Source organism: Uranotaenia lowii, unplaced genomic scaffold, assembly GCF_029784155.1.
Source record: "Uranotaenia lowii strain MFRU-FL unplaced genomic scaffold, ASM2978415v1 HiC_scaffold_82, whole genome shotgun sequence".
Classification (NCBI taxonomy): domain Eukaryota; kingdom Metazoa; phylum Arthropoda; class Insecta; order Diptera; family Culicidae; genus Uranotaenia; species Uranotaenia lowii.
The window spans coordinates 25,674-97,762 of NW_026598778.1; the positions used below are offsets into that span (position 1 = coordinate 25,674).

The window sequence follows — 72,089 nt, forward strand, 5'->3', positions numbered from 1 at the left end:
TAGCAGAACTGTGCTATACCTTACTTCCCATTCCAACCAACTAAACGTCTAAATTTATACCAATCCTAATGTAATAATCTTCGAATTAAGAACAAAATTCTTTAATACTATCGTAATTTTGTAGCCAACGCAATAATGTAATAAACAAAATTTGTTTTGCTCATTTTCATAAATATCTATAATCGTTGCCTACACAAAGGCGTTTAAAATAAGTAATGACCAAAACATCAAATTAGGTTCTTAGGGATGCTATTTTATTTTTCAAGATATATGAAGTTATAATAGGTACAGTATTATTCTGTTGAAAGTTAGTTTTTATTTTTCAAATACTATGAATGTTTCAAAATGCTGTTAATTTTTAAAAACATGCATGGTGATAATCAGAACTTAATGCTCAATCTGGACTGAACACAACACATTTACTAGACAGCGGAGTTGAAATTACTATTTTAAAAATCAAAGAAGAAAAAAAACCTCGATAGTTATTACGCTGTCATTTTAGTTTTAATTTTTATTCAACCAAAATTTATCCTGCATCACGGTTTTAAAAAGAAACATCGTAACTACGTGATATTAATTGCAAAAAAAACAGTGATTTTAAGATCCCACGATAAAACACTAACATAAATCTACACGGTCATTAATTTTTACAGTAGTTTAAATTCTACATGGAATTATAATTATTATTGTTTGCTATGGTTTCTTGAAAATCCTCACCAGGTTAAGATAAAAACTTTGAGTTGCAAAATCATTCCCTTTAAAGTATTCTATGATATGCTACCTTCAAACACTAAATTTCTCTCTCTTTCTTTTGGCTGTCGACTTATCGATCCAGAAATGAAACACTAAATTTGGTATGCAAAGTTTTGGGTCATAGTTATGCTACGCCAATTAAATATTTTAACCATTCTCAAAATTATGTCTTTGTTTTTAGCATGAAAAAAAAACTGTTTGTGCTAATTTGATTTTTCTTTAGTTTTTTTTGTAGGTATACCACACCTACAAAAAAACTTCTTCGACCATTAACATGAAAATCTCTTGGTTCAGAAATCAGTGGACAACATTTCATTATTTGTTTTATCTTGTTTTGTTTAAAAAAATGTATGTAGCTTTAGATTTCCAAAAGGACAATTATACTGAGATGTGGTTGGAAAATGTTTTCTTTTATAAAGTTCCTGAACCAGTATTTTTGTTAAGCGATACCGATTCCGATCACCGATGTTTAAAATCATTTCATCGATCTAGTAACAGGAATAGTAATTCCAGTGCCTCCGGGCAAGGCCGTGCGAACGGGGGGGGTTTTAGGGGTTTAACCCCCCCCCCATGAAGATTTTTGTCCAAGTAAAATTTTCACCGTAGTATTGGAAAATAACTTGATCTTAAATAAGTGTTCGCCAAGTCAAAAATTTTGCTCGCCTCCGGCGGAATTTAGTCTTAAATCACCCTTGGCATGAGACATTTCATTCTACGACACTTCATGATATTCACGATTCGAAACTAATTTTTCATTGTAGATTTCGATTTGCAATTCAATTAACCTTTCGTATTGAAACTCTTAACTTGACATACAAAAACCCTTAACTTCGTCTTAAAAATTGATTTTTATGAAGAATTGTAACTAAACTAGAACAGAGTTTGAAACGAACCATTTTAACTTTAAAATTAATTTATCGAATACTTATTTTATACATCGAAAAGTTGGAAACCATGCAACAGACTCAAAGATCAACAGAATTAGCAAAAAAATTACAAATCTAAAATTTAATATCCTCTAACTTATTACTTAAATTTTGACATAAACGATGTTATTATGTCATTAAATGTTATGCTGATATGAAATATTCTTCAAGGAACCAATTTCAGTCTTAATTTAATTTTGTATTAGGTACTTGTTCTTGCTCAACATCAGATATGAAAAGGTTTTGATAAATTACACAAGACCAAAAAATCCCCATTTCTCCGAGGTTGATGAATTTAAAAAAGTATTTTTGTCTAATTTGAGTGCCCTGAATCTAAATATGCAATCATTCTATCAGCGTTCAACTGTTATTGAAATAACTTTTTAAAATAGGTTAAAATCTTTTAAGGAGTTCAGGACTTTTTTGACAAAACTTGAGAACAACAAAAAAACATTTTGAATTAAAAGTTTTAAATGATTAAAAAAAAATCTTCAAGACTTAAAGTCTAATTCAGAGTTCCGCGAAAAAGTTATATTAGTTTACTATTTGTTTACTTTTTTTATTTAACGAATTTTTAAAGAAGTATAAACCAATTTTGTTATACCTTTATGCAGTAATGTCGAAAATACTTGTATGATATCTTTCCAAATTTTCGAAAACTGTCGAATTTTACTTGTTAAAGCCATGCATCATCATCATCATCATCATCATCATCATCATCGTCAAAATATTATTTTTCAATTGAATGAAGTTCTATAAAAGAAAACAGAACAAGTTTTTTCTCAAATGTAGGTTTAATACTTAGTTAATCAATTGTCAATGATTGATTTCACTTAAAACTGTCACATTTTAAAACAAAATGTAATAGTCCAAATTTAACAAAAGATTCGACTTCAGGGCGCTTAAATCTACCAAATTAATCATTAAAATATAAGCACCAAAATGCTTCTCTTTTGAGTTATCAATAAAATTATCAATAAAGTTAAATAATGGTAAGACGTGATTATTGAAAAAAAAAATCCTTTATAAAATTATCTTTTTCATCTTAATATTTTGTTTCAATTTTTAAATGAATTTATAAAATTTTATAGTACAGTTTTTTCCATTTTTTTAATACATTTACCAAATTTTAAAGTAAAGCTTAATTTTTATTAAATTTTCTAGTAAGTTTGTCTATGTTTTTCAATTCTGAATTTTTGTGTTTTAAAACATAAACCTTATTTTTCCTAATCAAAAATTCACATTTCAAATCGCGATTAATTTTTTTATTTCATTTTCAAAATACATCAACGCTTTAATTGAAAATGTAGAAAAGAATTCTTAATTAAGATGAGTAATAAATATCATATATTATCATTTTCCTAACAATCAATCATGGTTAATTTTTTACCTGTTCTGACATTTATTTATTGGACATTATCCGAACTAAGATTTATTTTTAACTCTGTTTTTTGGAAATATTAACATATTTTAAATTTGAAAAAATGGACTGTTAAGATATTATTTTGATGCAAATTTCTAGTTCAGAGTAAGGAATATCAATTTGAAAAATTTATCAATGACTGACCAAACACATCATTGATTTTAAACTTCCATTGTGATTTGATTGATTTATTTTATCACTAAAATTTATTATTTTTTGAGTTCGTGTAAAAATTATAAGTAGGGAAATGATGTTAGAAATCAATTTCCTTCTCCATTGTGTATTTTGATATTGTTATTATTTTTAGCTAAATTTGAATTTGGAAAACCCCCCCCATGGACAGGTCCTTCGCACGGGCCTGCCTCCGGGTAGAACTACTCTTTTTCAATTAACAAACGTTGATCTGAAAAAAAAAAAATAGAACAGTTATAGTTAAAACTATTACACGGTATATTGTTTGCAGTATGTACTGTAAGATAACCCTTTAATGCATGACTTTTTTTAATGAGTATAGCAATCCAGTTAAATATTATTTTAATTTGAATTACACAACTCAACAGTAGTGTAGCCGATTTTTTTGAGTCATTTAATATCATACTTCTCATCAACTCAAAAATAATTCTTGAAATTAAAAAAAAATTCCAACGGTTTTGCGAATTTGTACTCAACAATATTCATTACGGCTCCCCCAGCTACTAACATAGACTATTAAGTGATCCACTCGGCAAAATGAAACTATATAAGTAAAATGCCTTAATAAACAAACATATTTAAAAAAATATATATATATATATTCATTCGGTGCAAGAAGTTCATGTGATTGATTATGATTGAAAGTTTTGATGGAATTTGCCTTTGCCTCATTTGCCTTTTTTTGTGTTATTAATGTATTGATCTTTTGGACTTAAAATTAGATGAGGGCTGATAAATCTAAATAATTCACTTAATACCGTCTCCGCTAGTAGACATTTGATTGCAATTCAGGATCAAGTTTTACTATTATAACGGAATTCGTATCGGTATACTCTAAACATAATTTAAATTTCTTCAGTTTTTGCGAAGTTGTCCCTGAACAAAATAATACATTTTTGGTAGGTATTGTAAAACTGCTGTTATCTCTTTCACTTACCATTTTGAAATGTACAACAATTGTCACAGTTAATGAAGGTGAGAATCTTTCCGTAACAGTAGTGGTTGTGGTGATGTAGAGGTAGTTTACCAGATCCTGAACGCACTGCAGTTTGGGACTGGCACTAAATTCGCTTCCGATTATCATCATCGATGGTCGGGATGGGATGACGCATGACGAAGCCAAACCAGGAGACGAGCTGACTTCAGGGTCTGGTAACCGGAAAACTGTATCGAGGATTTCCATTGAGATCGCAAGGAAGCACGGAGCTCGTTCTGGTGGGTCTGAAGCAGCTTCGGGTTGCATCCTACGGCAATCAAACATCCAGTTAAGCTTCGATAGTTTAGATCGGGTTGCTGCCGATAGTTTTTCCTCAGATTACCCTTCATTTAACCAATGGCTAGTGTCTTTTTAGCTAGATAAGTTCTAGGCGTGGCAGGCACCCTCGGCTGCTAATCTTGCTGCAAACATATGAAACAAAACAACATCAACACAAAACAAGTGTTTATAATCTAATTTTTCTTACCTTATTTTTCAGAAACATACGACAGATGTTAAGCTTTCAGACTTTCCTCTCGCCGGTCGTTCGTTTTCGTACGCGAATTGTTTACAATCTTACACGACAAAAAATTTACATCACATTGTACGAAATTTACAATCATTCAAAAGATTGTAAATTTTACATAAGGTACACCAGGGTAAGTGGGGATGGTGGCTATTAAAACAATACTGTGAACTATTTTTTCAAACTTTTAATGCAGAATGTTAAATTTACTTGTAATCTATCCAATAACTGTAAAAGTGATACGGTTCCGACAATTGCGGATGTTTACGGTGACTTTTTGTAAATTTTATATTTTTAACTACGATGTCGAGGTGATTTGCATCTTTTTCAATCGCAAATTTCTTGTAAACTAGCTGGCTCTTGACGAAAAACTTTTTATTGAAACAATCCTTACATTCGAAACAACCAGTTAGGAAAAGAAACGACGGTTAAAAATTGAGAAAAAAGGGTTTATTTGCAAAAATGAAAAATTTTGTCTCCAAACCCTACCTGGAGTAAGTGGGGACGACTTTATATATACTTGATGTTAACACATTTTTTTCAATTTTCTCTCCTTCATTCAATACAATTTAGCTTTATTTAGCATTCAGATCATGAAAAGTTGGGAAAAGTACTTGTTTTTTCTAAATTAAGTGTATATTTTCGATAATATCGGATTACACACAATAATCAAAGAAAGATGCCTTATTAATGGTACCATGAACTTTTTTCAAAATTTCGGACGGTTCGAGCAATAAAGTAACGTATTCAACCAAAAAAACACAAATTTGTAGGAAATATCCTGAGAAATCAAAGGGAAAATCTACCGTCCCCACTTACCCCATAAAGCGGGGTAAGTGAAGACACGAGCAGTCCATAACAATTTACGTGATAACTTGTTTCGCTTTGCGTCTATCAAGCTCATCTCTTCAGCATTTGTGAACAACATGTTCTGCATCATATTGAACGCGATTTTATCAAAATTTACCCACTGCTGATTTTTAAATGATTTTTTAAAGTTGAACTATACGAAAAACCGTCCCCACTTACCCCGGTGTACCTTACTTCAAATGTATTTTTTCGGATGTGCATGTTATCATGAACCGGATTGCGAATCTTTAGTACATTACATTATTATCTCGCATAACATTTCAAATGGGCGAAACGAGCAGTTAACTCGAAAATCATCAATAGTGCTTCAAATTCACCTATTTTCAGTTTTTTAACAAAAAGTTCTTCATTTTTCTTCAATAATTTCAGAAATAAATTAGTTTTTCCATGTTCGTTTTTGTTTTTAGTTACCCCTGGAAGTTTTGCCCAATCGATCGGCAGTTTTTATTTTAAAACCAAATTAAAGTTAAGCTTTTTAATGGATCAAAGTTTGATCCTACACGAAAAAAATAATTACGCCGTTTTGTCACACATGGTTAACAGTTACGCCTGATCCTACACGAATAGAAAAAATTAGGTAGTCTCGCCCTATTACGCTAGATAGGTGACCCAATTTTCAATACACTGAAACAAGTTACACTTCAAATAAGATTTCACATGAAATGTAGAATTCATTATTTTTTCCGTGTAGTGTTAAAAAATAGTTCCAATATATTTTTTTTAAGTTTAATAATCGTCGACTGAATTTTTGAAACATTAAAATCTATATATATATAAAGCAATTTCTGTATGTTTGTTTGTTTGTTTGTTTGTTTGTTTGTTTGTTTGTTTGTTTGTTTGTTTGTTTGTTTGTTTGTTTGTTTGTTTGTTTGTTTGTTTGTTTGTTTGTTTGTTTGTTTGTTTGTTTGTTTGTTTGTTTGTTTGTTTGTTTGTTTGTTTGTTTGTTTGTTTGTTTGTTTGTTTGTTTGTTTGTTTGTTTGTTTGTTTGTTTGTTTGTTTGTTTGTTTGTTTGTTTGTTTGTTTGTTTGTTTGTTTGTTTGTTTGTTTGTTTGTTTGTTTGTTTGTTTGTTTGTTTGTTTGTTTGTTTGTTTGTTTGTTTGTTTGTTTGTTTGTTGTTTGTTTGTTGTTTGTTTGTTTGTTTGTTTGTTTGTTTGTTTGTTTGTTTGTTTGTTGTTGTTTGTTGTTTGTTTGTTTGTTGTTTGTTTGTTTGTTTGTTTGTTTGTTTGTTTGTTTGTTTGTTGTTTGTTTGTTGTTTGTTTGTTGTTTGTTGTTGTGTTTGTTTGTTTGTTTGTTTGTTTGTTTGTTTGTTTGTTTGTTTGTTTTGTTGTTTGTTTGGTTTGTTTGTTTGGTTGTTTGTTTGTTTGTTTGTTTGTTTGTTTGTTGTTTGTTTGTTTGTTTGTTTGTTTGTTTGTTTGTGTTTGTTTGTTTGTTGTTTGTTTGTTTGTTTGTTTGTTTGTTTGTTTGTTTGTTTGTTTGTTTGTTGTTTGTTAGTTTGTATGTTTGTTTGTTTGTTTGTTTTTGTTTGTTTGTTTGTTTGTTTGTTTGTTTGTTTGTTTGTTTGTTTGTTTGTGTTTGTTTGTTTGTTTGTTTGTTTGTTTGTTTGTTTGTTTGTTTGTTTGTTTGTTTGTTTGTTTGTTTGTTTGTTTGTTTGTTTGTTTGTTTGTTTGTTTGTTTGTTTGTTTGTTTGTTTGTTTGTTTGTTTGTTTGTTTGTTTGTTTGTTTGTTTGTTTGTTTGTTTGTTTGTTTGTTTGTTTGTTTGTTTGTTTGTTTGTTTGTTTGTTTGTTTGTTTGTTTGTTTGTTTGTTTGTTTGTTTGTTTGTTTGTTTGTTTGTTTGTTTGTTTGTTTGTTTGTTTGTTTGTTTGTTTGTTTGTTTGTTTGTTTGTTTGTTTGTTTGTTTGTTTGTTTGTTTGTTTGTTTGTTTGTTTGTTTGTTTGTTTGTTTGTTTGTTTGTTTGTTTGTTTGTTTGTTTGTTTGTTTGTTTGTTTGTTTGTTTGTTTGTTTGTTTGTTTGTTTGTTTGTTTGTTTGTTTGTTTGTTTGTTTGTTTGTTTGTTTGTTTGTTTGTTTGTTTGTTTGTTTGTTTGTTTGTTTGTTTGTTTGTTTGTTTGTTTGTTTGTTGTTTGTTTGTTTGTTTGTTTGTTTGTTTGTTTGTTTGTTTGTTTGTTTGTTTGTTTGTTTGTTTGTTTGTTTGTTTGTTTGTTTGTTTGTTTGTTTGTTTGTTTGTTTGTTTGTTTGTTTGTTTGTTTGTTTGTTTGTTTGTTTGTTTGTTTGTTTGTTTGTTTGTTTGTTTGTTTGTTTGTTTGTTTGTTGTTTGTTTGTTTGTTTGTTTGTTTGTTTGTTTGTTTGTTTGTTTGTTTGTTTGTTTGTTTGTTTGTTTGTTTGTTTGTTTGTTTGTTTGTTTGTTTGTTGTTTGTTTGTTTGTTTGTTTGTTTGTTTGTTTGTTTGTTTGTTTGTTTGTTTGTTTGTTTGTTTGTTTGTTTGTTTGTTTGTTTGTTGTTTGTTTGTTTGTTTGTTTGTTTGTTTGTTTGTTTGTTTGTTTGTTTGTTTGTTTGTTTGTTTGTTTGTTTGTTTGTTTGTTTGTTTGTTTGTTTGTTTGTTTGTTTGTTTGTTTGTTTGTTTGTTTGTTTGTTTGTTTGTTTGTTTGTTTGTTTGTTTGTTTGTTTGTTTGTTTGTTTGTTTGTTTGTTTGTTTGTTTGTTTGTTGTTTGTTTGTTTGTTTGTTTGTTTGTTTGTTTGTTTGTTTGTTTGTTTGTTTGTTTGTTTGTTTGTTTGTTTGTTTGTTTGTTTGTTTGTTTGTTTGTTTGTTTGTTTGTTTGTTTGTTTGTTTGTTTGTTTGTTTGTTTGTTTGTTTGTTTGTTTGTTGTTTGTTTGTTTGTTTGTTTGTTTGTTTGTTTGTTTGTTTGTTTGTTTGTTTGTTTGTTTGTTTGTTTGTTTGTTTGTTTGTTTGTTTGTTTGTTTGTTTGTTTGTTTGTTGTTTGTTTGTTTGTTTGTTTGTTTGTTTGTTTGTTTGTTTGTTTGTTTGTTTGTTTGTTTGTTTGTTTGTTTGTTTGTTTGTTTGTTTGTTTGTTTGTTTGTTTGTTTGTTTGTTTGTTTGTTTGTTTGTTTGTTTGTTTGTTTGTTTGTTTGTTTGTTTGTTTGTTTGTTTGTTTGTTTGTTTGTTTGTTTGTTTGTTTGTTTGTTTGTTTGTTTGTTTGTTTGTTTGTTTGTCCTCTATAGACTCAGCCGTCTTAAGAGCTAGAGGTCTGAAATTTGGCATGGATGCTCATTAGGACCAGGAAGGATGAAAAATGTTTTCAGATTTTCGGACGACCCCTTCTGAAGGGGGTCGTCCATACAAGACAAATATTGTTTTCGCGATATTGACGTTACTTTTCGTCGGATCGTGTTGAAAATTTGCACATGAGTGTTTTGAAAGACGAGCAACCGATTTCAGATGTCAAGGTGTATGTAAGGTGTCAGCCAAAGGGGTCGTCCATATTAAATGTTCGATGTTTTTGCGATATTGACGTTATCATACATCGTATTCAGCTGAAAATTGATACACGATAGTTTTGAGTGACGTGCAATCAATTCGAGGTATCAAATTCAGTGTAGGGGGCCGGCAAAAGGGGCGTCCATATCAAATTTTCAATATCTTAGTGATATTGACGTTTTTATACATCGGATTGAGATGAAAATTTGCACGTAGGAGTTATTAGGGACAAAAAATTGATTTCACTTATCCAAATTAAAAACAGGGGTCGACTAAAGGGGTCGTCCATACTAACTATTCACTGTTTATGCGATATTGTCGTTATTATACATAGGATTCAGATGAAATTTGGTACACGAGAGTTTTGAGGGACGAGCAATAGATTTCGGGTATTAAATTCAATATAAGGGGCCGGCAAAGGGGGTCGTCCATATTAACCGTTCAATATTTTTGCAATATCGTCATTATTTGACATCGGATTGTAATGAAAATTAGCACACGGTAAGTTTCGGGGACGGGCAATCGATTTCAGATGTCAAATGTTTTGCCAGGGGTCGACGAAAGGTCGTCCATATTAATTAGTTTTCACTGTTTCTAGCAATATTGACGTAATCATGCAATAGATTGCTTTGAAAATTTGCACACGGGAGTTTTGAGGGGGCAATCAATTTCAGGTATCAAAGAGTGTTATGTTATGCCACCGAAGGGGTTTTAGCTTTTTGGCAATAAGAGCGTTGTTATGCAACGATCGAGTCAAAATTTATACACGGGGTTTTTTTCGGCACGGTCAATTGAATCCTTATTTCAAATTTAGTAGCCTTCGACAGAAAAAGTAATCGTCCAATATTTTTGCAATTATTACTTAACAATGAATTCGGAAGTGCATCTGGAAAATTTTCGGCAATTGACTTTCATACAAACTGTTCATGACATATTACAAGTTCAAAAGCGAAACGGAGTTCGTATGGGATCAGCTAGTAGATAAATAAAAATTTTTACGATGCTGAATTAAGATAAAACACACTTTGGAACCATGGTTAAAGTTTTTTTTTATTATATTTTAAAATCAACGTTAAATTTATTTTTTATCCTATAGTTTGTATTTAACATACGCAGACATTTATAAAGCAAATGTAAATGACAAATCCTGGTTTTTTTTCTGGGATGATTCATACCTTTCTGAATCCTTTCTTTGATGGTTATTGAACGTTTGTGAAATTTGTTATGAACACGACGCAAACGCAACACAGTTTTATATTGGATAAATTTGTCATACAAGGGTTTATAATACCATTATGACTTAACGAATTTACATCTTTTTAAATTTATATATCTATGTGTAACTTCAGTTTTCAAAATAATGATGGCTTAATGATGCCTATTTTGGCAATCACAGAAAAATTAACACTCAAAATATGCCGGTAAAAAACAAACTTGCTGTTTGTGTTCAGTTAAATTTTATTTTGAACATCTAAATAAATCTGATTTTTCATCACAGAAAATTAAACACCAAATCATGCTATCATTTTTATCTCACTTTTTGCTCTATAGTAATAAATGAAACCTTAGTGATGCCTTGTTTTGTTATCTTGGAAAGGAACAAAGCCAAATAATGCTTTCATTTTGGTCTCAATGCCTTATTTAGGTATTTTTTTGGCATCAAATTTCAATATATTGATGTATCAATGAAACCTAATTTTGCTTTCGAGAAAAATGCAAAGCTAAATTTTGCTATCATTTTGGCATTGATAGCTCATTTTGGTTACTGTTTGCTATCGATTCAGGTATCAAAATCTGCTCGGGTATCATAAAAATAAAATTCTCATTGATTTTTAAACGAATATTAGTGAATCACAAAGCAGGAAGTTATTTGTGATTTGAATAAAAATCATACAAAAAGATCAAGTTTTTCACATAATGAAAAACTCTACTAGTAGTTTTTATTAAATACTTGCTGACATTATGTTCAAACCAAATAAGTTTCATGGAATAAATGCAATGAGATTCAAAAAATCTTTGAACATGTTAAATTTTATAGATTACCTTTTTATATCAAACAAATCCATAAGACTTTCAAAGAAAATAAATTTCTAATAACATTATTTAAAAAAAACTGTCCATCATTGTAATTTCCACCTCGAAGAATGTTACTAGACATTAAATCACACCTCGTGTTCACATGAAATCTCACAAAAGAAACTTTCAACTGAATTACAAAATAAAAAAAATTAAAATATGATCTAGCATAAGGTCCGATGCAAAATTTGGAAAAGATTATATCACGGAAAGGGGTCGAGCATCAAACCTGAAGTTTGTTTGGAAATATGTGGATTTTGCATGGCATGAACAAGAAAAAAACATTTTTTACTAATAATTTTGGTCTTTATTAACCGTTTTTTCTTTTAATTTGAGTTTTTGAAAGCTTTAATTATGGCAATATTTCATCTGAAGAACGCATTTTGATTAGAGTTATCATAAAACAGTTATTAAGCTATAAAACCGTGTGCGTCAATTAACGATCATTTATGTATTTTTCGTAATTGACCGTTATTTTTGAAACTCCGATATCTTTTTTTACCATCACCCTTCTCAAAATAGGACCTTGGGATTTATTGTTTGTCACAATTAAAGCTCCGTGAACAACTATTGTGAAAACAAATCGCCCGATAGAGACTTAAGTAATTGGTGCAAAACTAGGTTTTCATGTTCCTTCCAAACAAAATTTCTCATAATTCCATACAAATTTTAGGCGCATTGCGCTTTCCGTGGTCCGATCCATCAAATTTAGCATTGAACAATTTTTAAACGTTGTGCTTGGCCTAGGATCAAGTTTAGCTTTCAACTTTAATACCGTAATCCGGGGTAAGATTGATCACTTTTTTCAATATTTTCTGATTATTTTTTCTGTTAAGGGGAATGTGGCATGTTTCATATTTTCCGAATCAGTACTGGACTTCTATGAATATAAAACATGGTTGCAGAAATTTATAAGACTACTTTAAATTTGATTTGAATATCGATTTCGTTTTTGTTTAGAATTTGATGCTTTTGATCAGTCTCTATTTTGACGGTTGAACGAGTTTTCTTAATCATAAAGGATACAAAACACCTTCATATTATTTACAAATGCTACTTTATCAACTGCTAAGGCAGTTCGGAACAAACTCGAATGGTATAAAATTAATCATGAAACTCTTCAAATTGAACACAACTCTTCCAGTGGCTCAAAGATACTAAAATTGTAATTTTTGGTCCAATGAATTCTGAGATATACATACCATGCTGAATTTCAGTGTTTCTTGGTTTAGATTTCTTCGCAGTCCAAAAAAAAACAACATCGCGGTCCTTAATGTGTTAAGGCAGAACAGCAATTAAAATCGAAAGATGGACAGTGATGCTGCATAAATTTAGGGGCTTATTTTTTTTACATTACTTATACAATTTTAACTACACAAAAAAATAAAATTTAGCCTTCATTCAATTCCCTAGGCTCTTGCACTATTCCCCATTATTTTTTCCTTCATACTTTACCATTTGATAGGGTTTCTAGCCTTTTGTTTTAGACTGGCTTACTCTTGGAAAATGTCCCGTTTTTTAATATCATCATTATAAATTTATCTCAAATTATAACAAAAACTACACCAAAACTATATATTACCAAAGGTAAAAAGTCGAACTCTTTCATTAATCAACCTGTTCGCTTCTAAATGCTTTGATTTCATCAGGAAGGGTGTTTGTTTGCGAGCCTTCGAAAAAATAGATATATCATGATTCTGAAATTACATTTTTACTTACATTTAAAATTTTCACAATCAAACCAAGTTTTCCCAATTTAAAATTCAACTTATAGGTTTTTAAACTTAGGAAATTTTTTTTCGATATTTTAACTTAAGACTTAGTTTTCGATGATTATGTGGAAAAATTTCCTATTGATCGAAGTTACCCCGGTTATCATTGTTACTCCGTTTTACGGTATAAGATTTTATCACCAAATCACATTATTTGTTTAGTTTCTAAGCATTTTGAGTGAATTAAGCATTGATAGTATACTTTGATATATTTTATTTAGATGACCATAAAATTTCGTGACGCCACAACGCTTTGCAAAACCGTGTTTTAAAATAAATGGCACGTTGTGACGCCACGAAACGAATCGCTCTGAAATAAACTGAAATCTAAATTTAAAAAATAAAAACAGTGATTTGTAGGTTGTAATGAATTGAAACTTTTTTGGAATTTTCATAAAATTTGTTCGAATATTAGTGCGAATAAATACGATTTTGTTAAAAAAAAATCAAAAAACTGTAAAAAGAGGCGCGTTGTGACGATTTCTTTTGCTTATATTTTGATAACTTTTCGTTCAATAAAAAATTGTAGAGAATCAAATTTTGAACTAAGAGGTTTTTCAATGTGGCCAAAGCGCGATCTCGGAGGCTGTACACGACGATGCTGACGATGTTTGACTGCGTGGTAATGGACGACGAAACCTACGTCAAAGCCGACTACGAGGAGTTTCCGGGACAGGAGTTTTATACGGCAAAAGGAAGAGGAAAGGTAGCAAATATTTTCAAGCACATACAATTGTCAAAGTTCGCGAAGGAATAATTGGTTTGGCAAGCCATCTATACCTGTGGCTTGAAAAGCAGCATTTTCATAGCTTCCGGGACTGTCAACCAAGAAATTTACGTGAAAAAGTGTTTGAATAAACGTCTGCTGCCTTTCCTGAAGAAACACGGTTGTTCCGTACTGTTTTGGCCGGATTTGGCATCTTGCCATTACGGTAAAAAGGCCATGGAGTGGCACGCCGCCAACAACGTGCAGGTGGTTCCCAAGGACAAGAACCCTCCCAACACGCCAGAGCTCCACCCAATTGAGAAATACTGGGCTATTGTCAAGCGGAACCTAAAGAAGACCAAAAAAAAAACTGTTAAGGACGAGCGGCAGTTCAAGGCAAACTGACTTTCTGCTGCGAAGAAGATGGACAAGGTGGCTGTACAAAATCTGATGACAGGGGTTAAGCGTAAGGCCCGGCAATTCGGATTTGGAAAAGCGGAAGCCTCACTGAATATTTTTCCTGAATTTTATACTTATTAAACTTGAAAAAGAAATTTAATTTGATTTTTTAAATAAACGATTTCACCGATTTACACGCGTTTTCCCTTGACCAAATTTTGACCGTATCACCCTTTAGTTACATAACTTGAACCGGTATAAAATTGCCTTTTTGTGCATATAGTTTCATTGCCTTAATCTTCCGTTAACATACGCATAATCCAGTGCAAAGCAGAATTTAGGTGGCTACCTTTGAACGGCCGTAAAAAAAAATCTGTGTTTCGTATTTTATAAATCTGAACATCTTAAAATTTGAAAAATTAAGTCAACTTTCCATTTCAATTTTTAAAATTTCTCTATTGTGACGGGTACAGGTTTGGCGATTGATTCATTAAAAAAGCACGGTTTAACACCACTTTTTTACAAATTTGTGAAAACTTTCGTTTTAGCAACATATAGTTTCTTACTTCAGATTTCTCAGACACTAAATGATTATATTTTTAAGCACCCAATAACTAATTCACAGCCTTTTTCCCGAAGCATGTTTAAAAAAAAAAATCTTCGCTTTAATAAATAAATTATTGTAGTTGAAAATTGTCTGAAAACAATAATTGAGTCACGTTACAAGCAATCCAAAGCTATAAGTTTCTTTAAAATTGGTTGAGAAACAAGAGAGATTTAGCGGAAAAGGTGTTTGGGGTCGTTTGACCCTTTTCGGTATAAATATGTAAAGTGTGTCCACGATGAAATTGCCACACTATGAAATTGCCCTAACTTTTTAACCGTTGGGTGGAATTTAATGAAAATTTGGGTGGATTCAGTTCATAGTGCATTGTTTATATCCTGCAAGTTTTAAAGCCCTGTGATCGAAACTCGCGGAAATGGAGTCGAAAGAACAGCTCGTGCGTGATAAAATCTTGCGCATTCATCACGAGAACAAGGATCTCTCGCATCGTTCCATCGTTGTAAAACGTTGGGAATCGCAAATTCCGAGGTGTCGCGAGTGATTAAGTGGTTGATCGGAAGCCCAGAAGTGAAGGAAAAAGTATTCCTTACAACACCAAAAATCACAACCGTGTAGTTGGGGCCTTCAACCGAAACCCGAACGCCTCCGTTCTGGATGTGGCTAAGAAGCTGCACCCAAGCCAAAGTTTTGTCTACAAGGCCAAAACTAAGTCTGAACTTCAAACGTTCAAGTACAAAAGGCCCCTAATCGCGACGAGAAGCAGAACAAGTCCGCCAAAAACCCGTGCCAGGAAGTTGTAACTCAACAAGCTGACGAAAGTTGAATGCTGCATCATGGAAGACGAAACATATGTGAAGGCCGACTTCAAACAGATCCACGGCAACCTGTGGCCAAGGATAAGTTCAGCGTTCCGGAGCATGTCCGCACTCAGAAGATGTTCAAATTTGCAAATAAATTCCTGGTTTGCAAGCCATCTGCACGTGCGGGAAGCGGAGTGCACCTTTCGTGACCCAGGACACGATGAACCCAGGACACTACTCCATGGACGTGCTGAAGTGGTATGCCGAAGACAATAAGGTCAATTTCGTGCCGAAAATGTTCAACCCTCCCAACACTCCGGAGCTCCGCCCCATCGAGAAGTACTGGGCGATTATGCAGCAGCACCTTCTTAAACGACCTGATGTAGTGAAGACAGTCTAGAAACTGAAGAAAGTATGGATTTACATGCAAAAAAACGGTTGATTCACGGGTTGGGGCCGAATCTTATGGCCGGGGTGAGGGCCAAGGTGCTGGCATTTGCGTATGTAATGTAAATAAAATACGGGTAAAATGGTAAATGAGGTTAAATAGTTATTTTTCAATCCCTGAAAATTTGATGGCAATCGGATGAAAACTCGAATTTTGCGAATCAATTTTGTTTGTGGCAATTCCATCGTGGACACCCTTTAAGTAAATGAAAAGTGTCGGTATGTTTAGTGTTAATATCTATACAAACTTTGAAATGAACGAATTTGCTAGTTTGAAAGATAAAACTGAAAGCTTTTATGTTGCAAGTGAAACCTGTCGAATTTTGCTTCTACCATCCAGATAAATTTGATTAAATTTCCAGGAAGAAGCTGAAACCAAGAGATTAATCAGTATCAAGCAGATTAATTCCTACAGGATTCAGTTTCGATTCCTTCCAGTTTGCAATTGACGATTTAGGGCCAATCTGGATTCGATTGGGTATGATCGTGGGAGTATGCTTCATTTGAGCTTAGTCACAGGGATGGTCGTCGATTCTATCTATCCCATGGGGTATTCTAAATTTCATTGGAACCGTTCTATTTGATGTTGAATCGATGATTTCGTATTGATGACTTAGGGCTGCGAGCATGTTTCGATGTAGTAACTTCAGAGGTAAACTATTTGGAAGGGATTTATATCTTGGACATTTGTTTCATTGGGAATTTCCCTGGATAGAAGCCTTCTTACTGAGAAACTGATGATTATTTCCTAGCCACAAAAATGAAGGCTTTTCAAAGAAAATAATGGGTATATTTGGCATTGATCATCGAGAGTTGACAATAAAAAGTGTATGATCAAAGTTGAAGCATCAAAATCCGGCTAGAATCATAAAATTCAACCAGAGAAGTGATAAATTATTCAACACCATCGAAATGGAACCACAAAATATCGTTATTTGATGTATCGGTATCTGGGCCCGCTTACAATTGGAAAACGATTCACAATGTGGGAGAGATGTGCAACAGAGTAAATTTTGCCCGCAAACCAATTTACCGGAATATCTGGTATCGCAATGGAGTTTCCATTAATCAGTTTGCGAAAGCACGGTCCGGGTTCTAATTTATTTGCGGACACAAAAAAGTGTACGTAGGTAGTCAAAAAACTGTAGCTGGCACCTCCTCCAAATTGGACCCATCTATGGAAATCACGTTTCATTAAACTGGAAAGCAAAATCGCACACACGAGCGATGGTTCCACATCCGGTTGGCTGTTTTTCAAGCTACTAGTTCATATCCTGCTGTTAGTTAGTTTTGAGAAGTGTCAATATTTTACCCCTCCTGGTCCGTACTCGGAAAAGTTATCGCTTTTTTCAAGGGAGGGTATTTGGCTTTCCAAAATTTACAGCTGCTAGATTTAGCTTACATTGGGTATCACTAGCTCTAAGCTGTGTGTATACAGAAAGACGAGGGAATCAGTCAGTACCCCAACTTTAGTCCGGTACCAGAGCCAAAAGGTGGATATAACATACCAACTAAAAATGTCATAAAGCATCGAACCGTAATGGCCGATCCATATCCATGCATCGTCATCATCACCATCATCATCATCATGAACATCATAACAACCGCCATCACCATTTTCATTCCTCACAGCATCGCTTTGATCCATTTCATCCGGAACCAACTGAAAGGATTCGAATTCCATCGGCTGGCGGGTGAAAAATTTTGTTCAGCAAATGTTCTAATTTAGCCAAAGTATAAAGAACCTTTCGAGGATATTATGAAATTTTTTGAAAGTTTATGAAAATTTACTTTATTTTTCCGAATACTGTATTGAATTCGAAATTTATTCATAATCTCTGGAATTTATAAAATCTTATTATAGATTTTTGCAAATGTTTATGTAGTTGAACAGCAATCTACTCTATTTTTATTTCAAAGGTTTTCACAGAATTTTACGAAATTGTTAAGAAATATGAACAATTTTATAAAAGTTAACAGAATTTTACAATTTCCCTATTTTTTTGAAATATTCCGAAATTTTCAAAATTTTGCACAATTATACATAATTTTGTGGGTTGTTGCCGATTTTTACAGATTTTAAACAGATTTTTACAGATTTCAACAGAAATTTTCAGAATTTAACTATGTTTCACGGAGATTTAAAAAGTTTCTGAATTGTGATCAATTTAACATAATTTTGTAAAACTTACAAACTTAAAATAAATTCACAGATTTAAAATTTTTTAACAGAATTTAACAGAAGTTAACAGAAGTTAACAGGATTTCACAATAATTCCAGAATTTTACAGAGTTAAAACCAAATTTTTTAGATTTTTTTTTCTTATTTTTAAAGAATATTGTAAATTATTCAGAGTTCTACAGAATTTTACAGAATTGTACACAATTTAACAAAATTTTATAAAAGACACCTCAAAATCTACTACTGTTCTGCGAAAACATCGACGATTTATTCATGGCCATGCAGAAAAACAGTTGTGAACAAGGTCTACAAATATTTTTGAAGAGATTTATCACCCTAATTTTATGTTTGTTACTTAATTTATCAGCCTTATCAGTGAAAAGTGATGTCCTTTTTAGTAAGACATCTTAAGGTTATGAAATTTTCTAGACGGATAGAACATTTGAAGAAATGAAAGATTGTAAAAATGAGCGGAAAAATTGACAAATAGATTTTTTTTTCGGCTTTTAAACCAACTTTTTTTTTCTAATGATTCGAAATATTTTCGACATGTTTTCTTTCGTGCTGGTTTGAGATGGTAAAAAGTCACAAACTGAACTTTATCGGATCGTTTTTTTTTTCATTTTTACTAGTTAATATCTTACTATTTCACTCAGATATCCCTAGCTTTTCAGCTCATTATCTTGGATACTAAACGTGATGCCTGAGGTGTGACTTTGAAAAAATTAGATGATGAATAAAAAAAAATCTAAATTACATATATTTCTATGGAAAACATTTTTTTTCTTTAATATCAAGTATACCATCTGAAAGCTTATACTGAAAGCTTTCATTTGAACCGTTCAAAATTATTACACACTAAATTGATCTATGATTAAAAATGAGTAAATAAACATTTTTTTTGAAAATCAAAAACTTAGAAGCCTTGTCGTAAAAGGACCCGCATTGTTCCACACTCTTTTTACTTTCAAGATCTAGTTTGAGGTTCTTAAAATACAACGAAAGAGTTTCCAGGCAGTCGAATAAGGCTGAAAATATCCTGTAATTGTGTAATTTTTACCTATTAAGGAGTATAAATTTTTGCTGGTTTGTCAAAAAATCTTTTCTCATGATTAATCAATCATTTCACACATTTTCTCTTGAGTTTCATGAAATGTTTTGATAATATTTATCATTGAATGATCAATAAGTCCAATAAACGTATTTCTTTTTTTTGTTTTTTAATTTGATATAAACAAACACACAAGGCACACTCGGTCTATAAACCATATCAGTGCCGGGATTCTAACTTAAATCTAACATCAACATAAATATTTAGGTAAAAATAACCAAAACTTCATAAATGAACCGTTCTACTATAATGCTGGCAGCACATTTCCAAGAGCGGGCCAAATATTGATCAGCAGAATGATGATGTTGTTCAAGATGGGCTTCAGGTTTATCAGCTTTGTCGTCCAAGCTGGGCTCAAATCAAACAATAGGATGGCAAAAGATATCAAGTCGGTCGCAGTACTCCCTCCTGTCTTGGGTGGCGTTGCAACGTGAGAGGTGATCGGATGAACTCATTTTGATTTGGGCGGCTTGCTGGTCTATCCACGGGTGTCGATTTGGGTAATTCTGGCCAATTTTTTCCTTCTCTCGATCTCTTTGTTGTGCTGGTAGTTGGTTGGTGAGATATCGATATGGATCGCTTACGTGGTTTGGGTTTCTTCTTGCGCGTTGCTCCTCCACTGCAGTCATGATCGGGCATATCTTCGTCGCTGTCTACGAATTCGCTCAGCACACTAAATGGGTTCGAGTCCTCAGCTCCAGCCAAAGATTTTCGTACCATATTGGCGTAGCTGATCTTCGATTTCTGGGCTAGCTTCAATTTTGCTTGTAGAGCTCTCTTTTTGTACTCAGGGCAGTCGCGCATTCCAATGTGAACTCCTTAGCAATAAAAGCAAACGTTTACTGTGCAGGTTGAGGGGTCATGTTCCTCACCACACCGGCATTTCAATTTGTTGGCACAAAATTGCGATGTATGTCCGTAGCGCTGACATCGTTTACAAATCATCAATTTTGGGGTGAAGAATCGAACGGGGATCAAAATTTTCTCGAACTCTACATAGTCTGGTAATATATTGCCAGAAAATGTCACGCGAATGGAATGCGATGGGATTAAATGTTTTTTTCCTTCTTGAATTTGGGATTCTAGAAGTTGTTGGCACTCAAGGATTTGAACTGCTGATATTCGAGAATCTTTGAATACTCCCTTTCCATTTAGTGCCAGGCATTCAAAGTCTAAGTCGGCTTGTTTTATTCACACCCGTCAATTTCGACTTTATTTGCAGGAATATAGACGCGATAAAGACTTGTCAGCTTCTCGTTGTGTACAACATCGTTTGCTTCTTCACGGTTAGAAAACTGAACCCGAATTTTTACTAAAATTGACTTTTTTTTGTGTTTTCTATTGACGAGTACTTAGTGTAGAGCTCCTTGGATATCAGAATAATGTTTGACGGGTTTCTCTACTTGCCGTATGAACACTTCGAATGGACCTTTCGCTGTACTTGCCGCTCATAGCAAGTCCGTCCCATTTGCGTTTTCATCATTTTTCAGTTTATTGCTGGAATCACTTTAAATTTTATCAGTAGTTTCAAGAGAAAAACTTTGTTTTCAGTACTTTGTTCTAATGAACATTGAAAAAAAACCTCAAGAAATTTTGTCCCATTGAACAAATGATCGCAAGTCGGTCCCATATGGCAATAAATCATCGCATGTCGGTCCCACTGCCATAAGAGCCCAGCAAATGATTTTCAACGAAAATCAAAACAAAAAAAATAATCCATATAAAGCGAAAATCTTTCATTAGCCGTTGCATTGACAGATTCTGTTGATTACTTTGATTAAAATCGCACACAAATGCTGAATTAACGATGGACTTTTTTGCGATTTTTCAATGCCGTTTTTTCTCAATTCAACAAAAACGCAAATGGGACGGACTTGCTATGAGCGGCAGTGTAGCAGGTTAAAAATCTCTTCAGATTTATTTATTTATTTATTATATTATAAATCAAACGGATCACATATTGATCCAAATGAAAAACTATAGTTTAGGACAATGTACATACAAGCGGTAATCTACGTTAAACTTAAAACTCTAAGAATTTTTCTTCGGAATACATCACGCGAAACGTCAAAGTCGAAGTACCCGGAGTAGCGGTTAAATGTTTTTATAACACCGATTAGAGCTGTGTTGGCCCCATAATTGTTCAGCCGGAGAGGGACGAAGAGCTGAAGATCACGACTCCTCAGAACTCGTGGCCGTACGTTGAGTCGAAGTTCCTCTAACAATGCGGGGCAGTCTATTCTCGATGAGAGCAGATCCGCAACGACCGAGGCTCGTGTGGCGGTCCGGCGGGCTTGCAGCGTGTCGATGTCGATTAGACGACAGCGGCTCTCGTAGCTGGGAAGTCGGAACGGGTCGTGCCAGTTGAGTTGTCGGAGAGCGTATCGCAAAAAACGCCGTTGGATGGCCTCAATACGCTCTGAGCCGTTTTGATAATATGGGCACCAAACAGCCGAGGCATATTCAAGGGTCGATCGAACCAAACTACAATAAAGACTCTTCAAGCAGTAGACATCCTTGAAGTCTTTCGTCATGCGGTAAAGAAGACCCAGACATCTGGAGGCTTTGTCGACGATGTAGTTAGTGTGAGTCTTGAAATTCAACTGTGTGTCAAGAATCACGCCAAGATCTTTCACTTGTTCGACGCGAGCGATAGCCTCGTTTCCAAGATGATAAATGGCTGATAATGGGAGCCGCTTGCGGGAAAACGAAATTACTGCACATTTGCTGCGATTCAAGGGAAGGCAATTTACATCACACCAAGAGGCGAAGAGGTTGAACTGACTCTGTAGGAAGTTTTACATCCTCGGGACCGTTGATGCGGCGATACAGTTTCAGGTCATCAGCATACGCTAGTTTTTGGTCCATCAAGGAGCAACAGCACGTCGTTGAAGTATATCAGGAATATTATTGGTCCTAGATGACTCCCTTGAGGCACTCCGGATTTTGGCGGAGAACTGACTGGAAAATGATTCACCTATTCGAACAATGAGTTTTCGTCCTACCAGGTAGCTGCGGAACCATTCCAGTAGAGACCCGCAGATACCTATACGATCGAGTTTGGCGATGGCTATGGAATGGTTCACCTTGTCGAAAGCAGCTGACAGATCAGTGTAGATGACGTCGGTTTGAGATCCCATAGCAAAACTGTCTTGCACATTAGACGTGAATGTCAACAGGTTTGTAGTCGTAGAGCGCTTGGGCATAAATCCATGTTGTTCATTTGAGAAATAAGGCTTGCAATACGAAAAAAATGGGTTCCAAAACAACCAGCTCGAACAATTTGGCTATCGCACATAAGGCAGAAATGCCACGATAGTTGTTCACATTTCGTCTGTCCCCTTTTTTGTGCACCGGAACCATATAGGCCTCTTTCCATAAGGATGGGAACGTAGACTGATCGAGTGAAACTTGGAAGATTATTTTTAGAGGTATCAGCATATGTGATATATATCGCTTCAAGAAGGTAGCTGGTATGCCATCTGGTCCTGCGGAAAGGCTGTGTTTCAGCTTAGCGGTCGCTTTCAAAATAATATCGTCGTCTACAACAATTTGATTCAGCCATGTGTTCAAATGAGGGACGTTACAAGCCGCGCTGGTAACTTGGTCCGAGGATATTGAGTTTGAGTCAAATACACTACGGAATTTGTCAGCGAAGAGGTCACAGATTTCAGGTTCCGAAGTCGCTAAATTATCATCCAGAAACATGGAGGGCGGTAGGCCGGATTCTTTCCGCTGGTCCTTGATGTACTGCCAAAATGATTTGGGTTTTGTTTTGAAACCTCGCTGTATCCGAATTAAGTAGCTCTGGTAGCAGCGTGAGCATAGTTTTTTGTAAGCTGAGTTGAGTTTGCAATACTCATTTTTAGCGCGGAGAGTTTTGTGCCTAGTGTAATAACGGAGAGCTTTATTCTTGAGCGTTTTCATTTGTCGCAGTTCTTTCGTTACCCAAGGAGCTCGTAGGTTAGAAACTGATGAGCGTTTCGGTACGTGACGATCGATGATGTAATTGATTATATGGGAAAATTTCATAGCTGCAGCGTTCGGATCGGAAGATTCCAGTTCAGTTTCCCAGTCGATAGCATTGAGCGTTTGAGAAACAGCGACGAAATCAGCGTTCTTAAAGTCGAGAAAGAATTGACCAGGTTTTTCGATGTGGGCAAAAGCTCTAGGAATATCAAGTGAAAGCAGCAGAGCAGGGTGATGAGGAACAACCTTGACCAAGGGCGTAGGAGCCTCTTCAATCGTAGCCAATTGGGGTCCGTCGCTCATGAAGCAGAGATCGAACATGCGACCATTTTCATTCTCTATGCTGTTGATCTCGCGGAGAGTTGCCGTGCTTAGAGAGTCGAGAATCGTATTGGAAGGCACCGTAAACGAAGATCTGGTTGGATCGGCAAACAAAAAATTGCCTTGCGAGGGAATCCACTTGAGTCCTGGTAGGTTGAAGTGTTTAGCAGGATAAATTCTTATACGATTGGTGATTTCGTCGGAATCTCCGCCCACGGGTTTCTGGATAGTAAGAGCTTCATCATCCGAAATATCGTCTGCTATCACCATGGATTGGCTTCCGCCAACCATGGCAGAATGAAATTCACCAAAATAAACTTTTATTCACCGAATCAAACTGGGGGAAATATAATAACGAACCGTTCTCGTTGAGAGATGGTCAGCAACTGTAAACGGATTTCAAAACAAATAAAAAGCAGGGTCGAAAATAACATCAATCATCCTACTTTATAAGTTGTTTTAAACAATTTTTGTATAAATTTATTTAAAATAAGTTAAAATAGTAATACTTATACATCATTTTCAAAATTTACAAAAGAGTCCAAAACAACAAATAATACTTTTTGCCTCTCATTTTATGGAACTGCCCCATAGTAGGGGAGATAAGGGCATAATGGCCACTTTGAGGAAAACGCTTATTTAACCATAGAGAACAGCTGTAATATGTGAATTGAATCATTGTTTCGTGTTCAGACACTCAAAAAGTCTATTGCTTAATTGGATGAAACTTGAAAAAGTAGATAAAAACGTTTAAAAATGCATTTTATAATTTTTTGCCGAAAGCTGAAAACCAGTTACTGTAGGGGCATAATGAGAACCCCCTGGGGCAGTATAAGCACTATTAATCAGGGCACGATGAGCGTTTTCTGCCGGGGAATCTAGCAGCGAATTCGTCTCGATGAAGTCAACTGAATAATAGAGCTACAGCTTGATTTTATTTCATCTGTCGATTTGGCCTATTGGTAAGGTGTCGGAGAGGTAATCAGTAGACTCGAGTTCGATTCCTGTTCAAGGTATTTTTTTTTAATTTATCATTCATGATCGATGCATTTTGCACTAAACAGTGAGGCGTAGATTCATCAAACAAAGCAATAACAAAATAATCTTGGTCTGTTTGTAGAATTTCAAAGAATTAACACATGCTCAAACATTATGATTCTGGTGGTTTGTTTGACGGATGATGCTACTAGCGCTAGCCGTATAATGTAACAATAAAAAAAAATCAATCATGAATGGTATGTGAAAAAAAATTCCCTCGAACAGGAATCGAACTCGAGTCTACGAAACAAATCCTCATGAAAATTTGTTTAAGAAAATACGTACTTATGTAGAAAAAAGGAGTACTTATTATGCCCTGGGTGCTCGTTATGCCCTTATTTCCCCTACGCTGTACCGTGGAAAATATTCCTGTTTGGATAAATATATATTCAATTTTCTGGGAAATGGTACTTTTAGCGCAAATTTTTCTGGCCAATGCAAGAAATATTTAAAAGAGGTGATGCCGAGGCAGCCCTGCACTAGTATTGGAGTGGTATTGGTACAGACTGTGTCGTCACAATCACGAAAAATCTTTTAATTTGTAATTTGCAGTAAATTTTCCACTTTGAAAACGTGTTATTCTAAGAAGGATTCTTGCTTTCCAAAATCGGTACTAAAATGTTTAGATTTTCGAGTAATTTTTCTAAAAAATAGACTATCGAAATTAGAAAAGTGGTGGATTTTCCCAACTCAAATTTCCAAAAATTTAAAATTAGTTCAAAGTCTTCCAGGAAAACGTTCAAGTCAGTGCAGTTTAAGTTCCTTTTAACAATAAAGTAATCAAAACAATCTTTTATTGGGATTTTAGTTAACCGAGTTAACAAATATTTTGGAACATGAGATTGGATAGAAATCAAGACAATCAGTTGAACACTCAATAACTATCAGCTAGATCTTTTTGAAGCTTAATTTTTCTTTATTTTTTAACGTTTCAGCTTCAATATGACATTGCTTTCATTAAAAAAATGAGAAAAAAAACATAACGAAATATTCTAAGGATCAAAAAACTTCATAACATAATGATATAGAGGCCTTTCCACAAAATGAAATAGGAATTCAATGCCGTTCTTAAATTAATTTTTCTTTGAAATTTATGCCATACAAATTTTCGATACAATCGTTTTTGTGACGTAACAAACAAAATCCAATATGGCTCTCGGCACTACTTTAAATATTTATATATTTCTTGGGTCAATGGCTCATTCTGGTGAAAAATTATTTGGGGAAGGGCCCGTCTGTAGAAAAAAAATCTGGGAAAGTATTCTTTCTGGCAGCAATTCTGGGTATTTTCCATTCTGGGCAAACGTTTTCGGAGAAATGGAGCACAACCATGACATAATTAGAATGGTTGTTATACCAGTTTAAGTTTTAAACCATCAAACATAAGGGACGAGGATCTCCCATACAATTTGAACAATGTTCAGTTGATTTTCAAAAAAAAAAAGTTCACAACCATGATTTGATACAAGAAGGTGAGTTATTATGAGAATGACCCTTCTCGCTTTCAAAACGGGGGAGCTCTCATACAAAATTCATAGAAAAATCAAAAGAACTTCAAAAACAAAAGTATAATTTTTGTTAAAAAAGGGTTAGCAGTCCTCCTATTAATAGATTTCGCTAAAGCCTTCGACAGAGTGTCCAACAAGAAGCTCATTGAAAAATTAATTTCTAAATTTTATTTTTCTGGACCCGCAGCAAAAATGATTAAATCATACCTTCAGGGTCGTGAACAGGCTGTTTTCCTTGATAGCTGTCTATCTGTCCTAATGCCCATTGAGTCAGGAGTTCCTCAAGGATCAATTCTAGGTCCTCTTCTTTTTTCACTCTTCATAAATGATCTTCCTACAGTTCTTAAATATTGCAATATTCAAATGTTTGCTGATGACGTGCAAATATACTTTTGCTCTGACAAATCAGTGCCCCTAAGTGATGTTTGTGATAAAATCAATTATGACCTACTAAAAGTTAATGAATGGTCCTACTTAAACCTTCTACCTATAAACCCCGCAAAAACTAAAGCTCTCTTTTTTAATAAATGGAATTCCAAGACTTAATTTGGCAGACTCGGAAACTATTTTCTCCGATTATGCGGAAAATCTTGGCGTAATCTTTGATCATGAACTGTCCTGGAAAAGGCAAGTAAACAAACAATGTAGCAGAATCTATGGATCCTTAAAAAGGCTTAATCTTACCACTAGGCACCTCGATATTAATACTAAATTAAAACTGTTCAAATGCTACATTTATCCATTGTTTATATACGGAGATTTCATCTACTCAAACTGTTCAGTTAGGTCCATGGATAGACTTCGAGTTGCTTTGAACTCATGTGTCCGCTATGTTTATGGTCTATCTAGATTTTCAAGTGTTTCTCATCTTCAAAAAATGCTGATCGGTTGTCCATTCTATAACTTTTATAAACACAGGTTGTGCGTTTTGGTCCATAGAATAGTTACTAGAGGAGGTCCGCATTACATTAAAAGACTATTTGTTCCAGTAAGAAACTCTAGAACTATTAATTTTGTAATTCCACCTCATATTTCAGTCTATTACAATAACTCGTTTCTCGTAAGAGGCATCTCGAACTGGAATAATCTTCCTACCAGCATAAAGTCCATTAAATCGAAATCGGAGTTCAAGAAAGCTTCACTATCAAGATTTGCATTAAACAGGTAACAACTGATTCTAATAGTAGACATGAAAATTCATCAGAAACAATTAAATTGAAATCGAAACAATGCAAACCCAAATGTAACACTTCAAAAAGATTGTACATATCTTATGTTACACGAATAAAATTGATTATTATTATTTACTAGCTGACCCGGTAAACTTCGTTTTTTTTCCTTCTAAAGTATAAATCGTAATAAATGTTTCATTTCATCTACACGTCCTTAACTGCATTGTGCTCGCCAATAGATTCTTATGGAAATCGTAACAAATAAAGTTTAATTTGTATTGGGACCCCCTATCATCAAAAGTGAGATCCTTGAAACTATTATACAAACCATCTCTGACCCAAAAAACCCTCGGATACCAAATTTCACTTCATTCCGACCGACCATTCATACGTGATGTTATCACAAAGAAAACGCCTCCATTTTTATATATAAGATGTGAAGAGATAATTTTGTATGGGGACCCCCCTTTCATAAAAAGTGAGATTCTTGAAAGTATTATACAAACCATCTCTGACCCAAAAAACCCTCGGATACCAAATTTCACTTCATTCCGTCCGACCATTCATACGTGATGTTATCACAAAGAAAACGCCTCCATTTTTATATATAAGATTGACATGAAACGATGATTTATGGGGGTCCCCCCCCCCAAAACGAACAAATTTAAAGTAAATATCACAATTTAAAGTAAATAGCCAAGTTTTGGCGGAACAGGGTCATTATATAAACCGAGGATTCCTATACAAAATCAATATAAAATTCGACATGCCTCGAGCAATTTTAGGTGATGTTCATGAAAATTGGAAAAACGACATTGCAGGTCATGAAAAAACGAGATGAACTTTAGATTAAATGTGCAAATGATTTTCATCAAATTTGGTGCGCTAGCAAGTGTGAACTAATTCAAAAATTTATTGTATTGTATGACTCCTCCTCCTCTTTCAAGTCAGTTCAAGGATTTTTTTTATTAAAACTTGAAAACTTTGCTTGTGTATTTTGTTCGAAAATTTTTTTCTAGACCACTCGATCGATTTTTTCCTGAATAGTGCGTTGAATAAGGGAAGAGTCTCTTCTATAATGTGGAAAATTTTCAGAGATGTCGATTTTTTATTTTGAAAGGTCCAATAAAAGAGACCGTGACACTACTAGAATATTCTGAGGGACTTTCATCAAATTTCCTAAGAAACCAAGTAATTTTAATATGAAAACTTGTTAGTGTTCAATGACAAGTTTTCATATTAACATTTTTTTTAGTTTTTAAGATTAGTTAACCACCATTTGATTAATATTGTAAATTTTAATTCCGGCATACGGGTGATTAGTATATAGGGGACTGTACAACTGTACGCACCAGCGGGGTAAAATGGCCCATGTCATTCTTTCTCAATTATACACTAACCTACGGCTTCGAATGATGTTTTTCTTCATTTTTATTGTAGCAAACAAGCTTTTTCGTCATTCAATAGATGAAAAGTTCACAAAATCTACTTTAGTTCTTAGAAACATAGGAATTAATGGAATCAGCTTGAAACTTGTAATTTTTCATAAGTAGCATATAAGGTGATATAAGGTTTTATGGTAAAACAGCCTACGCAATCTGATCAAACTACAGCTTATCGTTTTACCACTCATGTGCACTTTCGGAATACTATAAATATTTTGTTGTATTTTATTAACTTCCTACAAAATTTTATCAAAAATCAATCATATGAAAATTGGGGCAGAATGCCCACAAGACCACGTGTTTTACGCTCAAATTTTGAATGCTATTAACTTTTGAGAAAACCCGAATACCAAAACAAAATGCCATTCTTTTTATTTGCTGACTCCCAAATTACGATATCAATGCATGGTTATTACATATTTTGTCTTTGTTCGAGTTAAAACGGTGCACCAATATTCGACTCGAAAAAATTATCGGCCGCCATGTTTGCCGCGATATCACTATATCAATCCAAAAAAATTGCATTTCGTTGCCTACTTGAAGGCGTTTTATCTATAAGGATATAAAAAAGTGTATTTTGAAAAGCGAAATTTTCGATGAGTTTAGCCATACTAAATGATTTTTAGCCAAAAAATGGTAGTTTACAAAAATACGATGAACATGTAATTAAACATTTGGTGTTTCAATAATTACATTCCGTATAATAATTGTTCTATTTCTTACCACCCTTCCAGTTTGGTGCGTTCTGTCCACTAGTTTTGGCGTTCTACCCCGCGGTTCGTTTTCTGGATGTTTTAGTTTTTTTTACAAAATATGGTCAAAATCGGGTTTTTATCATATTTTTTCTTTTCGATAATACGTAAATTTCATCCTTGAATCGTCATCAACTTTCAATTTGGTTCTTAAATGATTGGTATCGCTGTAAATAGCAATTATGCTTAGCTGGTGCGTCTTGTACAGTTTTACCCTACTTGGAGAAAGAATGTGATCTCCCACTTTGAAAAGGATGTGGGTAGAATAAGGTTACCAGATTGCCAGGTTTCTTTCGGGTTTGCCCGGATATTTAATATGAAATTTGGAAAAAGTTGCCCGGGTTTATTCTCATTCTCAAATCAAATAAAAAGAAAAAAAAAGGTGTTGATAATTTTTTTTGACAAGTTTCATAAAAATAATGATGAAAGGTTCTTTGAAAGCCTAAAAAACGATTTGAAATCTTCTGAAAAATTTAGATGAAAAAAAATTTTTTTTGAGTTTTTTTTTCTTGATTTTCGATGAGTTGGTTTCGACTTAGGCCCGGATATTGCCTGGATTTTGGTCGACAATTTTTAAATCAAATGCCCAGATTTTGCTAGATTTTCAGATGAAAAAAAAAACCTGGATTTGGCCCAGATACGAGCTGAAAAACTTCTGACAACCTTAGGATAGAAGATTTTCTCACACAAAATTAATTTAATGTTACACAATAAAATAACATTTCAAATAAATACAGATTTAGATTTAACCAAAAAGTAAAATAAATTTTCAAGAAACCTTTCTTAAAAATGAAACACATATCAATAAGTTTTTAGTTATAATTTTTAACATTCATAGACAATTTATTGTAGCGAAAAGTTATTTGAATTAAAAGACGTTTTTTTGACTTTTCGGGTATTCATCCTAGAAATACTCAAACAAGCACAATTATGGCACTATTGTAAAATATTAATAATTTTTCCTTACCTAAAATTCTAAATGTCAGGCACCTTTTGACAAAACTCATTTACAGTAAACTAAATAACCTACAATTTGCTGCCGCTTAGAATTTATCGTTCACAATTTAATATTCATTTGATGCATCATGCATTAAATGATGATACAGTTAAATCATCAATTTGAATGGAATATCATAACTGGAACATGTTATAACCTGTTTGAAATCTTAAGGAAGTTTTCACTCATCTAAGTTAACAATCGTTTTTCATGTTTTAAGTACAATTTGGAAAATTAATACTAAACTTTTATCATTTAGTGTAGCAGAAGGATGTTTGTGATGTAGCTTTAAAAAAATAATAGCATCTTTGAAAAACTAAGTTTTTCCAAAACCTACCTTTTCAAAAAAAAATATTCTGATAATTTTCTTTTCAAATTTTTCACACCTTCAGAAAAATATAATTTACTATTCACATTCACATTTTCTATGAACATATGAGTCAAAGCGAAATACGAGATATCTCATACATATTTGGTTTCACCTGTTTTTAAATTGCTTCACCTTAACATTTTTTTTTCGTAGTTTTGCGTGGTTTGATTTTATTTTGCTTTTAAAATTTGAACTATTTTATTTAAAGTCCTACTTTCCGTGGAAGAGATTACACGGAATTGTCATCTTATCATTTCCTCAATTATAATTTAAAATGTTAAAACCCACCTTCCACTGGCGCTCCTGTCGTGGTGGTGGTTAAATTTTACGACGATGAGTATTAGGAAAATATATCCCTTTCGTATGGGCAGTTTCAACTGTATAAAATCAACCGAGTGCATAAATTTCGGTTGTAGACCAACAACCCGAACGCTTCTAACCCGTTCACTTCCTTTCTCCGTGTCTCCGGCTCGATTCGATTGATCCGATCAGATCGGGGTAAGTCGTCCGTAAGGTTTGCCGGTTTACATTCCCGAGAATTGGAGCTACGATTTTTACTCAGTGGTTTTCGATTCGAGAATTGCTTTCTTTCATATTTCTATTCGCCCACCGCCATGCCGCCATGCCTCGGTGTGCTATTGGATTTTATTTCATATGATGGGGTCATCAGTTGACGGCGCGTGTGATGGCAGTGATGGCTATTGGGTGATTTTGTGGCGCCCCGCTGCTAAAGTGGAATTGTGGGGTTATTTTGGTGAAATTTACTGGCTTTCATATCGGTTCAAGTCAAATAAAGGTGAAATAAAAGCTCAATATTAAAAATATATGTCTATTAGATTTCTTCAGCTATTGATACACTTTTCCACAAATTTCATCCAGACAATGAATGTTTTCAAAAAAGTAACGTTAATGAAAATTCGTTTGTAGACCAAGCTGAAAATATTGGAGTTATTTTTGAACAAAATTTCTCCTGGGACCGCCAAATAAACTCCCTGGTAAAATATATGGACATTTGAAAACAAACAAAAATGACAAAGATGACAAAAATGACAAAAATGACAAAAATGACAAAAATGACAAAAATGACAAAAATGACAAAAATGACAAAAATGACAAAAATGACAAAAATGACAAAAATGACAAAAATGACAAAAATGACAAAAATGACAAAAATGACAAAAATGACAAAAATGACAAAAATGACAAAAATGACAAAAATGACAAAAATGACAAAAATGACAAAAATGACAAAAATGACAAAAATGACAAAAATGACAAAAATGACAAAAATGACAAAAATGACAAAAATGACAAAAATGACAAAAATGACAAAAATGACAAAAATGACAAAAATGACAAAAATGACAAAAATGACAAAAATGACAAAAATGACAAAAATGACAAAAATGACAAAAATGACAAAAATGACAAAAATGACAAAAATGACAAAAATGACAAAATGACAAATTGACAAAATGACAAAATGACAAAAATGACAAAATGACAAAAATGACAAAAATGACAAAAATGACAAAAATGACAAAAATTACAAAAATTACAAAAATGACAAAAATGACAAAAATGACAAAAATGACAAAAATGACAAAAATGACAAAAATGACAAAAATGACAAAAATGACAAAAATGACAAAAATGACAAAAATGACAAAAATGACAAAAATGACAAAAATGACAAAAATGACAAAAATGACAAAAATGACAAAAATGACAAAAATGACAAAAATGACAAAAATGACAAAAATGACAAAAATGACAAAAATGACAAAAATGACAAAAATGACAAAAATGACAAAAATGATAAAAATGACAAAAATGACAAAAATGACAAAAATGACAAAAATGACAAAAATGACAAAAATGACAAAAATGACAAAAATGACAAAAATGACAAAAATGACAAAAATGACAAAAATGACAAAAATGACAAAAAATGACAAAAATGACAAAAATGACAAAAATGACAAAAATGACAAAAATGACAAAAATGACAAAAATGACAAAAATGACAAAAATGACAAAAATGACAAAAATGACAAAAATGACAAAAATGACAAAAATGACAAAAATGACAAAAATGACAAAAATGACAAAAATGACAAAAATGACAAAAATGACAAAAATGACAAAAATGACAAAAATGACAAAAATGACAAAAATGACAAAAATGACAAAAATGACAAAAATGACAAAAATGACAAAAATGACAAAAAAGACAAAAATGACAGAAATGACAAAAATGACAGAAATGACAAAAATGACAGAAATGACAAAAATGACAGAAATGACAAAAATGACAAAACTTACAAAAATTGTAAAATTTTCTGTTGTCATTTTTGTCAATTCGTTCAATTTGTATTTTTTATAAATGGGGTTAATTTTATCAGTTTTGTTTTATGTCATTTTGTCAATTTTGTCAATTTACTATTTTAATTTTTTTTTCCTTTTTTTCAATTTTCCTTTTTGAATTTTTGGTCTATTTTGTGAATTTTACCCATATTTTAAATTTGGTCAATTTTTTCAATGCTTGTACAATCCTCGAACTAAGTATCATACTTAGTAGGACATAAATCACTTCGGCTTATAATCGCTGAAAGAAAATTTACCTTTTTACGCCGAAGTGACTAATGACTTGTAGACTTTAAAGCTTTTGTAGGCAGAGTAAGGAGTTTTAATCCGAAAGGCTATATTATAGATAATTTTTTGACAGATTGAACAAGCTATATTTCGTTAAAAGTCATGCAGTAGTGAATATTGGGAAAAAAAAGGAAAAAATCGCTTTTATTGACAATAACAAAAAAATGGTTTATTCGTCACTTCGTCATAGCGTGACAGTATATTATTGCTGAAAACGGTTAAAACATCATTTTTGTAAAAAGACGTCCCAAATCACAACACTCTATTTTTTAAGTTTTTGACTTTTGATTCAACTTGATTCATGTATAGGAAACCAATGTGGAAAAAAATCTTCACCATAAGTGAAGAAATCTCATCCTCATAAATCTTCGCTTATAATGAGCGAACCGGCAGAAAACTGGACTACAATCTTTATTAATATATTGTTCCTTTCCGGGCGATGCAAACTCAGTGTGGTTGGATGGAACAACGGAAACCGCAACCAAATTGAAATGAAACAAATGTCATAATATTAATCATTCTTATCCGATGCCAAGCTAAAGTCAAAGCTTGAAGATATGAGAGAAAGCAGCAGAAAGAGAGATCATTGTCAACCGAGACTACAAAAATCCGACCTTCCACCCACCTCCGACTCTGAGTAGCAACATAACATTTCGCCCGGGAATAATCCTCTGAAAAATATTGTGTCATTTGGGTTTAGATGTAAACTCTGATTAGGTACCTGCTTACGATGTTGTTGTTGTTGCTACTGCGCTGTTGTCGAGGCTACTTTTCTACGCCTGCTGCGCGTGGTTTCGATATTTATGTCTTCCGGTTCGGGGACAAATCGCGGGCAGACTTTGCCGATTTGGTTGGAGGAAATCAGCCAACAAGGTGTCACCGAACGGAGGCTTGAACCGGGTTGAAGTTTGACTTGGAGATGCCGCGCCCCGTCGCGGAGAAAATGAGCCTGGAGCTGTGAATCTGACACATTTCCCCTCAGGCCGCACGCTTGCTCGGTTTTATTATTCAACAGGCCCGATTTTTATTCCGAGGCAAGTCCGGATCGTGCTTCTTACAACTTTATAAAAAAAAAGAATATAAAAAAACTTTTTGGAAAATTCTAAAAAAATCCTTTTTATTGCACAAGAACAATTTCTAAGTTGTGGTATTATGAGACTTCTGCTTTGAAAGTTGAATAAAATTAGACATCAATACTTTCCAGCATTGGCTTTCTTCGAGAGTTTTGAGTTGATTTTAAATGGAAGCAAAAACTTCTGAGAGTAACTGATCATTTTGGTAGCACACAAACATTTTTGAGACCTCGGAGAGAGATCCCGTGAAAGCCGTTCGAAAATTGAAGTAATTTGAAAGAACAAAAGTGGCTCCAGAGAGTCAGATTAGTAATACAGTTAAGAATACGAGTATTTCTAAGTACTTTCAAAATTTTCAGGTTTAAAATAATTTGCCTAAAATAATTTAGCGAAAAGATTCAAGGTGTTCAAACCTGTAAAGTACCTAGAGGTAAGCATTGATGAAAAAGGTGGCTCCAGAGAGTTAGAGCTGGGTAGGATTGTACCCCGTTCATCCGAAAACTTCAGCCAATAATTTTCCCCAGCATGTCCAGTACCCGAAATCAAACCCCAGAATGAACCCTTTCCTAGATGTTTTTCCTATTATTAAACATTTAGGAAGCCCCGGCAGACCTACAGGGTGTTCAAAAAGTTCCAATACACTTTTTAACCAAATGGCGTGGTAAAGCCGTAGCATATATGTACGTTTTAAAATATTTGCCTAAAACAACTTTGCACTGATAAAAAAGGTGAGAATTTGAACCTGGAAGAATTTATAAACAGGAAGATTAATCGTTGATCAACTTGTTCGCTCGTATTACCAATCAATAACCTCTAAATTAAAAATAGAAATCTCATCAGAACTGCGACTTTTGGCTCCCACGTGTAATGTAATGTTCCTAACTAAGAAGAATAAGCAAGAACAGTTTTTCAAAAAGTTTCGCTTATGATCCAGTTTTACGTTAGATATTGTTACGCGTGTTATTTTAAAATCCGTTGCAAATATTGTGAATGCAAGAATTCTCACAAATCCCTTATTCAGAAGTGAAAGTTTTAAATTAGTAACATCTTATCGAGAAATTATATTTTAGGAAAGCAAAAAAACTATTTAAGTATGAGCTCTAATCAAATGTTTTTTGATAAATGCTTCAAAGCTATAGTTTTTCAAAGTAGATATTTATTGTTTTTTTTTCAATTTCAGCTTGTTAACTAAAATTGTTATCAATACTCCTATCACATATATATGCTAATTATAGAGCGTCCTTTCGGAACATTTATAAAGGGTATATAATTTCTAATTTACATTTAATGCCGTTTAGTGTCAATATGGCACATATTTGAGTTACATATTACAAGGTTTCCAAAACTATAAATTTTGAAAAAAAAAATCGGTTGGAAAACAAGAGAGATATGTTGGTTTAAGTCAGTAGTTTAAAATTGACACTCCAGGAACTGTAACGGGTACCTTAAAATTTCTGGGACTGATGAGGGTTAATCCAACTTTACGTAAACTGTAAAACAATTTTTTTTTTCGAAAAACTTAGATCACTGAGTAACATTGAGCACAGGGCAGAATTTAAAGAAAATGATCTACCACTTCTCTCTAGGTTTATGTATCATAACAGTGACGTTCCATTTTATTTGCTTTGTGGTAATCTGTTTTGAGCTTTTGAATTACTTTTTTTTTAATTGAAAATCAGAGTTTCAGGGCATTTTTTTTAAATTTTAGGCGAATATAAAGGTCTTTTTGTGATAATCGGTATCTGTGACTGTTGAAATGGATAACTATGAGTGTCCAAACTAGGTTTATTTTTAATCTACTGGATAGAATTATTAAGTTTTTATAGTTATAAACAAGCAGATTTAATATTGATCAACTACAGAATATGTTTGGGAAACATACCATCTTTAATCATTAAAACAAGTTTGTTTGCTGCACGCGGGACAACTTTTATGGAAATTTCGTACCAAATACGAAGAAATAATCTTTTTTTTTATAAAACCAGTATAGTTATCCTTTACTCGTTTATTTTCGGGAACCTCTGTCTGAAGACAGTTAAACATAGATCTGATAAAAACTATATGTACGAATGCACTATAGTTTTACCACAACAAGGAGACAAAAAAGTGTATCCGAACTTATTGCACTCCCTGCAATCCAGCGTTTGGTAACCTTAGATATACTTAAAATTTTTATTTAAAATTTTTGAGCCCTAAATCTCTAATGGAATTTTCGAGTTTTTCCAACTCGACTACGCTTTGGTTGAATGCACAATCGCCGACTATTTTTCTCCAAAAAACTCTCACATGACTTAAAATGTACCATGAATGAAGCAGGGTTTTGTAATCCACAAAATCAAAGGACTTTTGTTTTGGTACGCTTAATGGTGGTGATTCATTAAAAATTTCAAACTTATTGCAATAGAAGCCCAATATTAAAGAAATGTGGTCTTGTTGTTTTGATAAACACAATTTTAGTTGTTGTTGGCGAGCATCAAGTAAGTTTAAATAATTCTTCTACTTTTCGAGGGCCCTTACAATATTATCGCAAAACAGGCTTAAATGTTTAATTCCCTTGGTGTAATAAAGTACATTCTGCCAAAAATCCATGAAGTCCTTAAGTTTTTACAAACCACTAAACTCAAGTGAGGTCACATAAATAAAGCTTGAATTTTGAACGTGCACTGCTGTTAACGCGATCAAGATTCATCACTTGGATAAGTTCGAAATAACTTTGAATGAACTGTTTTAAAGGATACATGATGTTTGCACAGGCACTTACACAATTATTACTATTTCAGGATCGTACTGTCTCCTTCGAAAGAAGGTATCAACATTATCGAGTGTCTGAGTCAAGCCATTTCACAAGGTAGCAAAATTTACATTTTTTTCCGAGGTGCAAAGAACTTAATAGCTGATTTAGACTAATTTGAGGAGGCTGATTCCAAATCTACGTTTAATTTTTTTCTAGCAGCCGCAAGTAATTTTGACTTCTGAGGAAAAAGTTGTAGAAGTTCACTTATTCTTCATTTTTCCAAATTTTGCAAAATACATGAATTTTAACAATATTTAAAAAACGTTTTAACCCAAATTGACTAATAGATATTTCTAAAACCATAAATTAGCTACAATCTTTAATATCAAATACTCAAAAACTTTATTCAGTGAAGTCAGAAAAAGTTGTTATGTGTGGTTAAATTTCAAAAAAATGTAGAATTTAACTTTTATAAAGCTCTGTATCTCTGAATCTAGAATATCTAGGCAAAAAAAAGAATGGAGGATAATAAATACATTCAAAATCAGTTTTATTTTTTTTATATTGGTTTGTTGGTTCATTGATTATTATAAATGATCGATTTTACTCAAATTCGGTTAATTTCAAAATTTCCATTTCTATTTCAAATGATTTAAACATTGGCCCCAAACATTGGCCTTCATCGGCCCCAAAAATGCTGTTCCCGGGTGTTATCTTTGATTAGGCAAAAATAAACTCGGAGTTTTTTTTGGGAATTTTTTTAATTGATTTTAAACTCTATAAAAAAGTTAGAGCTTAAACGTTGTTTGTACGAGTACAAAGATGAAAGAAACATCGGGGGTATCGTAGGCAATTTTTTTGCTCCATACCTTCTTTGTTATAGAAGGTAAAACGAAAATGATAAATGGTATGGATTTCTACATTTCTAACGTATCATTTGGCAGTTTTTTTTTTTAATTTTTCCCCGTTAAGTACATAAGATGGCCAAATCTGTTATTTCGTCCTGGTTTGCGAATGTTTTGGCAAAATTCCTTTGATATGATTTATGTCCGTCTCTATCGCATTCAATAAAATTTATAGAATAATTTTCATAACTCTTCATTTGACATAAGACACTTCACAGGTAGGGAACATTCATTTTAAGTCATGAATGTGTTCAAAAACATTAAAATTTAAGTGGCTCCCGATACCCCAATGATTTGGAAATTGGTTGCCTTTAAGTGACTTATTGATATTTCAAGAAAAATTAAATTTCCATGTGAAAGAGTAAGACAAAACTATGACCATAAAGACACATTCCACGCACTTGTACCACTTAAATGTGATTTTTATCCGTTCTCTTCTCAAAAAATCTCAATATCGTCAATCATATTCATTACTAAAATCACACGAATCCAACGGAAAAAGAGAAAAAAGCAATGTTTTCAACATTTTCTAGATGATTTTATGGAATTTTTATGGAAAAGTGTTAGTTTTTACAAACTTTGACCCTCTAGAACCCAACTTTTTTTTCGCTTGAAAATGAACAGAAGCTTAGTTTTATGATTACAAACAACATTTGTTCAATGAAAAACTTTAGAAATGAGGAAAATTTTTTTGTCATTTTTTTCAAAAATTATATGAGCACAGGGGCTTAGGAACTTCACGTTCAGTACTGTCTGATGTAGTTTTCACACACTTCAACCATTTTTTCCCTAAATTTTTAAACATATAAAGACTGATTCATAGTTTTATATAATTTTATTTTATGTTAATTTTTTTACTAAGAACTGAGATATTTTAAATTTTGAATAATTTGCATATTTTTCGGATTGTTGTCGTTGTTTCCCAATCCATCGAGACGGTGTTTACGTTTCACTTAAAATTTTTTCTCTCAAAAATCAATCCCGAATGGTGGTAACTTTAAGACCATACACAAAATTGATGATTTTCGGAAAAATAATTCCATTTACAGTTTTTCTCATGCTTTCGGCTTTTCCTAGCTGTACTGTAGCTTTTGACAGCTGCTAGTCGAAGAGTTTTCATTAGTATGGATTGTAAGATTTACATATTTTGAAATATTCTGCGTAATAAGTAAGTGCAAGTGCCTTTATGATAGTTTCGAGAAAACCTGCTTCAAAGTTCTGAAGGTGCTCGATTTTTCATATATTTTTCGTATTCGAGAAGTTTTAATTCAATCAAAAATGTGTTAAAAAAATGAAAAAATCGAGTTTTGCACCAGATGTACATTGAAACATGAAGAATCGTTAGGAATACTTAACTCAAAATTAATAATTTTTAACTGATCCCTCTGATCCTGCGGGCCTCAGATTTTTTATTTCCAACATAGTTGTTTTAAATATCAAAACCAATGGCAAATAAGTGAATTCACGTTACAATAAATGGAAACTTTGGAATGTTTCGATGAAAGTTTGACATTATCTAACAACAAAAAATCTTCTTTGAAAATGTTGAGACGATTTTGAAACACTATTTTTTATAGAAATTAATCAAAATACAGCTGAGGTACAACATCGCGAATGAGTGAATTCACGTCACAAAAATACTTAGTTTTTTTGTAAATTTATTTAAGGGAAATATGCTATCAAAGCTGTCTTGATCCTCCGAATGATCGGATTATTGAAAATCGAACATAATTTGGTAAATTTCTTGAATAATTCAAAATTTTTGAAACAAAATCCAAATTATTGGAAAAGATTTACAAAAGAGTTACAGATATTGATTTTGAGTAAAAGAAGTAATTTTGACGTTTGTGTTGTTATGTAAGTACGAGTCAGAATAAGGAAAATGTTTAAAGACTGACTACTGAAAATTTAAGGTTGAACCAGTCAGAATAAAAAGATATCACTTTTTAAAGTGTACACTAAATTTGAATGCTATAAAGAACGGTTCAGAATAGCTTGAAATTTCGGGACGTGAATTCAGTTCATAAGTCTGTTTTGTTGAAACTGGGTGAATTCAAGTAACAACTTTTAAGAGGCTGAAATTTGTTTGTTGTTTTTTAATCAGAAAGCAACGTATATCAAGTTGTGGGTTATAAATTCGTTTACAACTTGTTCAAAGACATTGATATTAAATTTCCTGAGGTGGAACAGAAAATTAAGGTGACATGTACTGAAGTCAAAAGTGATCTATTCACAGCAACACAAACATATTACATTTTTAAATGACCAAATCATACTCATTTTAAAGGCAATTTGATTTGCGACCGTTTGCTTCATTTTTCATTCTACAATAAATAGGTTGACTTCTAGAATGATCACAGTTAAAAAAAGTCCGGAAAAGTCAGAAAAGTCGGAATGTGTCATATGTAAGTTTGCCAGATTGCCCCGTTTTATCCGGGTTTGCCCGTATGTTTAATACTAAAATTAAGAACAGTCTGGCCCGGCCCGGTTGCCCGGATAGCATTTAAAAATGCCCGGATTTTACCTGGATTTATTGACTTTATTTGGCAAATTAAACAAAAAAAAAACAACAAACACTCCCAAATAGAAATTTTTTGAGCAAGTTTTTAAAAATAATCATGAAATGTTTTTGGAAGCCTAATATACGGTTCAAAATCTATCGAAGAGTTTTGATGAAAAACATTTTGTTTTTCATTTTTTTTTCTTGAATTTTGTTGAGTAATTTCTGAGTTTTGACAAAAATTGCCTGGATTTATGGTCGTCGATTTGAAATCGAATGCCCGGATTTTGCCAGGTTTTTATATAAAATTTGCCCGGTTTGTCCGGCTCGGAAAAATTCTAGTATGATGCGTATACAAGTTCAGAAAAATGGTAGGCTTAGTAGTGGCACGTTATCCAAACAAGACGATGACAGTTGGATTGAGATTTTTATCTCAATACACATCCGAGGTATTAAGGGTGGCCACGTTTCTCCAAGGCCCACGATACCGCACTCTCCCGTACATCAAATGTGTATAGGTAGAATTATGCTGGTATAGAACTGCTGTTATAAGTAGCAGTTCTACACCAGCATAATCTATTGCCAGAAAATTTCTAGACTAAAATATTTAAAATATTTTATCAAATCAAGAAACTTGTTTATGTTATGTGAAATACTTACACAATGTAATACACATATTTGGGAAAGATAAATAATAAAGAATAAATAATAAAGAGTAAAGAATAAAGATACTCAATCAGTTTGGCCTAGAAAAAATTGTTGAAAAATAACACTGAATAACGAAGGTGGCTCCAGAGAGGATTGAACAGTCCATGAATTCATTCTAGTCTAGTATCTCACGATGTTAGTGAAGCCAAATAATAAATTTTGAAATATTGAAATATTCTTACTAAAAGAACATAGTTCCAACCGATATGCTTTTTTTTAAAGAAAATCCAAACAAAAAGCAATTGGATGTTGTGTGATGTTTCCGTTTCAATTCTATAGCTACTCTTAAAAAAATTGACAGAGTTAGCTTAAAACCTTTAGCTTTTTTTACATTTTCTATGAGGTCCTTATAGTCAAATGGTCATTGATGCCTTATATAGAGCATCTATTCGTTTTTCGCGATTTTTTCTGTATCTTTTAAGAGTTTTTTGTGTTTTAATTGAACAAAAAGTAAGAATGTAGACAAAATAGCTTAGATTAATGACTTGAACTAGATTTTTTGCACTTGTGCTGCTTTGGCTAAAAATGGTTTATATTTAACCCTCGAACCAACAGATCATCCAAGCCACAATTCTTCTATTTTAGCCGTTTATTTTGCGGGCTCTCATTAAAATTAGGATCTGGAATTTAATGTAGTTTCCTGAAATTCTAGAAAAAATGGCTGATTGTGTTTTGCTCATTTCATTGCTTGAAGATAGATTTTTGAATTTCTATAAAATCCAAAATTCATTTGCATGAAAGACGTTACTCTCTGGTGGCTCCAGAGAGCAAAATTACAACCAATGCTAGTAATTTAATAAATTTAAAGTCTCAAACTACTCTTAATGATAATTTCAATTGATCGTAATAGCAGTAGATATTGCCTTTCAAGAAAGTACTTCTGGAAAAGTCTTATACATATTTACCCACGGATAAAATGAGAGATATGCAATATACAAATAAAAAAAGTGAAAATTAAGAATATTTTCTCGTTTAAAATTGATAAGACAATTTTTCCTGTTCTTTGCTAATTGTTTGTGCTCTTTCTTGACTAGGAATTTATGTGCAAAATTATGTCATGCGCTCAGTAAGTTTTTTTTTAAAATTAAAACACTTTACCGCATACTCCTGAAATTCAATCCTGGCTCCAAATCGGGAAATATGAAAACAGATACCACCTTGATTCCGATTGTAACAATAAAGTCGGCAGCGATGTCTCCATCACTGTCATCCGAAAATACGCCGGAGCCCTCCGGTGTGATACCATGAGGTCCTGAGGTATTAAACTTGCCGAAGTCGCCTCATTGTCAATGTTTGTTTGAATTTGACTTTCCGGGAACAACGGGCAAAACGAAGCGCTATCGGCTTCCGGACGTGGGTGGCGTGGGCCACATTTCCGATGTCACGTCGTGCTCTTGTCCTCCCGGGGGGAATTCTTTTAATGCTACGCGCGAAATTGAAACATGGCAAAGTTATGTTCCGGTGCGCTGCTGCTGCTGATCCTGCTGATGTGCGTTCGTTTGTTTGTGTTTGGGTGCTGTTTCCTTTTTACATCTTGTTTCAGGTTATTTTTTTGGTTGTTGTCTCTTGTACTCCGAAATGCTGATGCCATTTCGGGGTCATGATTTCACTTCGTTTTTGTCTTTTTGTTCTTTTTGGTCTATCTCTGCTCAAAAACACAGTCTATTGTTTTGTTTCGCCTTTGTTACCTTGGACCCGAGTGCCATCGTGTCAGATTTTAGCTTTTCTGTGGGAATTATGTTTTTATTTTATTTTACTGCAACGTTGTCATTTTCGGTAAATGTGTGCGTTGGTGTTTGTTTTTTTTTTGCTACTGGTTTTCTATGTTTCCAGATTGCCGGAATTTGTTGTTTGATTTTATTTTCGGATATTCACTGACCGGTAGCAACTTTTTTTTTTGACAATCCACGGGGCAGTTTTAGCTGCCAGTCAAAGTCGATGTTTGAATTGTATCTACTCACCATTTCGGCTTAGTTAATCTTGTTTAGAATTTTTCCCATTTCCCATGGGCTGGAAATTATGGGAAACACAAATTGTGACAGAAACATTTTTCCCCGGATGAGGGGCTTTGTTTCCGTGGAATTTCGGTTTGTTCAAAGTGACTTTGTGTGCCCAATGAATGCTGGTGGGCTTTGATTTGGTTCTGTATTCGGCGAAAGTATTTGTTTTTTGACAGGTATCGGAAGTTGTTTTTTTTCTATTTTTAAAATAAACGAATGTTGTAAATTTTCAATGGCTTCCAATGATTTTTTTTCATTTCTTTGTAAGAATTCTGCTCTATGGGAGTTTACAGAAAGTCTTGAGTCTCAATTGAAAAATAAATGTGGTAATCAAATTATATTATCTTCCTAGATGAAGCTCTATAGCAAGGTATGTAGATTTTAAATTCATACTTTTAACTCCACATTTGTCTCTTTCGGCAAAAATCTACACAGAGCGAAATGAAAAAAGCAGCCCTCTGTTTCTAGCATGTAATAAGATTAATAATTAACTTTCGACAAAATTCTCTTCTAAAATTCATTTTTAATTATTAAAGGTTAACCGTAAATTAATTCAAGCATTAATTTACTTTTTTCTTCATAAACCAATTTGGTTTTATTCGCAAAAATATGAAAATTTTTTTAAATTTTCCATTAGGAAATAAATAATTTTTAGATAACTGAAATTTCATACTAGTTCTGGAGCCCCATTACTCTCATTGATGCACAGTAGTAATTTTAGGCTTCTCTCGAACAAAGTGTCGAATTTCTATTTACATTTGAGTCTGTGCGAGGAACTGTACTTACTTTCAGTTTGTTGTTTGAACTGGCGTATGAATGTTATGACGGCTTTTAGCAATAACATTAGCTGTTCGAAAATATTTTGTTGGTAACAATAAGTCAGTGAAAAATTATTTCATAGAAAAATATTTATCTAAAGGAAATGTTTAAGTTTCTGAAACTGTATAGGAATTTCACAATTATATTCATAGAATGACTATAGTGGTACTTGCACCTATTTTTTGTCCAAAAAGATTGCATCCATTCTTTTACACATAACGCAAATTGTTTTTCTATCTTTCAGAAAATTCCCATTATATTTTTTCAAAGTTTTTATAAAAAAGTAAAGATTTTTTTATATGGCGGCCCATTACACTCTCCCATCCATAGATTATATATACTGTTCAGAGAAAGCAGTCTCAACTGTTGTGTCGAAATAGATAATGAAAAAAAAATTTTGAAATCAACCGAATGGGCTTATATGGTAAAGCGAAGTTCTTTAACAACCATATTTCACTTCGATGGGAAAGCGAAGTTGAATGATTGATGAGCTGTAGAATTTAGAAGAGAAGACGGAATTCCAGTAAAAAATTGAAGAAAGAGTAAATTATTCTGAAAGCTTCTAAGCCTTCTTTCAAAAATTTTTTCTATTTTCTTACATAAATGTTACATTAGACTAAGTTGATTTGGGGTCATTTTTAAATTTCTAAAACCCTGGGGTAAAAAGGCTTCGTTTTTGTTTAAAACTTTCTGAATAAATAAACAGAATCGTTACCCGGGACGATGCAAATATATGGTTGCTATACTCACCCTTATGCTTACCCCCAACACTGACAATTTTTACGGGGTGCAACCTCCTGCTTGAGGTGCAAATCTCGGGCAAAACGAGTGGACTTCTGAATTAATAAACGAACACAATAACAGCAGTTAGGGCAAAACTCGTGGGTAACTAGGCTGCCACTGCCTATAAACGAAAACACTATAAGTAACGTTTACATGAGTAAATTTGAAGTTTTAGGTTTGTATGGGAAAATTGAATATTTGGTACTGAAAATTCAACATCATTTTGTTTCTTCTGTGGAACCAAGCCTGCTGATGGTTTTTGTGCCAATTCATAAATTCTCTAAAGGAAATTTTACGCTCAACAACTTTGTCGAAGACCGTGACTTCGTATCTTATAAGACAAAAAAATAATTTGGTGTTCAATGGGGGCATGTCTTTTGGCATTGAAAAACAATTAATTCAATTGACATCACTGCTGGGTGCTTAGCGAGGTATTGCATGACCACTTTTCGTGCAATACATTTCGGGTTTTTTTTAATCAAATTTAAATTTTTGTGTCCAGAATTTGGATTCTGTATCCAGTTTAGAATTGTTGATGTTCAATGAAGTTCATTATCAAAACAAGGTTTAAAATTAAAAGCTGTTTTTTAATCCTGTTTCGAAATTGGTGCTGCTTCTCATACTGAAATTAGGCTCATGCTCCACATTCAAAATTAACCTTGAAATTTTTGGCAGAATTTAAACCTGATAAAGTTTTATCAGGTATGAAAACTCAGAACTAGACACGATTTGAAATTCTTTTTTTTTCAGACTCACAATCTGGATTGAGAATTAATTCATTAAAAAAATGATAATTAAAATTAAAAAGATTGATCAATTAATAATTTTTGATAGAATTATTATTCAGATTGCGGTTTAAAGTTAAGAAATTCAGGATTAAGATTTAGAAATTGTATTCAAATATGAAACTCAGGTTCAGATTCAGAAATATGCTCCAATTCATTATTTGAAATCTGCTATCAAAAAAACGCTTGAATACACAATTCAGCTGAAAATCATTTTTTTTTTAAATTGAGCAGGGAAAAGCCCCCGGGAGTTGGTCTTGTTCTCCAACCATTCTCCCGAAGGCATAAAACCTCCTCACATTTATTCATCTTTTTTTTTTCAAAAAATAAAGGTTTACAGTTCTTGGATTACACAATTTTCTTTTTTTACACTATTTCTTCTTCTTTCGTAAACTTTTCGTTGTGGTCAGTGGTTTCGTGGTAGGCGGTGTTGAGGTGGGTTGGTGGGCGGTTTCGTGGCGGGTGGTTTTGTGGCGGAGGTGGCTGGCAGAGAAGGAAATACAGAAAATAGTGATATTGTGGAGATTAGTGACGGATATAATACGAGTGAGGAACTTGAGTAAGCAAGGCCCCCAGTGAGATTACACTCTGTTAAGGGGGCTTTTTACGAACTGTGTGTCACCTAGTTCACAGTTTTGTTGGTTTTATTTCTCCATCATACTAAGTAGCTTGCTAAGTTGGTTTTTAGGTAAGCTTTGACTTGGCGTTTAAAGCTTATTTTGTTTGATATGACTTTCAAGTACGCTGGTAGAGCATTATACTTAATTTTGCTGAAGTAGTTTGGAGATTTCTTCATTTTTTCTGTATTAGCTCTTCTATGTATCAGATTTCCTCTTGACCTTGTGGGAAATCGGTGATTTAGCTGCTGGATTTGTTGGTTGTGGGGGAAAAGTGGGTTGTGTAGCTTATTGTGGATTTGAATTACGCTTTGAAGTTCGCGTAATGCGGCTATTGGTAATATGGATGGAGGGGCTTCGTGAAATAGATTGTATGTGGAAAAAAGTCTGGGGCGTTTGTACACAGCTTTGAGGCATCGGTTCTGCATAGCTTGTAGTGGTTTGATGTCATTTTTCTTGCAGCTCCCCAAATAGAGACCATGTATTGCAATTTGGATTGCACAAATGCATGATACAGGGTAGCTAGTTGTTTAGTAGGTACGAATCGAGATATCTTCCATATAATACTGTGTATGGCACTAAGGTCTTTTCTGAGACAATCAATATGTGTGTCCCATCTCAAGCGTTCATCGAAATGAAGACCCAGGTATTTAAAGGTTTTCACCTGCTCTATGACAGTTGTATCAACTTGAAGCTGTCCCTGGTAGGAAGAGAGCCGATTGGTTGAGCTGAAGATAACGTACTTGGTCTTATCCAGGTTAAGTGAAAGAAAGTTGGCATCGAAGTAAGCTTTCAACTTTTCTAGATCCGTTGACATCTGGCAAATTATTGTCGTAGCATCGGAGTTCTCGTATGACAACGATGTATCGTCAGCAAATAACCTAGGCTTACCATGCAAACGTAGTTTGTGCAAATCGTTCACATATAGAATGAAAAGAAGTGGCCCTAGATTACTGCCCTGGGGAACTCCTACACACAGGTCTCCGAGGTCACTAGATGACTGGTTTGTTTGCACGTACTGCTTCCGATTGGCAAGAAAACTGGCGAAAAGAGCATTCGCGTTGCCTCTGATTCCAAAATCACTCAGTTTCCAAAGCATAATAGCGTGGTCAATCGTATCGAAAGCTTTTCTTAAGTCCAGAAACAAGACTCCTAAAAACTTTCGATTGTCAAAAGCTTCATGGATGGTATCGACCAGTTCAGTTGCAGCTGTCAGAGTACTCGATCCTTCACGGAACCCGTATTGGTAACTATACAGTATTCTGTGGTGCTTCAAAAATGTCAAGACACGATCTGCTATAAGCTGTTCCAAAATCTTGCTGAAAACCGAAAGTACTGATATGGGGCGGTAGTTGCTACAATCGGTTTTCTTGCCTGTTTTGAAGATAGGTATAACTCGTGCTATCTTAAGGAACTCCGGAAATTCTCCATTTTGAATACATTGGTAGAAAATTTCGCATATTAAAGGTGCGAAAATAAGATGGTTGGTTTTAACAAACTGAGGTGGAATTCCATCTGATCCCGGGCTTTTTGAAGGATCTAGCTTCCCGATTTTTATTATAACTTCTTGCTCAGTTGCTGGTCGAAGGTATATACTGTTACTGCTAGTGGTATGTTCTACACTACTCTGAACATTTCGAGGAAGCGTAGCTGCGAGTTGAGTTCCAATGCTACAAAAGTAATGGTTGAACGCATCGGCAACTGCTTTCCCTTCCTCCGTGATTACTCCATTCAATTCAATCCTAATCCTCTCTGTTTGTGTTTCATTTGCTCCTATCAGGTTATTTAAGTTTTTCCATATTTCCTTATGGGTGGATTTCTGGAAAACCTTGTGATAAAAACTCTTCTTCGCCGCAGCTTTAGCACTATTAAGTTGTTTTGATACCTGGAACAGAATGTCCTTTAAGTCGCCATTGGTAGGGTACTTCTTACATCGCGCAAAAGCTTTTTCCTTAATCCGCATCAGCTTCCATACATCTAGTGTCATCCATGGACAGTAACCCCTGATTTTAACTTCGGCAGATACTGTCTTGGAATATCTATCTTTCAGTTGATTGTATAACAAGCAGAGTTTTTCTAGTTTTTCTGCGGGACTGTTCGCCTGTATGTTATGGATCTCGGTTTGGAAGGCCTCATTGATCTGTTCATGCTGGACAATAACCTTTTCTAGTTTTCGATAAGCTATTGGTTTTTTTTTAAATTTATTGTAGTCAACACTAGGCTATGATCGCTTATATCGAGTGCTGCTGTTTCGTTTAAGGTTTTTTCGGCTATCGAATCTGAGCACACAACGTGGTCAAGAATGTTGCAGCTTGCTGGACGGGTTATATTTGTGTTGGAGACTTGGCAACCGTAACATCTCAGAAGATCTAAGTATCGCTCGACTACTGGACAGTTTGTTTTATTAACTGGAATGTTGACATCGCCAAGCATCAATAATTGGGAGTGAGGCTTCAAAGATGTGAGTATGGAGTCTAGTTTTTCAAAAAAGATACGTGGATCTTGAGAAGGGGGTCGGTAAACTGCATGGAATTCGATTGGTGAGCCACCAGGTTCAATGCGCAAATGTATGTAATGAAAGCCATCATCGTGTACATTTTGAATCTCTGATACTATGAGCGAATCTTTAATAAGAATTGCAAGTCCTCCGCTGCTCGATACAGGACGACATGAATGAAAACTGCGGTATCCATTAACTGTTGCTAGATATTTTCTTTCATCTTTCAACCATGTCTCCCCCAGGACCAAAACATCTACTGGTACAGGGAATTGCTCTAGGAATATTTTAATAAAATCCATTTTGGTGGGATCATCTAAGCCTCTCACATTTAACTGAAGAAATCTTATAAAATTACGATTGTTTTTATTTCGGTTATTCTCACGTAAAGAGTTTAATGAATCGTGATATATATTTTTATTTTCCATTATTTTCTTAAAGTTTAGGTAGCATCATAAAAAGCAGATAAAAAAACAGGTTTTCTACGCGTCTCCTGCTCTATTGACACGCTTCGGTGAAGACATTTCTGGCAGTGTAGTATTGGATGTTTCAAAATCAGCCGAGTGGTTCAAAGAGCGTTTTTGGGTGGATTTGGCAATCATAAATGTGATAAAATATTTTAGTTATTTTGAGGATTTTGATTCATAATTAATTAGGTTTGTAGAAAAACATTCCTACAGAATATCAATTTGAAAATTTATTTTTAACAAAAATCTTTTGCTGACAAAAAACACAAAATCTTCAAATGAAATATTCTGGTCAATATTCCATATTTCTTGGTTTTTTTTAAAATTTTTTTTGTTGAGTCTTCGAATAAACCAAACCGATTGCCATAAGAAAATTAGTCAAAAAAAGCAACATTCAAAAGATTTTCAAGCGGGTATGATGCTGCACACCTGGTTCAAGCATCAAAGATTTCGTCTTTGCCTTATTTCCGCCCGAAATTTCAGTGGTTCCAAAAACAATGTTTGAAACTGAAATTTGAAATTTCAATCGAGCATTCAAAAATAGCAAATTGGTAAATCATATTTGAATCTCAAAACTTTTATTTGAAAATGTTTAAAAATTAGCTTGATTATTAATTTTTGATTTTTGTTATTAGAGTCTTCAAGCTTCCAATTTTATTTCTCAAAGCTTAAAAAAAAACGAACAAACACGTACAAGATCTTAATGAAACTTGATGTTTCCTCGAAGCGATTCCCTTTTCTTAGCTCTAAGCGTAGGTACATCTTTCGAGGAAATGATGGCTAGCATCTTACAAATGCTAAAACCACCAACCCACAGAAAGTGTACTTTGTGTGCCGTGACCGGGATTCGATCTCATACCCACTGGCTTAGAAGACTTGAAGGCTATCCACTACGCCATGCGGCTTTAAAATACAGATTAAGTTTTTCAAATAAAAACTCTCGAAAGTGCGTCCTAAAATCTTTGAATTTGTTTTCAAAGATTATAGAACTTATTTTTGAGATTTTACATTTTCAGAGTTTTATAAAAACTCTAGAAAATACGTCCTAAAATCTTTGAAATTGTTGAAATTTTTTGACTAGAGCTGATAGAAAAAAAAATACAAATTTAAAATAAGTGCCTACAAATGGTGAAAATCAGTTTTCAAATTAAGACACTTCGGAAAAATTGTGAATTTAGTTCTTTGTATTATAATTGTGAATGTGTATTTTGAGTTCTGGAGATAAATTTAGATACATATCGCTTACGACTATCCCTAAAAAAATCCCTATAGGGAACCTTTTGTTCCCCAAAACTTCAATGCCACATCAACATTTGTTATATATTACGATTGATATTTTCTAGTGAAATGTCGATAATAGAAATTTATTTTCGAAACTTTTATCTATTAACAAAAAAAAATTATTTCTTGTGAATTTGATACTTTACAGAAAAAAACAGAAGTCGAGTTTTATAATTTTATACAAGGTAAGAAAGATGAAAAGGTTAGATTGTCAGTGGAAGTCATACGCTTCTGCAGTTCTTACTGAAAAATTGATCTCTACGATCGTTAATTTGACTGCGTTTCAAATTTCTTACATAAAGACAATTTAACACTTGAAGGCACAAATTCTGTTTTAACTCTTAAAATGATCAAGATATTTTGATTCATTAAAAATAAAGCATCATTTCATAGCTAATTTACAGAGATCTTCTTGTTTTGTTCAATGTAAACGAATGAAAAATATACAGCATGAAGGCAATATTCACTTCCTTATTTGACTTTTTCAAATTTGTCATTTCATTTAAATTCATAAGAAAATTAAGACCTAAGTAGCGTAGAAGTAAAGCAAATACAAAATTCTTAACCATTTGCCCGTGCAAATTTAGGCATATGAGGGCAAATCAGTGACTTCTTAAAATTGTCCCTAAATTCGAACTCAACACTCTAAGCAACTCAACAAAAGTTATTTAGTGAATGTCAGTCTTTAAGTTAAGCTTGCCTGATTGCCCGGTTTTATCCTGTCTTGCCCGGATATTTAATATAATATTTAATAATGACCCGGTTACACGGATTTGGTTGAAAAATGCCCAGATTTCATCACTTCATTTGCAAAAGTAAGCAAAAAAATCGGAAATCGGGAAACTATTTTTGGGACCAAAAAAACGAAAATTTTCAGGCAAGTTTTGTCATAATAAACATTCACGATTTTATGGAAACCCTCAATACAATAACAAATCTCCTGATGTATTTTATGAAAATTTAAAGTTTCAAATGATTTTCTTCATTATTTTTGTTGAATAATTTTTAGTTATTTTTCCAAATTTTCCCAAATATTGTCCGATTTTCGGGTTAAAATTTTTTATATCAACTGAACGGATTTTGCCAGGTTTTTGCCTGTTCAAAAAGCCAGCCCTGGGTACCTGCCGAAAAAAACACGGGCAACCTTACTTTTAGTGAATAATAAACTTTTTTATTTGACAAACACTCCCACAGAGCTTCAAGTTTTAAAAATTATTAAGAACATCAACTAAGAAATGATCTAAATTATTATATAAATTCCAGCGTCCGCGGGTATTATACAATGGTCTTGGGGGGAATTATCGGGGGAGTCCCAATAGGAAAATGTTGCCAGCTTTTCCGGGCTATTTTATCAAATAAAACCTGGCAAAATCTGGAAAATATCCGGGCAAATTACCTACGATTTACTCATCGAAAATAAACAAAAAAAACTTGAAATTTTTTTTCCATTAAAGTTTATCAGCAGATTTTATTTTGTATTTAAAGCTTTCAAAAAACTTTTAATAATTATTTTCATGAAACTTACTCGAAAAATTTCGTTTTGGACGCATAAATAGAAAAAAATACAACATAACTTTTTTTTAGTTGGATTTGAGAATGTGAATAGGAATAATCCCGGGCAGAATGCAGGCTTTTCCAATGAAATCCGTGCAACCGGGCTGGGCCGGACTTTTCCTAAATTTTATATTGAATATCCGAAAAAAACCCGGATAAAACCTGACAATCTGGCAACCTTACCATTGGGCCATGTATTCTAAATTTAAGATTTATTATTAAATACAATTTTGAGAGAAAAAAGAGAGAAAATTAAGAAAAAGGATTCGTGAAAAAATTTCTCAAGCATACATAACTATGAAATTCTGAAATCTTTGAATGAAAATAAAAAAAAAGGTTATGGATTGGAAAAAAATAAAAATTGTCTCAAAATTTAAATTACAAACATAATTGAAATGAATTCAAAACAAGTTTCGACAACAAATATGAAAAAGAGAATCTTATTCGCTATTCGGTAGTTCTTATTTGAGATTGAATTCAACGTTAAAAAATTCGCGATAAATTACAAGACAAATAATTTATTAGTGAATAGCACTGGAATTGAAAAGAAAGTTTCTGATTTAGATTTTAAATTTAAAATTAAAAAAAAAATTTGATTTCATTATTGATTTTTGATAAAGATTTTCGATTTTTTTAAAATAAAAAGTAGTTTATCAGCAGATTTTATATCGTATTTTAGGCTTTCAAAATACTTTTTATGATTATTTTCATGAAACTTGCTCGACGCATAAATTAAAAAAAAAATTCAACATAATTTGTTTTTTTAGTTGAATTTGTGAATGTGAATGAAAATAAACCCGGGCAGAATCCGAGCTTAACTAATTAAATTCTGGCGACCGGGGAGGACCGGACTTTTCTTAAATTTTATATTGAATATCCGAAAAAAAACCCGGATAAAACCAGTCAATCTGGCAGACTTACCATAGGGCCTTAAATTCTAAATCTAAGATTTTTTAACAAATACAATTTTGAGAGAAAAAAGAGAGAAAATAAAGAATAAGGATTCGTGGAAGATCTTTTGAAGCATAACTACAAAATTCTGAAATCTTCGAATGAAATTGAAAAAAAAGGATATGGACTGGAAAAAATTAAAAAATGTCTTAAAATTTAAATTATTAAACACAATTCAAATGGATTCAAATCAAGTTATGACAACAAATATGAATGAGAGAATTTGATTTGCTATTCTGTAGTTCTTATTTGAGATTGGATTCAACGGTAAAGTAACGTTAAAAAAATTCGCGATAAAATTACAAGACAAATACCGTCAAACGGGGCATCATGCAACAGCGGGGTTCGATGCAACATTTATATAACACTACATCGAATCAATTTTTAATTTAATGTATTGTAATAAAGTTATCTTTTAATGATAACAAAATGATGATGACATAATTTCTCGCATCTTAAGCTAGTTGTCTTAAGTTTTTTATTTTTATGTAAAATTTGAAAAATCGAGCAATAAATGTACAAATTTTAACATTTTTTGATGCCGAAAAAAACTTTACCCAGTATGACGAATCGGCTTGATAAAATAACCTACAAACTTTTTACAGGTTTCCTCATGTTAAACCAACATTGTTGGTGTGAACATATTTTTCGAACAATCACCCAATTTTTTTAAATGAATATTTTTAAAATTCAGTTAGGTGTCTGGGGTTAAATGCAACAAAATGCAAATCAAAGAAATACCTTGTAAATCTCGTTTCCATGTGCTGGAATATGAATGTTTTGCATCACGCGTTTGTAAACATTTAAATTTCATTCATCCTAACATTTATTTTTATGATTTCAGCTTGTAGAATTTTTCGTAGTATTATTTTACCCCTAAATGTATGCAGCATCCTTATTTTCAGAAAAAATGTGAAAATTTGTTTTACAGACCCAAAACCTACTGCAATTGGTATTGTCATGCGTAAAAGTCTTTAAGGCATCGCAAATATATTAAAAACTATGAATTTTCGTACGTGTTCATAAGATTTTTCATTAAAAACAAAGTTTGTTGCAAGTTACCCCATTTTCTAAGGAGTGTGAAAATCGCATGTTTTTAGAAAATTAAAAATAACTGAAGAAACCAATAATTTTTTTAACTACGCCAATTTGATACTCTAGCATCCTTAAAACTTTTGATGCATAAAGGATACGATTAACTGTGAACATAAGTTTTTTAGAAGCCATTGAAGTTGAAAATTGTTGCATGTTGCCCCAGTTGACGGTATTTTATAAGTGAATAGAACCGGAATTGAGAAGAAAGTTTCTGATTTAGATTTTAAATTTTTAATTCAAAAAAAATAATTTTTAATTTTTGTTTTCATTATAGATTTTTGATAAAAATTTTCGATTTTTCAAATAAATAGTAATTTCAGAGCAGAGTTTTAAAATATTGCAAGGATTCGTGAAAGATTTTTAAAACGCAAACCTTTAAAGAGTAGGGGCGAAGGAGATTGCAGAAAGAGCGCCGATGTGGTCTAGTGGATAGGCTGGCGCGAGTCTGGTATTGGTACGCCAGGCGTACTGGGTTCGATTCCCGGTATCGGCAAGAAAAACTTTTGGGTTCGAATCCCATAAGCGGGCCGACAGGTAAGATGTGTTTCATTATATAACTGACTATATAATTGGAATGTTCAATCAGTTGCCAGCTGGCCAGGTATATACACGGATGCCGGAATACCTGTAAGTAAACTAGCCCATCTGATTGATTCGTTCTTCCAAAATATACCTACATCAACACACGCAATACATTCACCACATAACAGTTCATACGAAGCCATGGGGTCCGGGTATGGTGGCGCGCTGCATTGGAGATTTGTCGAACCTAATAATCTAAGGAATGTATGTGAACCCATACTTTGGCAGAAACTGCGGTGAATCCGTGCACCCATGGTGGATTACCAACATACATACATACAGGGGCGAAGGAGATTGCAGAATACAGATGAACACTATCAGAAATGAGTAGTTTGTAATAATGGTCAATCATTATGATCATTAGGTATATACAAAATGAATGTTTTTAGCTAAGTGTGCGAAATTCGTTTTTCGGAACGGTTAGAAGCAGGGTTGCCAATGTGCTTGATTTTTCAGGATTTGCCTGATTTTTTTTAGGCCCATCTTGATAACCTGGTAAGCCTCCGTTTTTCCTGATTTTTGGAAATAAGCCTGATTTTGCCTGATTCAGTAATTTTCATGGAAAACCAGATGTCTCGATAAACTAAGCTTGCCCGGTTTTATCCGGGTTTGCCCGGATATTTGATGCAAAATTTCGAGAAAGTCCGGTCCGGCCCGGTTGCCCGGATATCGTGAAAAAAGTCCGGATATTGGATTTTTTCACAATTTTCACAAAGAAAATCAAACTTTTTGAGTAAGTTTCAGCAAACCGATTATCGGTATGGAAATTTTCAACGGTTGTTTCAAATAATTTCGCTGATTTACTTTTATAAACCTTTAAATATTTAAGTGTTCCAAAAAGTTGTTGGAAGTCTGCAATTACATTAATAAAATATTATTTTCGATTTTTTTGCATTTTTCCTTTGCTTTTATATATAATAACACCTGAAATTTGCCCGGTTTTTGCCCGGTTTTTGGATTTGAAAAATTGAAATCCTTTCCCGGATTTTGCCAGGTTTTTTTGAAAAAATGCCCGGAATTGCTAGGCCCGGATGGTAGTGAAAAAAAAATCTGGCAACCTTACGATAAAAAGAATGAGGTACGTTCATTTTCAATCCTTATCCGTCATAGCTTGTCAATATGAAACTTTTGCAAGTTAAAAGGTTAGTAACTTTCTTTAGGAGCACCCAAACAACTAAAATTCTTTTGAAAACTCCCATTAACTCATGAAACGCTCCCTGAAACCCTGAAAAAACACTCTTTAGGAGCTAGAATGTCATTTTAACACTTATCACCTAAAATCGCTGTATCTCGCTTGTTTCTTAACGGTCCAAATTGTTCAAAATTTATAGATTTGGAAACCTTGTTACGTAATTCAAATATGATACTCAGACAATATTCAGCTATATACACTCGTTTTTATGTTATCCAAGGTCGAAGAAAACAACTAAGTGAAAAAATAGCTCTAGATCACTTATCAATTGCTAAACAAACTTAGTGCCTTAGGATGCTGATGTTATGAACTGTATGTTGGATATATTTATGTTTTTGTAAAAATAATCTTGAAATTATGGTCACCAAAAAAGTAAAAAATAGATATCAAAACCGTTTTCTTCAACGATCAACCACTGCACTCAAGTCACTGCAAAAAAAAAAAAATGAACAGAGGATTAGAAAGTTGAAGTAATTTTACACATCACTTTTGTACCACTAGAGTGTCAAAATACTAAGCACAGTTGTTTGATGAATTTTCATAGGTAGGTGTTTTTTAAACTTTTTGTCAATGTGCATTTTCTCCAATTATTCTAACGTCTAAAATTACTTTGCAAATTTTTTAAAGTAAACACTGTATTTTTGCATGTTATTTCATTCCAATTCTAGTGAAGTAAAGCGAAGTTAAATATGATAGGTGGTCGCAACCGTATTTATTGAATATACAAGTTGCCTATGCACTAGGTACTGTATGTGAGACTTAATTTGTGATCTAAACTTTGTTTTTCAAATATGAGTTTCAATTTGAAATTTTCAAATCTGATCGAACTTTTAAAATGAGTTACTATTCGGAAATCTAAATGTTTTGGAAAATCTTAATTATAAAATAAATTTGGATATCAAGCCCCATTTCCAAAACATAATTCGTAATAAATGAGAAATTTAAGGACGACTAATGTTGTTCATTTTCCAATCCTCTATAAATACAAAACCCATCCATTTTCTTTCTAACAGTATATAAATTTCTAAATAAGTGGAGAATTTTCACCATCAAACGCGAAAATGAACTGTTCATATTTTATCTAATGTCTGTTTTAAATTTCTTTTATATCAACACTACAATAATAATTTAAACAATCTAGAATGAACGGAATTTTAACCTATTTGAGTATGAGCAAACATTTTCCATGCCCGTTCATAGTCTATGAATAAGTTATATGGACTTATGTGCTCGAAGACGTAGATCATTTTTTTGTTCTTATCATTTCTAGCTTTTATTTAAAATTTGGTAAATGGATATCTTTTTTTTAAACGGGCCTTTTTTTTAGTTCAGGTTCATGAATCTTTTTGTTATTTGTGGGCAACCCAGATAAGAAGAGTGCTGAAGAGAGAAAGGATGAAAAACGAATGTTCGTGACTCAGTCAGTGGATTAACGAATTTTTGCAGTAACGGATGTAAGCGACGATTTTCTGGTGGTTGTCCGGAAGATGTTTACGAAGAATCCCACACCCTTTACTTTGTAGGCAGTTTCGCTGCTGCATCAAGAAGACTCTAATTGTTAAATCGATTCAAATTGGCGCTCACTTTTCCGTTTCCCACGTGCCATTATTGAGGGGGAAGATATACTGTAAGCATCCCACAAATTACCCTTTGCCTTGTTTTTTTGCGGACAAAATCCTGCCTCCGGAAAACATAATACCCGCTGAATGTTAATACATTTAAAAAATATCCATATGTGTCTTGTAGCCAGAGTTGAGTAGAATGTAGGTGCACAAACACAAAAAAACGCACACATCTGTAGACGTATATATGGTTTCATTAGTATGGCCATTCAGTTGGGCGGAAAAGCCTTCCCACCGGAATTTCCCGGATGCCTCGTATGACGAGGCAGGAATAAAATCAAATTCATTGCTAATGACAGCTTGGATGCACACCTTTTCTGAACCCGAGGGGCACAGGGCGAATAAACTGACAGAAGACCCAAACCTACACTCACCTTTCTTCTAAATATGTACATTCACTCGGAAGCCTCCCAGCCAGTGAGAGGCGAACAACCCCAGAGGACATTTAAATTCTGGAAAACGGAAAGATTTCGGTCGACTTGTCTGCACGTCAGTCCGCCTTCCTGTTTGGTAGGTCGCGGAATAGGTAAACCGCACGCACGAGCCATTTTCTTTTGAAAACACATCGAGGACCATAACAACAACAACAGCAACTCAGAACGACCCACAGAGAGGGTAGCTCGAATACCCGACAATTCAAGTGAAGTCGAGTCAAGTCGTCGCCTTTTCTTAACCTGCGGAGCCAAATGTTCCGCCCCCATGGTCGGGGTTCGAGGAGCCCAAAGTTGCCCCTTTTTGCCAGAAATGCGCTTATGAATTTCAAATGAATTTAATGGTTTATTCGTTCGCCATTGAGAGTCATACTCCGCTTCGCCCTTCTCTGCTGAAAATTCTGCGTACATACATACATAATAATTACACCCAGCCAGCCAGCCAGTCAAATGGAGCCAATTGGTGGAACCGCGTTTGGTCTCTGCTCGCCTTTCTGGAAGAATGAAAGGACGAGGGGGGAAAGGTGTCTTTTATGCTTCCTGCTGGTTGAGAATCTAATATGCAGAAGTTTGGAATTCTTTCCCACCAAGTCACGTTGTTTCGACGAAGTTAGAAAGGCTTACCCTACACTTGCTTTCATTTACAAACCGTGGGAAATGAATTTAGGTTTACTATGGGATCTGTTCCTCATTAGGTTCAGAATGGTACATTTTTATAAATATATGTTTGTCGAAGTTAAAGCTCAATATCACATTATCCAATACCAGTCGAAATTTCAACACATAAAATCTCATCTTTTTGTTTAAAGAATTTCTTTCTGAACTTTTTTAATCTGATACCAACTGATCTAGAAAAGTATAAGAAGTTTCGACTTAAGCTTAGTCGGTAGAACAGTTCCTCTCGAACTGCTATTCCATAGGATTATACATCGACTACATTTGTTATAAACATAAAAAGAACTTTTGTCACCATGACCGGATTAAGCCATCGGGGAGCCCGATTCATAATTTATTTAATGACTCTATCAGCACCTAAAGCTTTTAAGTTAAGAAAAAATCAAAGATAGACATTAAAATATTTTTATTTCATCGTTATGCTTCATCAAAACCAGGATAAATATTTACCTAATTAAATTTGGGAAGTAACATATAGATTTCAAAATAAAATCCAAAATTAAAAAAAAAATCAGAAGAAGTAAATTTAAATTCTATGGAGATACGGATAGAAGAGTTCAAGAGTAAAATTCGAACAATGAAATCAGATTTTATTCAGAACTACAAGTCAATGTCTCAAATTAAAATAACATCTTCAAATCAATATTTGAGAAACATATAAAAAAAATGAGAAGTTACAATCAAAGCCGAAAAAGGAATTATGAAATTTTTAATTCATAATATAATTTTTTATCATTATCATATTCATAAATACAAAAACAATACAAATTAAAAAAAAATTTGATGTGGATTTCAAATTTCACATCAAATATTGCAAACAGAAAAATTGGTCAAAAAGTTATTCTAAATGTAACAAAACATAAATTTGAAAACATATAATCAGAATGTAGATAAGACGTCCAAAACACATTATCAGTAATCATTAAAGAAATTAGATGAGTTTAGAAATTTCAACAAAGATCTCGATTTCTCAAAATTTAGAGAACCATGAAACCTAAAAAAACAACACCAGACTTGAAAATGTAAATAAATTAAATCTCTATTTGCATATAAACCAATTTGAGAAGTATCAATTGGAAAATAATATGCTTAATTCAAGATATATTTACATTAGTTAGAAAATTTTTAAAATGTAAGTACATTAGAATCAATAGAAAAAAAAACTTCAGGTGGGCAAGTTTAAATTTGAATTTCTAATCTAAAATAGAAATTGGAATGAAAATTCAATAAAGAATCTCAGTATGGCCGGTTGAACCAAATTAAGCAACAAAAGAATTTTTTATATTGATTTTCGAAAATTTAATGATAATGATTGAAATTTAAAAATAATGATCAAAAAGTTAACAATAATTTTGCCTTATTCATACTCATACTTATGCTTATGAAGTGAGCATTCTAGATTTCCCGGTTTTTTTCAATTTAATTCCCATTGATTTTCAATGTTTCTCTTCATGTTCTACTTTTTTTTTTAATTTCAGTAATTCTTGGCATTTCCTCTGATATTGTTCGAATAAAATTCAGATTTTTTTTGTAAAGCTTCTAAATCAATTTAGGGACCCAATAATTGAAATTCCTCATAAATAACAGTAAAACTACAAATTAAAAGCAATCATTATGATGGGAAATGATATTCTCTGTTGTACCTATTCTGAGCTGTTTTTTTTACTGTTAAGGAAATATTTCATATTCAAAATATGATGCTTCATTTGATGGGAGCACCTAATTTGTATTCTGTATTTAAAAAACCGTGATGTATTATTTATTGTGGGTAGGCATTCAATATTTTTTCGGGCATACACTTGTTTTCAAAGTAAAGTTAACAAGTGAGTAAAACAAACTACGGTCTGGCTGGTTGCCATAATATTGTAAAAACAATTCCGTATTTGCTGGATTTTAATACAAGAAAAAAAAATCAAGTTGGGTTTAATTTTTCAAGCAGGCTTTTTAAAAAAACGATTTTAACTTTGCTGACGTGTTTCGATAAAATTAATGATTTGTAGTATTATTTCTCGCTACTTTTTTTCGAAAAATCATTTAATTTTTCCTGGATTTTTTCGGATTTTATGTCAACAAAATTCCAGATCCAAATGCTCAGATTTTACCAGGTTTTGGAAAGTGAAACTATTCTAAATGAGGCCTTTGACCCAAAGGGGTATAAATGCATAAAAGCTTATTTCGAGAAAACACGCTTTTAAATTGCTGTGTTTGACCATTTTCCATATATTTTTGAAGAATTTGTAATTTTCTTTCGAGTGAAAAAGTATGTAAATAAAATTCTAAAAATTCATAAAAAACATCAAATATAGTTTAAAATATGAAAAATTGTCTGGCATCAATTAACTCAAAATCGACCATTTTGTCACTTATACCTCTTTGGCTCTGAGGTTCTCAAATGTCATTTCAAGGGGCCCCTCTTAGATGTTATATTTTACGTTTTAATTCTGATTTTCTAGTTTATATTTCCTGTCCTAGATTTTGAGTACCATAAAATGGGGGTAACATTGATTCACTGGGGTAACTTGGATCAACAAACTTTTGTGGTAGACTCATCCTTCTCCGATTCTACCACTTCAAAATAGTTGGTCCGTGCTTGACGAAAACACTTCTTATAAAATCTCTGCTCGATAATTTCCAACTTCTGGCATTTTTTTCTAATCTTCTTTTATCCATCTTAGATTTTCCATCTATTCCATCTGAGATCCATCTTGAGATAGACATGTTCTTACTTAAATAACATAACATTCATCGATAAGACTGTAAAAATTAGATAACACTTTTATGAAGTTTCACTGATTTACACTGGAAACACTTAAATTTAACCTCAATTTAAATTCATTGATTAAACACAGAAAATCATTCAAATATAATGTTTTTTTTGTATTTTTTGTCAAAAAATTAGCTTTTTTTTTAAAGTTTATATAAGACAAGATTAAGTCGTTTAGTTCTTAGCATTCAAGGTTGTTAGAATATTTTCCAGACATATCCGAACCGGAAGAATCCGGGAAATTTTATCTTAAAACCTGGAAAAATCCGGGCATTTGATATCAAATTTTCAACCCAAAATCTGGGAAATAGACGGCCAATAAAAACGAAAAATAATACACTTGAAAATATATTTTTTCATCAAAACACATGAGCAGATTTAATATCGTATCTAACCCTTCAAAATCTTAATCTTCATTTCAATGTACTGAAGAACTAAGATTTTTTTAGAGAACAAGTATATTCTATGAAAATGATAATCAAATTAACGAAAAACAACTACCTAAAATTTGAGTGTAGAAAATCGGTTTATTGAGCAATGAGATACAGCGAAGCAAAGACAAAACTGGATGTCTTTAAATTAACTAAGATATTTTTTCTATACATTGTTATACAATGTTTATACATTGTCAGATAGATGTATTCTTGACAATTTCCAAAATCAAAAAAGCACTCAAATAGTACAAAGCTGTCAGAAATTATTAGCAATTGTTTTTTGGAACTTTTTTCATACGGAACCTACTACAGAAAACATGGTGAAACAAATTACCTTTATTTTGAAATATTTAGAAACTAGAATAAATTGCCTTCAAAATGAATCTAATATCATCGAAATCGGACAACATTTGCGGCCACAAGTAAATTTTTTCCGAAACGGATATTTTGCGAACAGCTTTGGAAGGTTAAGGCTTACGAAAAACTGTTCTTAATTATTCAGATAAATCTTTTTGACGCAAAATTTTGTTAAATTTTGGAAATAAAGTGAATAAATCTGTGCAAAATTAAGGCTTTTTTTTCTACGAAATCCGGACAACCGGGCTGGACCGAACTATTCCTAAATTTTGAGTGAAATATCCGGGCAAATTCGGGAAATTTGGCAGGCCTATCTTAGCATCACCATAACAATCTGGTTTAGTAAAGCGTTCTTTAAGCACTTTCTAGCGATGTTAATATTTTGCGATTGAAGTAAATATTTTTTAAGTTGCTTCCAAATGATGATGGTTCCAGATGTTTCTCCGGAATCCTAGCAGAATTCCTTGAATGTAAAGCTTAAGTAAAAAGTCAAATTCCGGATAAAATAGAACCGGACTAACGAGCGAAAATAAACTATTTGAAATCAAACAATGACGAGCTAAATTAAATAAACTTGGTAGATGATCAAAGACGGCTGTTAAAAAATTTCAAAACTTTTTTTCAAATTTCGGATTTTAAATTACTCCGAACTACAACATTTTCCCCTTGAGTGTTCGAAGAATGCAATGGTGGATGTTTTCTTGAGAATTCGATTCTTTAAACAAATTTCATTTATCCGTATTTTATTACTTTCTATGAACAATTTTGGCATAAGGAAAATATATATTCGTAAAGAAATGATCAAAAAAATTAGGTTTTTAAGAGTTTCTAAAATGTCCCGCTAATTTCGGCGATGTCCCACTTTTTTAAGTGAAATGTCTCGCTTTTTTTTAGGATTTTCATCCTATTGGAACATTTATCACAGAAACAAGAAAATAAAAAAAGATGCCGTCGTTGAGACCAACTAACATGAAATCGTAATGGATAATGATGATCCAAATCGATTAGACGTTTTCAATAACCATCGTAAACAAGTTGGTAATGAGCGATTTTCTATTATTCATTTACGACAAACTTTGTCCAAAAATAGTTGAGTCGGATAGCAGTTTAGTCAGTTTGTAAGTATGTCTCCAAAAAGTTGAGAATATGCTAAAACAAAATTTACGATTTGAGTGAACTGATTTACGATAAATGAGCAGCTCATCGATTGAAACTCTATCCGATCTCTTCCTTTCTTCTTTTTTTTTTTGTTTCGATTATAGTCGTTTTACCATCATTATGGCATTCGCGACTTTATCAACGTTACAGTTGGCGGATCGTTATTGAAAAACTTATCCGGTACAACTGTGTTCGATGTTTACTCTTGGGCTCGAACTCGCGGACATCTGCTCAGGAGACAACAGACTTGCCAACTGAGCTATATCACAAGCACTCTTCCTTTCTTCTTTTGATCGGTTCGTTAAAACAAAATCTCACCTATAGAGCTATAACGTGGATTTTATAAACTGATGAATTGGCATCGTGGTAAGATACCGGACTGCTAACTCGGAGGACTGGAGCTCAAATCTCGACGGGGAAATTTTTTTTCGTTTTACTCAAATTACTTAAAATCGTATATTTTGCATTCTGTGGGGAAATCAAATCGTTGGAATCTTATCATTGTAAATATATCGCCTCTACTTTTGTAGCTAAATGCTATTTTGGTAAATTTAATACAATCTTTTCATCTGGTATAATTGTTTGAATAATTCTGTTGTTAAACCTCTTAAAATGATGGCTGTACGAAGGGGAGGAGGGAGAGGGGTCGACCATTTGTTACGAATGTGTTACATGGGGAAGGGGAGAGTCTAAAATAAACAAAAATTGTGTTACGTAATATTTGAATGGCCCCTATGAAGTGTTGCATCTACCACCACACAATAGTAGGCCAAGCGTGGTTCGCCTCACAAGCGAAAACTTGCAGTGCAAACGAACATCACTTTTCACCGATAACGCCGATAAAATAAATTAACATTCATAGAAATTTTAAACAGTGGAAATTTAATATTTCATCACTATTAAAATAAATTTTTCATTTTGAAATAACTTTGAGATATCATTTTAGTGAAGTTTTCAAAGGGTTACTAAAATGTATGCAGACCGTTGCACGCGCGGTGAAAGTGGTAAAATCGGTCAAGTTGAAAGTGAAGCGAATCCCAGTACAAGAAGAAAAAAGACGACTGTTGTTCCTATTATTTCAGCCAGTTATACCAATCATCAAAATGTAGTTGATTTTTCCACATTCAACTATAAATATAGAACATTCAACTACTGCTGATTGACCTTACGCAATCATGTATGATGCCACTGTAGTCGTATAATTGATTCAACTGTATATATGATAGATTTGACTACACTTGTATGATTGTTATTGGACATTCTACTATAAATATAATAGATTCAACTTCAAACTGCTGATTGACTGCTTACATTGAACTATAAATATGATAAATTAAACTATGTATAAATTCTTGATTGTTTCAACTAAAAATATGATCTTTTCAACTACACTGGTATGATTGATTCTAGGCGTTGGACTTTAAAAAAGTAAATTCAACTATATTTTGATGATTGATTGTGTGATAAATACATACATTAACACACTATAGTGTTCATCCGTGTTTATCAACAAAAATGAAATCGGTGGCAAAGCGCAAGCGCTCTCCGGATCTACCTGTTCCTGGCAGGTGCACCAACTCTTGCAGCCCGTGAAATCGACGTGGGCTTCGACGTGGGCCTCGACGTTCTTTTATATGTTCTTGGCACGATCCCGCAAGAAAGTTGACCTCGTTGAATCAATCATAGAAATATAATTGAATCTATCATGATTATAATTTAATCAATCGTACTATTAAAGTTGAGTGTATCATATTTATAATTACATCAATCAAATTAATATAGTTGAATCTTCCATAGTTATTTATATTCAACAATAATTACATCGATCGATCATGACATCTTTCGTTTAAAAAATTTGAATTTATGGTTCAATGCACAAAATTAAACATACAATAATAGCTTAATGTATAATATATATTGTAGAATGTATGAAATCAATCAATACTTTTTCTCCGTGTATAATCAATCTGGAGGCTGGCTAAGGAAGTGAATATCTCGAATTCTTCCATGAATCGTTGCATGGTCAAAGATGACTCAAATTAAGCTTGCCAGCTTGCCCGGACCCGTACTTGCCCGGATATTTGATAAGAAATAGGAAGAATTCTGCCCGGCCTGGCTGCCCAGATTTTATTGAAAAAGCCCGAATTTTGTCCGGATTTATTCACTTTATTTGCAGAATCTAACAAAAAACTCGAATTTAGTGAATATAACTGTTGATTTTTGCATTCAAACTAAATTTTTCGAGCAAGTTGTCAAGAACGATTCTTGGAAGCCTTAGATGCGATTCAAAATCTGCTGATAGATTTTGAATAAAAAAATATTTTAATTTGTATGTTTTTTTTGTTGTTGATGTATTTCGTGGTTTTGACCAAATTTGCCCGAATATTTCCCAATTTTTGGTTGGTTGAAAGTTTTTATTCAAACATCTAGATTTGGCCAGTTTTTTAGATCAAGAAGCTAAAATACATTCAAATTTAAAACTGTTTCAATTTATATAATCTAGTTATCAAGTATGGGTTTTCAACAGTTTTTACTCACTGTTCCAATCTTCGTTCTCCGGGTATGATGATGCTCGCCCCCAATTCCGAGCTCCGGTGTGGTAGAGAAGTTGGTCCCCACTGCTGTTGGTGCCGATGATGGTTCAAGAGAATCTTATTTGTTATGGGCAAATATCTCATTCTATTTGCATATATACAACGGAAACTCGACCCCTTGTACTTGTACCTACGTGTATCAAACACTTTTCAAAACGAAAAACGAAAACAGAAAAAATAACCTGATACGCTTTCTAAGAATGTAACATATTATTGTTTTACTTCGGCGTGAACCGTTTGTTTGAGTCCTGCTGTTGGTTTGTTGTTTGAAGGGTTTTGTTATGTTTTCTCCGATTGTGGTGGGGAGTTGAATCGTTGTCTTAAGCTGGGGATTATATTTTTTGAAAATTTACTGTTAATTTCGGGTGTGGTTCTTGAAATTGGTTTGAAAATTTTCGCATGTGGCTGATATTTTGTTTACGTTAGATCATTTGTTCTCACAAGCGTGAATAACAGGTCGATGTTATTTTTCCCTAATTGATTTCAACAAGAGGAGAAACATTTTAAATTATGTAAGCAGCTGTTTCAATCCTAAAACTTTCAGAAGGTACAACAGTGTTTGGTATGCATTCGTTATCATAAAATTGTCACAAATTGTCCGGATGAAAAACAACTATCGGCCGGTGAAGGTATGGAATTTTCTTGTCCTGAGTGTATCCTTCAAACGACCAACGATTTATTTGTACAGATTTTTAGATCTTTTAAATTCGATTGATCAGTTCTTTTGAGGTTTCTTTGAATTTGAAATTTCGTTCTTTATTCAAAATATTGTTTTGGGCCCCTTGAGGGTTAACTCAGCTGGCAAATATAAACCCCAAGTTACTGCATCTGGTGTATCACCAACAGAAGATAGTAGGTAGCATAGTATCCTGACCGGGTAGTGCATTCGAACTTGAAGGGTTGCCTGCCACCCTCGCTTGCTTTAGATCCACCCAATTGCCCCTCGAGTGTTGCGTTGAATGGTGGAAAGGGGGTTGAAATATATGATGTGTAAACAATTTCTCGTGTAGCCTTCATCATCCACACACTGCACGGAAGGGGTTGGCTGCGGATAGCGCTATATATATGAAAAAAAAAAAACACAGTTATAAGCAAAATATCAAACGTGACTTCGGAAATTTCAACGAATCGCAATTTTGTCCATCCAATTATTGTATGGAGATATATGTAGATATACAATTACTCAATCTTAGGGCACATTCTAATCAACCACCTTCCATACCCCACGTTCGTATTTTTAATTATTTAAAAAACCCCTTTTTCTTGGGGGCCCTTTAAAATAAATTTTTTGGGCGTTTGTCAGAAATAAAAATTCTAGAGAATATATTATACAAGCTGACCCGGCAAACTTGGATGAGCCTGTATTTTTGAGATTTTTTTTATATTTTAGCACTGTTCCTTAGTCAGCCATCCTTTTGAGTGGATATAAGCAAGTGGATACCCTTGTATCAGAAAAAAAAATCCAGAATTATAGTTCAATACTAGCAGGCCCGGTAAACTTCGTCTTACCATGTTCAACTTGGCGTTCATTTTCCATTTTTCCTAGTTTTTTTTTACATTTTTGTTACTTGTTCCATAAATAACTGTTTGTTGATAATATGTATGTTTCATTTGTTGTATTCCATTCAGTAGATTTATTCCGTTTTGATCAAGTTCACATTAAGGTTTAAACCGAAATAAAAACTTTCTCATTTATTGGAATATATTGCATATGAATCATAGAATTTTGAATATCGGGACAATTTTTGGAGTATTTGCCGAATATTTTGCCTAACGCAGCGCTTTCATCTCCCAATTAGCTATGGATTTAGAGCTGAAAAAATAAAAAAAAACATAAGAAAAGATTTGTTACTAACCATTTTCAAACAGCTTTTTAATCACCATCCTCATCCTTCGAAGCAGTTTGAGTTAAAATCCATATTTTCATCAAAATCATGTTCAAAAAAGTTTCGCCTAATACTAAACTTATAGACTTAACACATGTCAATTTAAAGTGTTCCCAAACAGCACTTGTCATGACATTAAATCTGTCTATTTTGTATACAGCAAATTCCATTTTTTTATTTATTCAAGCAAAAAATGCAAATTAATTCCTTTGAACTTTAACCCAATAAATCAAAGAAAAGATTGGTTTTTAGAAAGAGGAAAAAATATGTTTAGATATGTTCACCCATTATTTTAAAGGTTCTAATTGAAGCATTGCGATGTTCTGATTTCAAAATTTCCTGAACATTGTTGGTGGTGATCTGCGATTTCATTTAGGATTATGTTATATTTTTAAAACTTTATAACATTCAATTGAAAAGCAGATTTTTTAGGATTAATCAGATCGAAAAGAAATAATCTGTTCAGGCTTTGTTGGTTTCATGAGTTCATTTTGTTTCCTGGAAATTATCATAAATTAAGGTGCCTTTTTAACCGTAAATCTTAATTTTCAAAAATGAAACACCGAGGCAAATGCAAATGAATATCACCACAGTTCAACTTTCATATTCTCTGAAAAAATCAATATTTTCAAAAAAATTTAGTTATGTTGACAGAAAAATATATCGAAGTATACATTTGTCCCATTCATTGGGGCAAGTGAAAACACATAGGTCTTTTTCAGATGCGTCAGTGAAAAGACTTTAAAATGAATTTAATACTTGTTCTTGTTTGTCTGCTTTATCCTAAGTTTTTCTCCGAAATAAATTAATGCTTGGTACTTCAATTTCACTGAATACTGTTCAACCAAAAGACTTTGATTAACAACGACCTTTATAATAATTTTGAATATCCGTTTCAGATTCAACACTCGGGATATCCCTTCTGGCCCTTTGGGAGATTCTTAAATGGTAGATGTTTCATTGCTAAATGTCGCGTTTTCACTTATTTCACCTAAGAAATTACAGGAAATAATATTATTTTTAACACTTTCAAGTCATATTAAAAGTTCATCATAAAAATCTGCTGCCCCTGGAATATCAATCACAGAAAACTTTTCAATCAAAAAGCGAATCAAAAGTCTCTTCTATGTAGCTAAAATATGTAAAACAAAAACACACTTTTCACGTTAAGTTTGTACTTGAATTGTGTGTAAACAAACAGTAAACGTGTAAACAGTTTTTTTGGTGAATGATTTGAAAAAAAAGAGCTGAGTTTATTAAATCATATTGTTTTTTTCGGGCCCAACAACTTTTAGATGCAGAAATAATGTATACATTTTTTGTAAAAGTTGAAAGTGTGCACTTGCTCTAGTCTACTTTTTTAATGGAAAATTCTTCCGGAAAATCCATATCCTCACTTTTTGTTGTTAAAAAGTAGATTATTTTATTGATAACTTTATGAAGAGATTAACCAACGTTATTGATATCTTCAAATTACGTTTGCAGAAAATCAAAAAGTTCATTCGGCCTTTAAAAACTTCAATCCTATCTAATCTATTTCAAAGGACAGACTCTTGTTCAGTTATACGTTCAGTTGGATTATACGAAATTGAATGTAAAGCTTCACAATTTCTTTTTTTCAAACATCCGCAAAAAAGTGTCATAACATTATATCATATGCATCATTACCAAATTCATATATTTTGGACATCAATTTACTACTTAAATTAACTCGAATTCAAAATGGTTTTAATATTTAAAATCGTTTATATGGTTTTGATTCGATCGATAAAGTATCAATCCGTGTCACATCTAGGCGTCATTTACTACCATGTGCTGTGTAGAAATAAGCATGGAAAAAAATCACCCTCACGTGCATAAGAAATATAGGTAATTGGTTGAGGAAATGGCGCCTTACTTTTAAATTTTTTCAGCGATCAATGTACAGTATGCTTTGGTTACTATTATCTTGCAACGACGTTTGCTCGCGACGCCTCGCCTATGGAGACAAATAACAAACACCTCAAAGAAAAGAAAATCTCTAAAATTGGATGCCTGACTTTTCAATTTCAGATTTTGGCAAAACAAAATTTACATGTTTTATTCGATCGGCAAAATGTAAATCTGAGTCACGTCTAGGCATCATTCATAACCATGTGCTGTACAAATGAGCTAGGATTCGAAAAAAAAAATCACTTTAAGGCTTCATATCGCCACCACTTGCATTGAAAATATGCTCGGTTGAGAAATACGCGCCAAAATATTCACACTGATCAGTATGCTATGCCATGGTTACTATCCTCTGGCGATTTTGGCTCGCGACGCCTCGACCTTGGAGGCGAAAAACAAACCGCCTGGCGCCCAAAGTAATGAAAATCTCGAAAAAATGGATGCCATGACTTTAATTCCATTCAAATAACTACAAATTTAATTATTGCGGACAATTTATGCGACTTTTTGTCATTTTTATTCGATATAAACCGATTCGCATGGCTACAGAATATTCTAAAAATAATTTAATTCGAATCGTTTGGGTCATTTCGGAGGAGTAGTACTACAAACACCGTTACAAGAGAATTTTATATAATAGATACAAATAAGTTACGCTAACTTTTGGTTAGCGAACTTATTTTCTTCCGGTAACTTAAGAACGCTTAATCTATAAAGTTTCAATTTAGTTTAGCCATCATTCCTATTCAAAATTCCTATATGATCAAGTATTATAAAATTGCTAAAGATTGATTTGAACAGAAAATTGATCTTTTTTGCTGGAGTCGTCATAAACTGAGTTTTTTTTTGATTTGTGTTTACCTCTGTATTTAAATACATTGAAGTTTTCTTTAAGCATGATCGTCAGAATAGAATAGTTTAAAAATGAATTGGACAAAACCAGAACATTTAAAGAATAATGAAAATAAACTTAATTTTTATTTTTTTTTTCAAATGTCGTTTTTTCGGACTTTGTATCAGATACACTAATTGAAACTTATTGTGAATTGACAGAGCTGAGTTTGACAAATATTTAACAATTCAGGAAAAGTCACTATTCATCTCATTTTACATCAACACTTTTCTAATCAATATAATGTTTGAAAATGTCTTTAAAATTTGTGTCATCATGATCTGTTTTAAATTTTCAGTTAGGGATTGGCAAATTGCACTTTAGATTAGAAAATAAATAAAAAAAAAGAATTTAAACTGTCATGTTTTTAGATTACTTTTCTCTTAGCATTTGAAACCATGAAGGAAGGCAAATCTATTTTGAGTATTTGGGATAAAAATTCAAAACAATCACAAAATATTTAAAATTTTAGTTTATGATCGTAAGATACGAAACTGTAATTCAAACAGGTTAATTTAATTCTGATTTTTATTGTTAATTTATATCAATATTCTGAATTTGGCTTTATGAATCTGGATTTTCAGTTATATTTGAACGTAAATTTAAGAGCTGATTTTCTTTGATCTTGATTTTTTTTTGTTGATTGAGTTTAAGTGTTTATATTCATAAACTCACTTGTGCTTTATAGATTGTTGTTTTGATCTGATATCTGGTACGAAACTTTTTTTGAATTTTTGTGTATTGGTTCAGATTTTTCTCTATACTTAAATGTTTCGAAATTTAATGTGGCATGCTTTTTACTTAAATGTTAAATTTTCATATTCTTTCAAGTTTTATGATATTTTTGATTACGATCCTTTTTTTTTTTTTGACTTTCGAAACTGAGAGTTGGATCTAATATCAAGTTAAAGTCCTATATATAGCTATAGCTATAGATTTGGAAAAGTTCCCTTTAATCAGTGAGCATAAAAGGTAGTGTGCATTTTTCAATGTTTCCTGATCGTCCAATCCGTTCTTATGATAGAGATGCAATTTACTTGGAATCACAAAACGTGGTGGCGGCTTATAGAATACTATCACTGGGATACTGTTCCACGTCGTAAAAGGCGACTCATCCAGTACTTCCCATATGCGTTAGTCATTCTTCAAATGCAACTATCACATTGGGAGGGGGGGGGGGGGGGAAACTTGGCTTGGAATTTTGAAGTTCTAAGCCAAGTTTTCTTCAGGGAGGAATCACCAATTGTGCTTATTGCTATTAATGCGCATGCACGAGTTGAATTCTCCTAAATTTTGTAAACACCCGCTTCAAGGTGGTTCTGTGCCTGCGGGCCCCAAAGTGGGGGTAGGAGGGTGTATAATAATCCTACCTTAAGCAGAACG

At 33.1% G+C, this 72,089-nt stretch overlaps 1 protein-coding gene and 1 long non-coding RNA gene across 2 annotated transcripts; both read right to left on the reverse strand.

Moving 5' to 3' along the window:
• Window positions 1-3,461: 3,461 nt before the first annotated feature.
• LOC129760906 (uncharacterized) lies at window positions 3,462-4,849 on the reverse strand. The gene is made up of 3 exons (XR_008740402.1): window positions 4,758-4,849; window positions 4,232-4,692; window positions 3,462-3,505 (listed from the first exon to the last, which is right to left on the reverse strand). It is a non-coding gene; the product is annotated as an uncharacterized LOC129760906 (long non-coding RNA).
• A 17,261-nt stretch (window positions 4,850-22,110) lies between these two features.
• On the reverse strand, window positions 22,111-23,775 carry LOC129760905 (uncharacterized). The gene is made up of 3 exons (XM_055758588.1): window positions 22,465-23,775; window positions 22,200-22,391; window positions 22,111-22,155 (listed from the first exon to the last, which is right to left on the reverse strand). The coding sequence occupies exons 1-3, from the start codon at window positions 23,773-23,775 to the stop codon at window positions 22,111-22,113; spliced, it is 1,548 nt and encodes a 515-aa protein (XP_055614563.1).
• Window positions 23,776-72,089: the final 48,314 nt, after the last annotated feature.

Coding starts and splice junctions, on each gene's coding strand:
- LOC129760905 (XM_055758588.1), bottom strand. CDS start 23,775: ATGGTTGGCGGAAGCCAATCCATGGTGATAGCAGACGATATTTCGGAT. Junction 22,392..22,464: donor TAGCCAAATTGTTCGAGCTG/GTTGTTTTGGAA, acceptor TTTATGCCCAAG/CGCTCTACGACTACAAACCT. Junction 22,156..22,199: donor AATGGTTCCGCAGCTACCTG/GTAGGACGAAAA, acceptor ATCATTTTCCAG/TCAGTTCTCCGCCAAAATCC.